Source organism: Cydia fagiglandana, chromosome 24 (assembly GCF_963556715.1).
Source record: "Cydia fagiglandana chromosome 24, ilCydFagi1.1, whole genome shotgun sequence".
NCBI lineage: Eukaryota > Metazoa > Arthropoda > Insecta > Lepidoptera > Tortricidae > Cydia > Cydia fagiglandana.
The window spans coordinates 8,903,554-8,967,803 of NC_085955.1; the positions used below are offsets into that span (position 1 = coordinate 8,903,554).

The 64,250-nt window shown below is 39.3% G+C and overlaps 1 protein-coding gene across 1 annotated transcript; it reads right to left on the reverse strand.

The window, feature by feature from the left end:
* Nucleotides 1–2,053: 2,053 nt before the first annotated feature.
* LOC134676443 (synaptic vesicular amine transporter) lies at nucleotides 2,054–44,636 on the reverse strand. The gene is made up of 13 exons (XM_063534840.1): nucleotides 44,553–44,636; nucleotides 33,411–33,552; nucleotides 14,963–15,100; nucleotides 13,613–13,745; nucleotides 12,496–12,554; nucleotides 11,078–11,199; nucleotides 9,686–9,830; nucleotides 8,258–8,359; nucleotides 7,446–7,580; nucleotides 6,022–6,113; nucleotides 5,288–5,471; nucleotides 3,248–3,381; nucleotides 2,054–2,492 (listed from the first exon to the last, which is right to left on the reverse strand). The coding sequence occupies exons 2-13, from the start codon at nucleotides 33,544–33,546 to the stop codon at nucleotides 2,427–2,429; spliced, it is 1,446 nt and encodes a 481-aa protein (XP_063390910.1). The 5' UTR covers nucleotides 33,547–33,552; nucleotides 44,553–44,636; the 3' UTR covers nucleotides 2,054–2,426.
* Nucleotides 44,637–64,250: the final 19,614 nt, after the last annotated feature.

Consider the following 64,250-nt stretch of genomic DNA (forward strand, 5'->3'; position numbering starts at 1 on the left):
GAGTGACAAGTTCCATGGAAGCGTGAGCAGAGGCTATGAATGCCACTAGTCCGACATCGTGTGCTCGACGAATCCCGAGACCACCATATCGGATGGGCAGCGACGATTGAGACCACTGGGAATCATTCAAGCTGACGTTGAGAATGATTTCCAGACCATTTCGCAAAGTTTGGTCAAAGTTGCGGATATGCTCTGGGAAGAGCCACGAGGGCGCTGTTCGGAGTGTATAAATCAGGCGGGGCATGGAGAAGCAGTTACGTAATAAAACCAAGGCAACATGTGATGAGAGCTGTTGTAAATTATTGAGTGATGATGATAATGCATTTATTATTATTATATAGTGATAGAATGAAAGCTTTTATTGCCATTTTATTTACAAATATCTTATGTAAGCTCAAAAAATATCACTCAAAATTAAATTCTACTTGTCTTTGGTCCGTCACCCGAATATTTTTCAAAATATTTGTAAAGAAAATATAAAAAGTGCTTCTTTTAACACGTGTGCCGAACTAAATACTTTATTGTCGTTTTATTACAAAAAGTAAATATAGTCGCACCAATAAAAGTCTGCAGCGGATTTGATAGCCCACGCAGCGTAAGTGTTATTTATACGTCATAGTTTCATAGAAGTTTGACGTTTAAAACGACACGTGCACTGCGTGGGCTATCAAAATCGCTGCAGACTTTTTACGGTCTGACTCTAATGTAAATTTATTATTGTCTACAAAAACGCATACGCATAAGCATACGCATATACACATACACGCATATACGTATATACGCATGTAGAAATATTGTCAATATGTCATAGTATTATTTTACTGAAAATTTATATCAGTTATATTTATATACCAAATATAGTGTAGGTACCGATATTACCAATTAATGGCAAAAACACTTAGGTACCTTTATTATGAAGGGTTACAGTTCGTTTATTTATTTCATATATATTTATTTCCAATAAAATATACTATGCTACAATAAATTTTATTGTCCATAAAACGCATACATAATGTTATATATTATGATTAAATATAATGTTAATTAACGTAATTATATATATTTAGAATAACAAGAAACATATTGTCCGAGTCACACATGCAAAACCATACATTTATCTTTATGTGACATTAAATAGCATAATATATATTTAAATAAATGAACACCCAAGTAATCTGTGGATATAAAAATAAATAAAGATATAGAAATACAGACACGACTTCCGCGAGACACCGACATATTAAATATATTAAACTAGATCACTCTCATATTTTAAGTTGAAAATTGCTCGACATGTTTCGCTCCATACCGAGTAGCATCAACGAGTGCATGCATTGGCGGAGCGACGCAGACATGGAAACATGTCAAGCAATTTTCGACTTAAAATACGTAAGCCACCCTTTTTAATAAATTTAATATACAGACGCGAATTATTCTCTTTATTCACTACTATTAGTGTAGACATACAATATATTTCCACAGATATGTTTGGCATATAGTATTCTAATACAGACACCCTGACTAAAAGGCTATATATATTAGTATATAGAAATATATACCAATAGGTATTTATTTACATTGATAAACACGTTAGAATCAGAAAATTGGTCGAAACTATGGAGATAGAATAGGGGTCATCCATTAATTACGTCACACCAATTTCTAGGTTTTTTGACCCCCCCCCCCCTTGTCACACTTGGTCACATTTGGCAAACCCCTCCCCCCCCTAGTGTGACGTCACATTTTTTCTACGAAATCGCCAAATCGAATTAAGTAAATAACCTAAGTATTATTAATATTTTATCAAAATATTTTTGACGATATAAATATTAGTAATTTTATAACCCAAAACCTCTTAGGAAAGAAAATTAAACGATTAAAAACTATTTTCGTTTTAAAAACTTGTTATTTAAATGTACAGCGAACTAATTTAAATAAATTTTCGGTTACTGATGAAGTTAAAGTGACGTTACAAAGTTTGTGTCTCCCCCTCCCCCATGTCACAATATGTCACATTTTCTTGACCCCCTCCCTCCCCCTAAACGTGTGACGTAATTAATGGATGACCCCATAGTTGAAATATATGATAGAAGAAATATATAGCTACTTCTTTGGGCAATAAATAGGCCATATATTTGGTATCATTCACACTTTTTTTACATTGGCATAACACTCCTTAGACGCCTCTAAAGCTACTAAGCAAACCCCTTAAAATAAAAACATTTTGGCACATTTATCCACTTTAAAATTTAAAATAAACTTTAAAATTTTAACCTACACAGTTGAAACCTTTTGGTCTCAGTTTAAAATCAAGAAATCATTGTTAACCGACTTCCAAATCTCAAAGAAGGAGGTTATCAAATCGGTTGTTTTTTGTTTTTTTTTTTCAAGATGGCGGGCGGTTAAGATGGTGGCAAAATAGACATTTATTCTTCTTCCTCGTTCTGGTAGCTGACGTAGCGTACCGATGACTTGTCGCTTATTATCAGGCTCTGAAAAAAGTATTCAATATAATAACGAAACTAAGTTATAAAAGTTCACACAATAGGGAATATTAGGCAAAGTTCTGCGTAGATGGCATCACTAGCACATAGAATAAACAAACCTCATTGACATCATCAATGACACATCGCTCTTATAAAAGTAAAATAAATGACAAAAATAATAATCAAAAAAATCTGATTTTAGTAAGAGTGGGGGCATTAAATTGCTCGTTGTTTTAGGAGTTAGAAAAACATATCACTGATCACGATTTAAATGTACTATATGTATGTATTTGTTGTATGTATGTATGTATGATTGTATGTGACTGTATTGTGTAGTGTTGTTGTGTGTTGTCTGTACCAACCTGCTTCTCGTCTCTTGCTGGAGGCGAGCGTAGAAGGAGCAAGCAAGGCGGATAGGCGAAGTTGAGGACGATGATGACCAGCCAATGTGTTGTTGTGTATATTGTGTAGTGTTGTGTATGTTGTACCAACCTGCTTCTCGTCTCTTGCTGGAGGCGAGCGTAGAAGCAGCAAGCACGGCGCGTAGGCGAAGTTGAGCACGGGGATGATGACCAGCCAATTTATTGTTGTGTATATTGTGCAGTGTTGTGTATGTTGTACCAACTTGCTTCTCGTCTCTTGCTGGAGGCGAACGTAGAAGAAGCAAGCACGGCGCGTAGACGAAGTTGAGCACGGCGATGATGACCAGCCAATTTGTTGTTGTGTATATTGTGCAGTGTTGTTGTGTATGTTGTACCAACCTGCTTCTCGTCTCTTGCTGGAGGCGAGCGTAGAAGCAGCAAGCACGGCGCGTAGGCGAAGTTGAGCACGGCTATGATGACCAGCATCCACTCGAAGCCGATGCTGTTCACCAGGGTTCCGGAGAACGCGGGGCCTGATGGAGGTATAAGCATATTTTGTAGGAATCTTTACAAATGATTCAATTAAACATAAGCGCCTATTTACGCACGTTGAGGGTATAAAGGCCGAGCCACACCGGCTTGCGTGTGCGTGACGTGCGCGTGTGCGTGCGCTAAAATGTTGGACCCGCACACGCACACGTCACGCAAGCGGTGTGCCATCTCTCATAAGGATCTGTATACTACAACGCCGCACGCGCACGTGCACGTCACGCACACGCAGCCGGTGTCCACAGGCCTTAAACGTCCGTTCCACGGGACGGCTAAGAACGGTTCCTCGCCGTATGGCCCTGGCTCAGAAAAATCCTCGTGTCATAGGACCTACCTATTACTCGTATCATAAAGTATATTTTCAGCTAATATTATAACCCGATTAACTGGAAGTCTATTTTCTGCTTATAATATTAGTTGTAAATTGTTTTAGTAGTACATTTTTCGTCAGTAGCTACACTTGTGACATATGGTGTCAAGTAGCGGTACTAATAGTTCCACTACTTGACGTTAGATGTCGAATACGCAATAACGCGCGTTTTGGTACGAAAACTGATGTATGAAGTTACCACTCTTTTTTTTTTTACTTATAATTATCAGAGATATATGAGTCGCTTAACATCAAACTCGGGTAAATCCATATGTCAGATCATGCGATTTTGGTATTATGAAAAGGTAATAGGGTAGATATTTGCTGAGAGGGTCGAATGGATTTACCCGAGTTTGATGTTAAGCGACACATATATAACTCCGTATAAGATAAATAAAGTCTAAGAAAAAAACGTGCCTCGGAAATCAAGAATAAGTCATTCTCGAATAGATGGCGCCATACCTTTGGCCTATTCGCGGCTAGATGGCGTTGACAACGCCGTTTGATATTTAACAATTTCAACACATATCAGTGAAAGAGCATGAGTCAGTATGGAACAACAAAAATTAAAAATCATTTATCCGTAAACATATTTTGATTAATTTATACATTTTCAATTTTATTTTAAGTTTTAATCGTGTGTCGATAGATGGCAGTAAATGTACCGTGACTACGAAATTTACTTTGGCAATAGCCCTCTATACTATCTATTCTCTTTTCTTATATTATTCTATGAACATAGTGACTCACCCACGGCATAGCCCAGGCAGAAGGCCGTGTCCCCTATAGCGTACACGGAGCCGTAGACCGCGGCGTGCCTGATGTCCACTAGAAAGCCCAGCTCCGCTGTACAAGATGACTCACCCACGGCATAGCCCAGGCAGAAGGCCGTGTCCCCTATAGCGTACACGGACCCGTAGACCGCGGCGTGCCTGATGTCCACTAGAAAGCCCAGCTCCGCTGTACAAGATGACTCACCCACGGCATAGTCCAGGCAGAAGGCCGTGTCCCCTATAGCGTACACGGAGCGTGCCTGATGTCCAATAGAAAGCCCAGCTCCGCTGTACAAGATGACTCACCCACGGCATAGCCCAGGCAGAAGGCCGTGTCCCCTATAGCGTACACGGAGCGTGCCTGATGTCCAATAGAAAGCCCAGCTCCGCTGTACAAGATGACTCACCCACGGCATAGCCCAGGCAGAAGGCCGTGTCCCCTATAGCGTACACGGAGCCCTAGACCGCGGCGTGCCTGATGTCCACTAGAAAGCCCAGCTCCGCTGTACAAGATGACTCACCCACGGCATAGCCCAGGCAGAAGGCCGTGTCCCCTATAGCGTACACGGAGCCGTAGACCGCGGCGTGCCTGGCGTCCACTAGAAAGCCCAGCTCCGCTGTACAAGATGACTCACCCACGGCAAAGCCCAGGCAGAAGGCCGTGTCCCCTATAGCGTACACGGAGTTAGACCGCAGCGTGCCTGATGTCCACTAGAAAGCCCAGCTCCGCTGTACAAGATGACTCACCCACGGCATAGCCCAGGCAGAAGGCAGTGTCCCCTATAGCGTACACGGAGCCGTAGACCGCGGCGTGCCTGATGTCCACTAGAAAGCCAAGCTCGGGCATCATACTGGAGTCCACCATGCCGATGGCGAAGCCGAGACCGGCGTTGGGGATGATCAGGTGCTCGAGCTTGCGGGCCATTGGGATCTGGGGGGTTAAAGAGTAAAAAGTTAAAAACTTTGGGATTTTAGGATTAAAAAAATAACCTATTAATCTCTTACAAAAACAATATGGTTGTCTGCAAAGTCAGTTTAAGATAATTTTGCGTGATAACGTCATAAGAACACATTACATTACGTAACGTTACCATAGAGATTTGTCCACAACGTTACCATGGAGGTCTGTCCACAACGTGACACTTTTCCGTGCATGCTACCGGTTGATGTTCATCGATTTATAAGACGTTATCGACATGTTTTTTTTTTAAATTTAAAAATACATAGGTTCGAAGTTATTTAAGATAAAATAGGTCTTTACTTATAGATGACAGGAAAATCTATTAGAAATATGTAGTCAAGCGCGAGTCGGACTAATTACTTAGTTTTTGATCCGACACCTACGGGTTTTTCAAAGGCAGTTCACTCACGTTTCACATATAAAAAATACATTGTTAAAAATGTAGTAATGTACGGAACCCTTGGAACGCGAGTCCGACTCGCACCAGACCGGTTTTTACCATAAGAAACACTTATCTCACCAGTATAAGACAGACGCCGATGATGATGAGCCCGGAGCAGGCGGCTAGCCAGCGGCCCATCTTGTGTCCGAGCGGGCCGAACAGATTCGTCCCTGCACACATTATTAATAAATATTATATGTACGACATTATCACACAAATTGACCAAGTCCCTCAGTAAGCTCAATAAAGTGGTATCCAGACGGGACTGATCAAATCGGTGGATTTGGTATCGTCTTGGGTCGTCCCATTCGTTTTTCGTCAAGTTCATTAGTCCTATTCTGCTTTCGTCACTCATTCTACATTGAAAGCCACCGACGATTGGAACGAATGTAGAATGAGTGACGAAAGCAAAATAGGACTAATTTAAGAACGTGACGAAAAACGAATGTGACGACCCAAGACGATACCGTGGATTTGATCAGAAATGAAATTGGCGTCAATCTCCAATTTTAGATTTATGGTTATATTAGAGCCCTCTAAATTAAAATACTGGCGTCACAAATTGGTATTCTTGTGTCCGCACCTCATTTTATCGGAAATATCGGTTATTATCGGTGGTTGAATTCGGCGAGCCAAATTGGCATTTGCGTCCGCACGTCCTGATTCGATCGAGCAATTGAATTAGATTGGCGAAAAATTTACTAATCTGAATACACCTTTTTAAGGCTCGTCTTGTGGGTACTTAGACAACGATATATGTAATATATAAATATAATACGTAAGTACTTAAACACAGAAAATACCCATGACTCAGGAACAAATCTATGCTCATCACACAAATAAATGCCCTTACCAGGATTTACTCGTAAACCCGGGGCCAATTTTATTTCACATCGTTACACAGAGTGTCACAGAATAAATAATAGTACTAGGTACAGAAGACTCACTCTCTAACAAAACGCGTCTGTTACGATCAGGACAGATATGGCTAGGTGGCGGCACCACGCGCGGTTTATGGCTAGCCACCAAAATTGGTGTGAAACTGATGTACCTAATTGTAGCAACCTGTAGTAAAGCGACGAAATCGCGGAGTGAGCCACGCCTGGTTATGTATGGATAGCTAAATTTCGTGGTATGATAATTGGTCGAAAAAGCAGAAATATTCGTTGGATCGAAAGATTGTTTGTTGTTTGTTGAGAGAGATTGGTTGTCGAAGGTTGGTTGGATTGACACTTTGGATTGGAAGGTTGGTTGGATTGACACTTTGGATCGGAAGATTGGTTGGATTGACACTTTTGCTTGGAAGGTTGGTTGGATTGACACTTTGGATCGGAAGGTTGGTTGGATTAACACTTTGGAACGTTGGTTGGAGGTGCTTGGTGGGTTGAATAGCGTCTGCCACAGCTTACCAATGAGATAGCAGATGCTAGCGGGCAGGAACGCCACTCCCTGCTGCCAGCGCTTGGCTTGCATGGTGTCTCTCTCTCTCTCTCTCTACTTACCAATGAGATAGCAGATGCTAGCGGGCAGGAACGCCACTCCCTGTTGCCAGCGGCTGGCTTGCATGGTGTCCACCATCCAGATTGGCAGACTAGGTTCCAACATGGCGATCCCCACATTCGCGAAGGTTATGGCTCCTGTCAAAAGGCGTTAAACCAGGAAATTAGAAGAATTCCGCGTGAAACTTTCGACGGAAGATATGGCCGTGACGCGTTTATATCTTGTATTAAATAAAAATAAAATAAAATATCGTATGGTATCGTAAGTATCGTATTACTCGGAAACTATATTTCTGTTAAATTTTGCTCGTCAGATTCCTCGGCTATTAAGAACCAGCAGGAGTGGTCATTTCTCCATACAAACGTACTCGACTATTTCCTCCGTGAGTTTTGATGAGAAGACAAACCTCGTAACTCCTCCGAGGGAGTTACGAGGTTTGCGACTATAAGTATTGTTGTCCAAGGTAGCAATTACTAATTTCCTTCAAATGGAGTTACGAGGTTTGTGACTTAGGCCGACGATATATCGGCGGCCGATCGTAAGATCAGGCATATCGTGAAACGTGAAAATCTTTGACTCGTTCCCTGAGTCGACGGAACCCCGGGGGGCTCCTATTTCTGGGCAGTTTGCACTTCGGGCATCTGAAGCAACCTAACGAACCTATCCTGCCTATATATTGGTTTAATGTGACTATCGTCAAAACATTACACAGGAACATTACGATCTGCCTGATCTTACGATCGGCCGCCGACACATACACGGGGAAGAAATCTGGAAAATTCTGGAAGATGGACAGTAAGTAAAGGAAACATACCGGCAGCAACGATGATGTAGGGGTCCATAATCAGCTCCTTCAAAGATGGCGGGTCGCTCTCCTGTCGGACTACGCCCGGTTGCAGAATCATTAGTTGCAGCACTGTCAACAAAATTATACAAGTAACAAACATCCTCGAAAGAACCTCTGGGGTCTAGCCTATAGACTAGGAATCCTCTAGATCCTCTAGTTTAGAGCAATTATTTCATGCAACCGATGATGCCAAAAATGCGGGGGTGCGCGGGACGAGGTGAGCGAAGTCCCGTGCTGTGATTGGTCCGTTCAAAGACACGGACGTCACACAAAGCCACTTTCGACTCGAACATGGAGTAAAATTACCGTATGTGTGGCAGAGGGGGTAGCGCGACTATGCACAGTCTGGAGGATGTTTTGTCTGTGGTCTAGCCTAAAGGGGCCCACTGATTAACAGTCCGCCGGACGGTATCGGCCTGTCAGTTAGAACAAAATTTTGACATTTCCAAACAACTGATAGGCCGATATCGTCCGGCGGATTGTTAATCAGTGGGCCCCTTAAACGGTAATCGTTGGTTAAATTAAATTAATCGAAACGTATAAATTAGTCTTACCGCGAACCACATTCGACGTGTTGCCTCCTTGTCACACTTACGTACGATTTTACAAGTGCGACAGAGAGTCAACTCGGGGCTCTCAGTAATTATGTAAGCCTCGATTAGCGTTTTCTACAAAGAAAAGGAGCGAAAACTTGGAGGATCATTCTGTCTCATTCGCACTTACATCCATCTCCCAGTGCCAGAGCGGACAGCATGAGGAAGGGGGCGGTCTTTCCCACGAACTCGTACATGAGACCGCCGAACGGGGGTCCGATCAGACTAGAAAACTTGGAGGATCATTCTGTCTCATTCGTACTTACATCCATCTCCCAGTGCCAGAGCGGATAGCATGAGGAAGGGAGCGGTCTTTCCCACGAACTCGTACATGAGACCGCCGAACGGGGATCCGATCAGACTAGAAAACTTGGACGATCATTCTGTCTCATTCGTACTCACATCCATCTCCCAGTGCCAGAGCGGACAGCATGAGGATGGGAGCGATCTTTCCCACGAACTCGTACATGAGACCGCCGAACGGGGGTCCGATCAGACTACAAAACTTGGAGGATCCTTCTGTCTCATTCGTACATCCATCTCCGAGTGCCAGAGCGGACAGCATGAGGAAGGGAGCGGTCTTTCCCACGAACTCGTACATGAGACCGCCGAACGGGGGTCCGATCAGACTACAAAACTTGGAGGATCCTTCTGTCTCATTCGTACATCCATCTCCGAGTGCCAGAGCGGACAGCATGAGGAAGGGAGCGGTCTTTCCCACGAACTCGTACATGAGACCGCCGAACGGGGGTCCGATCAGACTAGAGAACTTGGAGGATCATTCTGTCTCATTCGTACTTACATCCATCTCCCAGTGCCAGAGCGGACAGCATGAGGAAGGGAGCGGTCTTTCCCACGAACTCGTACATGAGACCGCCGAACGGGGGTCCGATTAGCACGCCCAGGGCCAGACCTCCGAGGGCTATGCCCATAGCGTTGCCTCGTTCCTGTTGACCAATAATGAATGAATGACGAATGAATGAAAATCTATATTTCAGCACAGAATAAATAATAGTACTGCCGTACAGAAAGGAAACTTCCTACAAACCGAAGTGTGACAGCGGTTCAGGGTCGAATCATGCTGTCCCTTTCTAAAATATCGGACTATCCCTTTCGGCTATTTAGGGTTGTCAAAATTCATTAATCCAGCAACATAAAAACTAGGTTGATGTATTCAAAAGGTACTTAAATAAAAAATACAGTACGTAGCGGCCCCTTTTTTAGGGTTCCGAACCCAAAGGGTAAAACGGGACCCTATTAGTAAGACTTCGCTGTCCGTCCGTCCGTCCGTCCGTCCGTCCGTCCGTCCGTCCGTCCGTCCGTCCGTCCGTCTGTCCGTCTGTCTGTCACCAGGCTGTATCTCACGAACCGTGATAGCTAGACAGTTGAAATTTTCACAGATGATGTATTTCTGTTGCCGCTATAACAACAAATACTAAAAACAGAATAAAATAAAGATTTAAGTGGGGCTCCCATACAACAAACGTGATTATTGACCAAAGTTAAGCAACGTCGGGCGTGGTCAGTACTTGGATGGGTGACCGTTTTCTTTTTCATTGTTTTCCGTTTTTTTTTTGCTTTATGGTTCGGAACCCTTCGCGCGCGAGTCCGACTCGCACTTGCCCGGTTTTTAGGGTTCCGTAGCCAAATGTGGTTAAATTTAAATAATCACGATTAATTAGCAGTGGCGCTAGTGTGCACGTTGATGGGCTCTTTGAGTACCTACCATCGCCCACACTGTTAACTGACAGGTCGTAAACCTTATTACAAAAGGCATAAGGTCCACCTATGGACAGTTAAGAGTAAGTAAGTAAGTAAGTAAATATTCTTTATTGCACCAATAATCATACATCTTACATACATGTAAAATTACAAAGAAATTTTAGTGGAACAATAGAACCCGGTAACAACAGGCGGTCTTATCGCTAAAAAGCGATCTCTTCCAGACAACCTTTGGGTAGCAGGAAATGTATAACTCAAACAAAAGTCAACAGGTAGTGCACGGAGTGAAATATGGAGACTATTAAACACAAACACACATATTACATACTACTTATATAACTATTACAACAAAACCTAATACACGGATAAATATACAATATACATAATATATATTTGCATAATATATTGTTGCTATTAGTACAAATATATTGTTGGTATTTTTGTTTTTTTTTTATTAGTATCAAGATTGTACCTTGTCGTCAGGATACCGTTCAGCCAGCATGCCCATTCCAGACACGGAGGAGCAGGACGAACCGATGCCTTGCAGCGCGCGTGCGATAAAGAGGACGCTATACGAGCGACCGAAGGCGAATACTGGAAAAGGACAAGTAGATTTAAGGATTCCACGTTAACTAGATCGGGCCGTGTCCGGGCCGGAGCTTACTTTTCTATGACATGACAGGCGATCACGTGATGCTTTCCATAGAAAACGAAGCGCTGGAAGCTCCGGCACGGACACGGCCCGGTATAACGTGAGTTAAGTATCTTTAGGGCCCCCCCACATCTGGCGTCTTTCGAGCGTCGGCGTCTGTCGGCGTCGGTCCAGCGCTATGGAAAATGACGTCGCTGCGCATTTGCGTCGACGCTGCGTCGACGTTGCGTCGACGTCGGCCATAGAATTGTAGACGCCGACGCTCGAAAGACGCCAGATGTGGGGGGGGGGCCTTATTCTGTGACTTGTATACAAGACCAGCCAGCCTAGCAAAGGTGTCGCTATCGCTTCGACAACGAAACGCTTTGTGTCTCTAATTAATCTTCTGGTGCTTTATTTCATGCATGCAGAGAACCTTAAGCGGTCGTGCGTAAAAGTCTTCGTCGTGCTGTACCACCTCCTGCGGACTCGCGTTTTGTGTGCGATCGATGTGGCAAGAAATGCCGTGCTGCTATAGGACTTCATAGCCATCAACGGCGCATACGGCGATGCGGGACCCCATAAACACACAAGCGCCGCAACAAACATCTACAACAGATGATGTGGCCAATGATGATGATGGTGTAAAATAAATTATTTGTCATTTCTCATGCTCTGAAAGAGGGTCATTGTTGTTCTAAACGGTGCGCAGAAAATAATACGTTTCTGCACTAGAGCATTTTAGGTTCCAAGTACGATTTTAAATTTTTTCTACGATAAGCAATTGAAATTTGGGTATAAATTGGTTTGTTATACAATTCCCATTCTGACATTTGACTCCCTATTCCATAAGTAACGATACTTTTGCCTAAATTGTTAATTCATACCCTCATAACAAAAGTACCCTCAAAAATACTATACAAATGTATACTTAGACATGTTTAAAAAAAAACACATACATTTTACTTTTCTCGTATTCGAAATGAAAAGTAGGTAGAGTGTTTAACTCGGGTGAAAGGCATCATTTCAGCCTCGGACAATTTTTTTTTTCATTTATTTATTAACACAAAATAATACATTCAAAGAATTATGACAGCGAACAAAGCCCCCTGAGGCTCACTGCGTTCGAGCGCCAAACTACCTCGGCAGAAATGAGTGCCTTTCATCTCTTGGTTAACAATCTACTATTATATAAATAAGAATAAAAATAAGAGATGTAAATACAGTCAAATACTCTATTGTTTAATTTAGGTACTTACTTAGTGTGGACAGGAACATGAGTATGAAGCCGGTAAACATTGGGATGCTGTAGCCGATTCTGAAAATAATACCAAACGATAAACATAGACAGGCGTGGCTCGCTTTGCTACAGGTAGCTAAAAGTACATCCGTTCCACACCAATTTTGGTGGCTAGCCATAAGCCGCGCGTGGCGCTGTTGCCACCTAGCGGCCATATCTGTGCTGATCGTGACAGACGCGTTTTGTTAGAGAGTGAGTCTTCTGTACCTAGTACTATTATTTATTCTGTGACATAGGATAGGAGCACACGTGTATACTCTGTATCTTTAGGTATAAACAGAATCTAACCACAAATGGCTCCTTAAGCCAGTTGAGGGTCGATGAAAACATTACACGAAAATGATCAAATAATGTAGGTTAAAGACAGGTCGTTCAGTGACAGATCCAGGCGGTTTTGTATTTGGTTGGTTAACCAATAAAATGTTATAACTACCCGAAAATGTACAAATTGTTTGTTTACTTTTATTTAAATACCTATAGATACAGACTATACCTACATCGGGACTCACTTGTGCGTCAGAGGTCCTACGATGAAGGGGTTAGTGAGTAGTTTCACGGTGATTATTGCTTGACGCACATACATATGCGTTATTGGCATTACAAATTGGAACTCAAGAGAGTCTACAGTCGGTTTCGTTAGTACTTTCACGGTGATTATTCTATGACGCACATATGTCTCATTGGCAATACTTCTACAGGGGGACTCAATTATGCGTCAGTGATTTTATAATCGGTTATGTAAGTTCTTTCACAGTGATTATTCTATGACGCACATATGCGTCATTGGCATTGGTACTCACTTGTGCGTCAGAGGTCCCACGAAGGGGTTGGTGAGTAGTTTCACGGTGATTATTCTACGACGCACATATGCGTCATTGGCATTGGTACTCACTTGTGCGTCAGAGGTCCCACGAAGTGGTTAGTGAGTAGTTTCACGGTGATTATTCTATGACGCACATATGCGTCATTGGCATTGGTACTCACTTGTGCGTCAGAGGTCCCACGAAGGGGTTAGTAAGTTCTTTCACGGTGATTATTCTATGACGCACATATGCGTCATTGGCAGTGGTACTCACTTGTGCGTCAGAGGTCCCACGAAGGGGTTGGTGAGTAGCTGTACGATGGCCTTGCTGGCAAACATGACCCCAACCTCGACCGTCTCGTGGACCAGCTCCTGGTGGCGGGCCTCTTTCTGAGCGGTGATGTTGACTGGAAGAGATTGCACATGTCAGATGGATAATCAATAAAAATAGGAGCTTGTTGTAGCTTTATGTAGTTTTTAATTTTAGATTATAATTTGTTTTTTGTTTACATGTATTTCCTACTATAATAAATAAAACTTAATGTTTGTATGAAAATAGGAGCAGATACGAGAATCAACTGTATACTTAGGGCATACTGAAAATTCCTGGACTGGCCACTTAGAAAAAATAAGTCGTCTCATACTTATATCAGAACCCAGAAACTTTCTGTATGGCCCACGTATAAAAGATTTTTTCTTAAAAAAAAGGATAACCTAATTTGACTTTTTAACACAGAATCCCCCGACGCAAAAAGATTGGCGTACTGTTATATGTTTGACGCCAATGTCTGTATGTATGTCTGTCTCTGTGGCATCATAGCTCTCCAACGGATGTACCGATTTCGATGCGGTTTTTTTTACGTGAAAGCGAGTGTCCTTGCGAGTTCTTAGCCATGTTTGATAGACATCGATCCAGCAGTTTGAAGAGCATCAGCGCTTTTCCAAAATGATGTAAAGCATTTTTGGCATATTTTTTTTTTTTGCATACATCGTAGAGGTATTTAGGGGGTAAAACATATAAAAACGGTATCGTCTTGGGTCGTCCCATTCGTTTTTCGTCAAGTTCTTAAATTAGTCCTTATTCTGCTTTCGCCACTCATTCTACATTGAAAGCCACCGACGATTGTGACGAATGTAGAATGAGTGACGAAAGCAGAATAGGACTTTTTTAAGAACTTGACGAAAAACGAATGACCCAAGACGATACCATAAAAACTCAAACCAATTTGTAAGTAAGAACCAGGAAAACTAATACTTACTCATCCTTTTCTTTTGGATGCTAGTACTGGTACACTAGTACAAAGAGTATGATTCTCTCTGTCTATGATTGAAATGAGACAGTTCTTTCACAAACTATATTGCATTGCTGACAGCGAGGCTGGTATTCAGGCAGGGGCAGGAGGGCGTGGGGGCTGCGGTGGCGTCCAGAGACATGGACAGGGGCGCCTCGGGGTGTCTGATGTACAGGAACATAAGACAAGATAGTACCTTGCGTGGCATTGCTGACGGCGAGGCTGGTGTTGAGACAGAGGCAGTAGGGCGTGGGGGCTGCGGTGGCGTCCAGAGACATGGACAGGGGCGCCTCGGGGTGTCTGATGTACAGGAACATAAGATAAGATAGTACCTTGCGTGGCATTGCTGACGGCGAGGCTGGTGTTGAGACAGGGGCAGTACGGTGTGGGGGCTGCGGTGGCGTCCAGAGACATGGACAGGGGCGCCTCGGGGTGTCTGATGTCGTACAGGAACTCCGGGATGATTGGGACTGTGGGACATAAGATAAGATAAGTTTTATTTCCTTTAAAGATAAGTTTTTGGCAAAAAAAACATAAGAGTAGAGAAAGAGTTTTTTTAATACAGTTGCTCAAAAAGTGCCTCTTTACGTAGCTGTTTAGCGTGCGGAAAGTTGGTTATCTCGAACTAGTGCTTTTTACTTTTCCAATTTTTTTAAATTTATACTTGTTCCAATTCACGACTACTTATTGATGAGTGTTAATATTAGTTTCCTTTAAACGTCGTAATCAGCATAAAAACCTACCGTTAATGTAAAAATACGAAAAATATTACATATTTCATATTTAATTACTTACCTCTTCATCATTATAACACGTTTATTTTTTAATATTCAATATTGAAAATTCCGTTCTTAATAAGTTGACTGAATGGAACGGAATAGCTGCCAAACGCCCATAGATATAATATACTTAAAGACGACGTCTAACCGAGCTGTCACTGTTACCACTTTTGTTTAGTGTACGATTAACAATGTTTTTCTTATTTTTTCGCAACTGTATTAAAAAACGTCGTTCGATACACGTGCGGAAATGTCATTCTTCACTCGTCCCGAGTCTTGCCACTCGCCTGCGGCTCGTGGCAAGATATCTCGGTACTCGTGAAGTAATGACATACCTTCCGCACTAGCATCGAAATGTACTATTACAGTACATATGGTCCTATTTTCCCGCACGAGTGCGTAAAATAGCACTTTTCGTGCGTATGTCAAAAGTTTATCGAGCCATATGTACTGTAAAACGTTATACGATACACGTGCGAATACGTAATTCACAACTCGTGTCGATTTAAAACACTAGCTCCCTTTGGTCGTGTTTTAATTTATCGCCACTCGTTTCGATTTCCTCTTATCCGCACTAGTATCTTAAATAACTATTACGAGCTAGTGTGGTGAAAACAAAATGTCTAAAATAAGCACTAGAATGCGAATAGAACTGCTCAACATGTATACAGAGAATTATTTATTTATAACAAGCCTCTATATATATACAACAATGTTAAAATAATACTAACACAAAACCTAAAACTAACAACAAAAACTAAATATAAAATATCTCTCCTAAGCTGCCCGCTTCTGGAATGGACCCTAGAATGCTGGCGGCGTTGCCCCTTTGAACCGCCAAACTTAATCTTTGAGCCCCAAGATGTATACATATACAGGGCGTCCCACGGCTATGCCACATGGAGGGAAAGTACCCTAAATATTGTAGATGGAACATTTTACTGAAAGAAGACATTATTTTAATTTAAAAAACAATTTAAACTGCATTCATAGATTTTTAAATAATTACATGGTTGAACCGGGAATCGAACCCGCCACACGAGAAAAAAAAATCATTCTGTAGCTTTATCATACCGATCGAAAGGCTTGATCATAAGGATTATTTTTTGCTAAATAACATAGTGTCGGAAATAAAAGGAAGCCCATGAATTTTAACATTTTTAATTCAAAATCAATCAATTTAATTTATCAAATGCTCTAAATGTAGTCTCATTCTGTTGAATACAAAGCCGCACTCTTTTGATTATTTCGCTAAATTTCACATCAAATGTTAAAATTCATGGTCTTCCTTTTGTTTCTGACACTATGTTCTTTAGCAAAAAATAATCCTTATGATCAAGCCTTTCGATCGGTATGATAAAGCTACAGATGATTTTTTTTCTCGTGTGGCGGGTTCGATTCCCGGTTCAACCATGTAATTATTTAAAAATATATGTATGCAGTTTAAATTGTTTTTTAAATTAAAATAATGTCTTCTTTCAGTAAAATGTTCCATCTACAATATTTAGGGTACTTTCCCTCCATGTGGCATAGCCGTGGGACGCCCTGTATATACATATAAATATGTATTTATCTATATAAGTATGTATATCGTCGCCAAGTAGCACCCATAAATAGTACAAGCTTTGCTTAGTTTGGGGCTAGCTTGATCTGTGTATGATGTCCTCTAATATGTATTTATTTTATTTAACATGAATACCTAAGTGAAGTGCATAGAAGCCCTGGAAGCCAGCTCACAATGTGTGACCTAGGCAGACTAACTTTAATGGCCTTTCTAATCTGAGTCGCGGCGAGGCTGGCACGTTTCTAATAGCTATTTAGATATCCTAGCTAACACTGTAACAAGGAAAGCGGTTAACAATGTTCTTTTCACCAACCACACCAGCTCGTAAAGGCTCACTTTGCACTTCAAAAACTGATAGCAAAATTGCATTTTATTCAAATGTGAGGCAAAGTAATCAAATTCAAATTTTGAGTTGTTTACAAAACAAAAACAAATTAAATTAAATTAAGACTTTTTTGTCACAATAACAAGTAGCAGGTAGCATTATAAAAGTTCAGAAACTTACGCGTAAAATGCAAAATGCATTTTAGACCTTTGTGACCTAGATTCCGATCTATAATTTCCTACATTAAACAATGTGTGACCTTAATCAAGATTTACGCTATGCGGGTCTCTCGCTTGTATTCGGGGACAAAGGATGATACAAAATATTATCCATTGTCTAGTATTTTATATATAGTTCGTTTTTTTAGCATTAGAAAGAACTCGCAAGAAGACAAGCGATCTTGACATGTCTATTAATTAAAAAACGCTTTTTAAAAATCAAAAACTTATGAAACTTAACTTAACTTATGAAAGCAGAAGATATAAATGATTGTATTAGATTCATAATTGTTACATATTTGCCGTGACTTATTTTTAAAACGTGTTTTTCAATTAGAAGACACTTCAAGATTGTTTACCTTTTTTCTAATGCTAAAAAAAACGAACTGTAGGGACCGTGCGGGTTGGAGGGTCTGCCATCTTGTGGCCTGAATCGGAAGCATATGTGCACGTGTACATTGCCAAAGCAAGTGCTACCATCTATTATTATCGTCGGTACGTTTCCTTGTGCATAGTAGGTTCTGCCATATTGTGGGCTACATCGGAAGCATAAACGACACATTTAGGTACGCCTCGCGCTAAAAATCTGACGGCTCCTATGCTCCCTATAGTTCATGCACGGGGCCTATAAGGTGGTGGTAGTGCTCGACATGCTAATGCCCGGTGCCCAATAGATGACACTTTGCTGTCACCTCTATTGACAATGATTTAAGTTTGAAGATGACATTTACTGGGACCGCGTCGAGCATCAGTACAGTCACCTGCAATAATATGTTATTATTCGAAGGCCACAAAAATATGTGACACGATTTATGGCTCTACAAATAAGATCGTGTCAGATATTTTTGCAGCCTTCGTCGTGTAACATTTATTATATACATATAGGTAATAATTGTAATGTAAGTCATTTATTTTTCTCCTTAGTATCAGTAAAAAAACGTATTTTTAAACTTTTGCCAGTATATCCTAGCATATTCTGAAGACAACTTTCTCGAGTGTACCGTTAGTAAAATTCAAAAACTAAATGGAATCTGTCAAAATCGTTAACCAATCAGAGACGAGAACACTCGATGGGAGTTTTGAAAGCCAATCGCGGAGCGTGGCGCTGACAGCTCATTTCCCGCGTAGTGTTGTGCTAAAACCGGTATTCATGGGTAATAGGCTGCTATAAATATCGCGGAAAAACCGGAGACATGGGGAATATTAGGCAAAGCTCTGCGTAGGAGGTACTACTATAGTTCGTTTTTTTAGCATTAAAAAGAACTTGCAAGAAGGTAAGCGATCTTGACATGTCTTTTAATTGAAAAACGCTTTTTAAAAATCAAAAACTTATGAAAGCAGAAGAATATAAATGATCGTATTAGATTCATAATTGTTACATATTTGTCGTAACTTATTTTTAAAATGTGTTTTTCAATTAAAAGACACACCGAGATTGTTTACCTTATTTCTAATGATAAAAAAACGAACTATATATATTTAGTATAGTCGCTTTGCTACAGGTAGCTAAAAGTACATCCGTTCCACCCCAATTTTGGGGAAAGCCATAAGCCGCGCGTGGCGCTGTCGCCACCTAGCGACCATATCTGTGCTGAATTGCTGATCGTAACAGACGCGTTTTGTTAGAGAGAGAGTCTTCTGTACGTAGTACTATTATTTATTCTGTGCTACTAGCACATACAGTAAACAAATCATTGAATCATCATGCATCACTAGGTCGCAATCGAAAGTTCTGTTTCTGCTTCTCTATGACTAGGTATTGCTTATTCGATCGATAGAGAGGCAGATAACGAAATTTCGATTTTCGCGTTTCGCGGTAGGCCACCTGTAAACAACCAGAGGGGAAACAGGCCCCTGTTTCACCAACGTGACAGGTGCGACGAATTGTAAAATCACTGTTGCTGACGTCACAGGCATCCATGAACTACGGTTACCGCTTACCATCGGGCGGGCCGTATTCCTGTTTGCCACCATCATTGTATTATTAAAAAAAACTTTATGATATCGGACAAAAACAGATATTTCTCTTGCTAAGTTTATGACAATTGTCACAAGAAACACTACAATTGTCACGAAATTCCGACATATAACTCATTACCTGTCAAGAATTACCTACAATTTTTCTAAATCTTTGACAATTGTCAGAAACTTCGCAGGAGAAATATCTGTTTTTTTCCGATATAATAAAGTTTTTTTAAATAATACAAAGATGGTGGCAAACACGAACACGGCCCGCCCGATGGTAAGTGGTAATCGTAGCCCATGGATGCCTGTGACGTCAGCAATAGTGATTTTACAATTCGTCGCACCTGTCACCGATGTGAAATTGGGGCCGGACTAGGCATAAACTAGGCTAGGTATTGGGTAAAAGCGATGGACTAAATAGTGGGCTATGTGTTGGGATATGGGATATATGCCACAATGAGATATAGTTAGACCAAGAAAAGTCTGCAGCGATTATGATAGCCCACGCGGTGCAAGTGTTATTTTATACGTCAAACTTCTATGAAATTATGACGTATAAAACTCATCTCGCCATCGCCGACGTGGTCTGCCAAATCCTCGTTTTGAGCTGGGCTGCCACTCTGTGGCGACCTTGGCCCACAGCTCACTCGGCATTCGACAGACATGACCAGCCCACTGCCCAGTTCCCACTTTAGCTTGGCCGCTTTCCGAGCTACTTTTGTTCTGGAACCCAGCAGCGTCTACATCCTCATTTAAGTGTCAAAAGGGCCGTGTCCGGCTCCACGCACCCCTCCCAAATGTCCACACCATTATTAAAACAAATAATTAAATATTGGGGACATCTTACACAGATCAACCTAGCCCCAAACTAAGCAAAGCTTGTACTATGGGTGCTAGGCGACTATACATACTTATATAGATAAGAGATAATAAATACGTATGTACATAGAAAACACCCATGACTCAGGAACAAATATCAGTGTTTATCACACAAATAAATGCCCTTAATGGGATTCGAACCCAGGACCATCGGCTTCGCAGGCGGGGTCACTACCCACTTGACCAGGGGCCAAATTCGACACGTACAACTGTCAGATTTCGCATCCATGTCAAATCAACAGTTGATTTTATTGCATACTGAGTGTTGATTCCATCAACGGTGGATAATATCATTTGGTACAACCAAAACCATCCAAAACTCAACTCTAAACTAAGGGTGGTTCGGTTTGGTTTGCTTGTCACCCTAACTGTGGATTGTTAATGTAAAATTTTGACATTGTACGTATTCGAGAACTTATGATTTTTCCCACATCAACGGGAGATCAACACGATACGTCAAACGTCGCTTGTCGAATACCACCCCAGGGGCCAAATTCAACATGCACAACTGTCAGATTTCGCATCCACGTCAAATCAACAGTTGATTTTATCGCATACTGAGTGTTGATTCCATCAACGGTGGATAATATCATTTGGTACAACCAAAACTCCACTCTAAACTAAGGGTGCTTCGGTTTGGTTTGCTTGTCACCCTAACTGTGGATTTTTAATGTCAAATTTTGACATTGTACGTATTCGAGAACTTATGATTTTTCCCACATCAACGGGAGATCAACACGATACGTCAAACGTCGCTTGTCGAGACCGGTCGTTCATTAATCCGTGATGGGGACTTTCATAAACTCTTTTAGCCCTAAATACATCTCAACCTTCAAAATTAGAAACCTTTTAAGAAAAGAAAAATGTAAAGAATTTATTAGCATTCTTTATGTTCACGAAACAAAGAGTTCTATTGTTCATGTTTAAACTCGTAAATAAATATTAAAATACTTTAGTCGGTCCTTTAGATACTGACGTTGATGTAGGTATAATGAATATTTGGGACCTTCAGGCCGAGATAAGTTACAGGTACTTACTTTCTGTATACTCTACCACTTCTATAAGGCAGTCGGTAAAGAAGTAGCGTAGCGTATGGGCGCCTGTAGTTCCAGAAATGTTACATGCATGGGCGTTGCCGACCCTAAATAAATAAATGGTCATAAATAAAAACCGGCCAAGTGCGAATCGGACTCGCGTTCCAAGGGTTCCGTACATTACTCAATTTTTAACAATGTATTTTTTATATGTGAAACGCGAGTGAATTGCCTTTAAAAAACCCGGGTCGGATCAAAAACGAAGTAATTAGTCCGACTCACGCTTGACTGCATATTTCTAATAGGTTTTCCTGTCATCTATGGGTAAAGACCTATTTTATGTACTTTTTTCAAAATTAGGGAACGGTCATTTTTTCCCTATTTTCTTGAATTACTTCTAAACTGTTTATTTTAAAATTATAAAAAAAAATATTTTTGAGATTCTTATTTTTTATTTATTTATTTAGATATTTAATTCAGGCAACAAGGCCCATATTACAAATACCTTACAGACTAACATATGTATTTTATAAACTTAAAACTAAACACTATTTAGACGACAAAACGGCGTGGCTCCGTTGTGTCGGCTGCTCTTGTGTCGGATTCGGCAGTTTGCCCCGGAACCTCCGAAACACGACACCTCTAATAATATAATATAATGAGCTCTTTCATTTGATATGTAACACGATATAGTTTAAAAAACTTTATTTTTAAATTTTTTCATTTACCCCCCAAAAGTGGCCCCTATGTTTAAAATTCATTTGTTTACGTTACATGTCCGTCTTTGGGTCACAATCTTACATATGTGTACCAAATTTCAACTTAATTGGTCTATTAGTTTCGGAGAAAATAGGCTGTGACAGACGGACAGACAGACGCACGAGTGATCCTATAAGGGTTCTGTATTTTTACTGTAGAGGTACGGAACCCTAAAAATCAAAATTTCTAGGATTTCTGAAGAAAGTAGTATAACACGCCCTTAATACGTTATACGTCCTGTATAGATTCACCGTCCATTCCCCTTTTCCCCTTTTTTTCCCCTCTAGTTAGAATGGACGCCAATTAGAAGGCAATGCTTTAATGATCAAAACTAGTGCTTACGCAAATTCTCGGGATGATTCCCTAAGCCGTGGCATAAAACTGGAACCACGTTAGATAGATACAAAGGTACAATATTTTAAATCACCTCAGAATAGACAATAAGCGCTGGTGGCCTAGCGGTAAGAGCGTGCGACTTTCAATCCGGAGGTTGCGGGTTCAAACCCCAGCTCGTACCGATGAGTTTTTCGGAACTAATGTCCGAAATATCATTTGATATTTACCAGTCGCTTTTCGGTGAAGGAAAACATCGTGAGTAAACCGGACTAATCCCAATAAGACCTAGTTTCCCCTCTGGGTTGGAAGATCAGATGGCAGTCGCTTTCGTAAAAACTAGTGCTGTCAAATGATGGGATTAGTTGCCAAGCGGACCCCAGGCTCCCATGAGCCGTGGCAAAATGCCGGGATAACGCGAGGAAGAAGACCTCAGAAATCTCAGAATAGACAATAAGTAACAGATAGACTATAGAATAACCCTTGGGGCCGATTTTTGAATTTCAAGCGTTCGATTTCGTCACTCGAAAATCGGTGGAAAACAGTGAAATATTAATTTTTAAAATACGAGCGATAGAAATTGGGAATCGAGTGGTATTGACCAACTCGTTTCCAATTCTATTAGTAGAATTTAAATACTGGAGATATTATTGAACGAAATCACGAAATCGAGCCGTCGAATTTCAAATATCGGCCCTGTATAGGATCAACCTGTATAGAATCACCCTGACTCTCAAGATGGCCACTCGACCGTCCAATCGCCAGAGTGCCTCATGTCTTATTCATTAGGTGTTGGGTTCGATTGTACTTGCCTTGAGTACAGTCCGCTCCGCAAGTAGAAAACTATTAGACGTATTAGAACAAATTATTATTATTATTTTTTTAAAGAGCCTATTAGGTGTCCCACTGTTGGGCAAAGGCTTCCCCCCTAGCCTTCCAATCCTTCCGATTAAGTTCAGCATCTTCAGCATCAGCAGCAGCAAATCAAATTATTTTCAGAAAATATTTTGCTGGTTTTTTTTTCCTTGTTTTTTTTTTACTGCAGGCCTTGGTCACTTTTTTTAGTATATGACTTTTATTTCAGTTTTATAACTCTATCATTATGTCATATCATATAGTATGGCAAAATACGATAATCGAAAAAGGCGGCAAATTGGAAAAATGTAAGCGCGAATAGTAGATCTACTATATAAAGATAAAGATGAAAGATTTTTATTCGTGACGTTCAAAAAACATGTACGAACATGTACAGACAACCACAGCAAGGAAATAAGAAATCAATAAGTGTATTAGTAATATAACATTTGTATTTCGTGTGTGTTGTCCTAATGACAATAGGGTATTTGACTGTATTTAAAATAAATTATTACACACCGTACATGAAATAAAACACCAGAGGATTAATAGAGAAACGTAGACAGCAGTTATTAACCGACTTCCAAATCTCAAAGAAGGAGGTTATCAATTCGGTTGTATGTTTTTTTTTATTTTTTTTTTATTTTTTTTTTATGTTTGTTACTCCATATCTCCGTCATTACTAGATCGATTTTGAAAATTCTTTTTTTGATTGAATGTATATGCATACAGATTGGTCCCGTTTTTGTCAAAACCCAGTTCTGATGATGGGATCCATGAGGAATCGAGGGAACTCCTCAAATCTTAAAGGCATACATATAGTGATTTTTGGGTTTTTATCAACAAATCAAGCATATACACCCAAAAAAGTGACATTTGATGAAGTGGAACTGCTGATGATGATCAGAACGGAACTCTTTAACGACGCATAGTTCACGGTTGGCGATTTGTCCTCTTCGTTATGTTTGTTAAGCAAGTTAAGTTTTTAATCCACATTTTTGTCAAGCTCGAGTTCTGATGATGGGATCCATGAGGAATCAAGGGAACTCCTCAAATCTTAAAGGCATGCGTATAGAGATTTTTGTATTTACATCAGAAAATCAAGCATTTTCATTAAAAACTGTTGCATTTGATGAAGTGGAACTGCTGATGATGATCAGAACAGAACTCTTCAACGACGCATAGTTCACGGTTGGCGATTTGTCCTCGTCGTTATGTTTGTTAAGCAAGTTAAGTTTTTAAGCCACATTTTTGTCAAGCTCGAGTTCTGATGATGGGATCCATGAGGAATCAAGGAAACTCCTCAAATCTTAAAGGCATGCGTATAGAGATTTTTGTATTTACATCAGAAAATCAAGCATTTTCATTAAAAACTGTTGCATTTGATGAAGTGGAACTGCTGATGATGATCAGAACAGAACTCTTAAACGACGCATAGTTCACGTTTGGCGATTTTTCCTTTTCGTTATGTTCGTTAAGCAAGTTAAGTTTTTAAGCCACATTTTTGTCAAGCTCGAGTTCTGATGATGGGATCCATAAGGAATCGAGGGAACTCCTCAAATATTAAAGGCATACGTATAGATTTTTTTGTATTTTCATCATAAAATTTGGCTGCAAAACATTTTCGTGTACCTTCCCTTTTTAACCGTAGGATATACTTGGACGTTATGTTTTTGTTTAAAATTCTTAAAAATATTATTAATTGTTCTAATCTCCTAAGATTAGTTACTTTCAGTTGTCCGCATCACCCCTTACGCCCTCGATCGCTGTTTCATGTTAGTTTTTCTATCAAAAACTATTCCAGGCATACCTTTTTCAGACGAGTTCCTAGTTACTATAATAAACATCTCTCCGAAATAGATTGCTTTCAAAATTCGATATCTAGTCTAAAAACCATAGTTAAACGTAAGTTGTTTTAGTACCTAAGTACTGATAGCAGTTTTTTCTATCTGGTATTAATATGCAGTAGTTATAATTGTACTTACACAGTTAACATAATTTATAATTTATGAACCTCCAGGTCTTTTTTATTGTATCTTTTGTTGCAGTACATCTTGTATTGTATTTTTGATATGTTTATATGACTGTTTGGTTTTCTCAATAAATTAAAAAAAAAAAAATCAAGCATTTACATAAAAAACAGTCGCATTTGATGAAGTGGAACTGCTGATGATGACCAGAACAGAACTCTTCAATGACGCATGGTACGAATTTCGATTTTAACTTGGACTGGGACCCGGACTCGGACTCATACCCGGATCCGGTTCGGACGCGGACCTGGACTCGGATCCGGATTCGGACCCGGATTCGTAATCGGACTCGGACCCGGACTCGGATTCGGACTCAGACCCGGTCTCGGACCCGGATACGGACCCGGACTCGGACCCGGACTCGGACCCGGACTCGGACCCGGACTCGGACCGGAACTCGGACCCGGACTCGGACCCGGACCCGGACTCGGACCCGGACCCGGACTCGGACCCGGACTCGGACTCGGACTCGGACCCGGACTCGGACCCGGACTCGGACCCGGACTCGGACCCGGTCTCGGACCCGGACCTTGACCCAGAAAACCACTATGATACCTTAACTAAATAAACAACTATGATTACCTACCATAAAATTAATGTAGTATAAATATGATAATACTATTACTTATTCTGTGGTATAAAGTACGATGATGCCAATCTTACTAGCTCCTCCCGCTTAAACCCCCGTACATCGTACGGCATGCGCCATTAAGTGGGTTAGGTTAGGTTTGAACTGCGATCCTCACAGAACCGAACAAGGATTAGGTTAGGTTAGAACTGCGAGCCTTACAGAAACGAAATGCTACTTGAAAAGTGGGTTTGATTAGGTTCGAACTGCGATCCGCACAGAACCGAACTGCTGTCTGAGGAGTGGGTTAGGTTAGGCTAGAACTACGACCCTCATGGCTCCTCTTCACGATGGGCCAACGCCGGCCACTCCAAGGGACGCATTTATGCGTTAGAGGGAGCAAGTGATATTGCTATCTCATTCTACCGCATGGCTGCGTCCCTTGGAGTGGGCGGCGTTGGCCCATCCTGTAGAGGAGCCATTATACAGAAGCGAAATGCTAGTAGAAAAGTGGGTGATTTTACCTCCTTTTCTACATAGTGTACCATCTACAATAATCTTTCATCGGCCCCCATGGAAGTCGGTTTTTTTTTCTTAAAAATTATTTTTAGACACAATTTATATTTTAAAACCCGTATACTTAATATAGAGTAGAGAAATACACTGAGAGAAAAATCATCACCAGGAATTAAAAAACAGTTCTGTACTGGGGGAAAAGGACGTTTCACTATTTCTGTAAAGTTTATTTATTTCTACAAACAGCTCAGTAATCCCAATAATTTCAACAAACAGATAATAGAAATTGCAAGAACTGATAGAAATTGCAAATGTCAATTTGTTCCTATTAGTTGACTCTCCTTGTCCCCGGATTAAGTTTATTTTTGTAATTCTAAGTGTGTTTTTGTTGTACTTTTCTCTCAGTGTAGGAGAGGCATGATGGTAGGACACCTTATACGGCATGACAACTCTTTTTCCTAAAAATCCTGGAAGGCAGAATTGAAAAAACAAGAGACCTAGAATTACTTAATTCAGTATATCAGCATGAGGAAATTAAAAGATTGCTCCACCGACAAGAGCAAAGCTCTTAAATTATGATGATGATGATGATGATGATAATATGGAGTAGGTATACAGGGTGCTTCCTGTAACAGGAGCAATAAATTAAACTAAAGGCTGTACTCCTCAAACTGACCAACATTTGTTCAGCAACTTTTAAAAATTATGAATCCTTTAGACTGTGCTTGTCACGCTGTAAACATGACAAAATTTGCAATACATTGCGTCTTAGAATAAACTTTAAAGTGTAATAAAAATCAAACCATGAGTTATTTTCAAAAGTTGCTGAACAAATGTTGGTCAGTTTGAGCAGTACAGCCTACAGTTTAATTTATTGCTCCTGTTACAGAAAACACACTGTATTATGCATAATATGGAGAGTTAAGGCCCAAAGCATGACTACTAGCTGTGGCCCTCAGCCTTAAATCTAGCTGTAACCCAATTGCTTTGACATTACCACCTCTATCGTACTCCCTTACAAACCAAATTCACCATTATTCAACTTGCAATAAGGCTCTTTTTCCAACGTTATCGTAATGTGGAGTTAGGATCTTTTTAAAGGGTAACGACGCAATTTTCCGTGATCAAAGTGGAAGTCACTTAAACGCCACAGGCGCCGCGCCGCGTAGGGATGGGACATCGCTTTACCGGTTTTTAAAAATACCCAGCAAACATTTTTGGTCAATATTCCGAAAAAGGCACCTATTTTATGTCGCACAATTTAGAAAGGGGACCATAATGAGGCACGTCGAATCGACGTCGTCGGCACGTCGAGTCGACATAAATGGGGAAAAAACGCACGTGCCGGCGACGTATTTATTGACGGTAAATTAGTAATTACAACCATTAGGTCAACACTAGGTCATGTTTCCGACGTGGATTCTACGTCGCCACGACGTGCCGCGTAGTTGAAATGTACTAATTTGGTAATCTTTACCACCTTTAGACGTGATGGTGACATATTTTTATCCATATAATTACTCAATATTTAGATGAGACGCGATGAAGAGAAAAAGAGACACAAACATTACGCTTATATATATTCTTTTCACTCAGAAACAAAATGTCTAACAAGAAAACAACTCAAAGTTGTGCAATGATAATGGCGGCCACTAAGTCATGTAAAATAATTTAGGCCGATTACGCAGATGAAGAACGGTGAAATCTAGTGCGCAGAAATTTTTTTCGTGCAGTATGTTAGGTTTACATACAAAACTATCGATGGGCTTTTGAAATATTTAAGTTTTCAACATTTTATAAAATCAAAATTCATATATTTGCTTGTAATTGAGTGTTGTAATTGAATATTTGTGTGTGTGAGTGTATTGACTCAATCAAAAATATTGTTTTATTTTGAATATTAGCACAATGGAGTACCGTGTGATGGCACCATTCAAGATATAAAACAACTTAAATTATGCAATTTATATTTAGCATTTCGTTATAATGAAAGAAAATGGCGGCACAACCTTATGGTATTTATAGTACTTTACAAGTGTTTTTAACTATATGGTCGCAATTTGTGATCTATTTTAAGTAACATTTACCTAAAATTAGTAGCTAAATCGACACTAAATCGACGACCTAAAGGTCTCCGTATAAGAAATAATTACGTCGCAAATACACTTAAAATGTCTTATTAGTACATTTGACCTATTGGTCAAACTTTGAAGTAAATTTTACCTAATATTTTGACTTATTTTCAACCATTAAGTCCCTGACTTCATGGTACCCGTATAAGAAATAATTACGTCGCATATACACCTAAAATGCCTTATTAGTACATTTGACCTATTGGTCAGGGTTCGAAGTTAATTTTACCTAATATTTCGACCGATTTTCAACCAATAAGTCCCTGACTTTATGGTCTCCGTATACGAAATAATTACGTCGCATATACACCTAAAATGCCTTATTAGTACATTTGACCTATTGGTCAGGGTTCGAAGTTAATTTTACCTAATAATTCAACTTATTTTCAACCATTAAGTCCGTGACTTTATAGTCCCCGAATAAGAAATAATTACGTCGCAAATACACCTAAAATGCCTTATTAGTAGATTTGACCTATTGGTCAGGGTTCAAGGTTAATTTTACCTGATATTTCACCTTATTTTCAACCCGTAAGTCCCTGACTTCATGGTGTATTTATGAAGTGAAATTTACGTTTTATGGTCCCTATATTTTGACTTGAAAGTAAAAGTGTACAATACGTAAAATTATTGGTGACTTAGGACGTAATTTTTACTTAAATTGGTAAAATCTTCTTCGAGCCTAGGATTCCTAGGAAAAAATACTTAAAATGTTTGCTGGGTAGTTATTTGGGTGAATCAACTTTTTCTTGTCACTAGTTGCCCCTGGGTCACTCTTAAAATACTAGTTATTTCGTATTTAAATGAACCAAACTTGATTTTTTGGTAGTTATAAGGCCTTTCCATAATGGGACATCTACTAAGCGCGTTTGTAAAACATGGTACAGCAGCTCTTTTAAGAAAATATGCTACTTACTATTGTCTCCTGTATGATGGGCCAAGGGGGCAAAGTTGTTGTTTAACCGATCGTGCTAATATTAATATTAATACCCGAGCAAGCGAAAGATTCCAAATTTTTTGAAAGGATCGAAAAATGTAATCTTGAGCGTTGCGAGGGTTTCGAAGCACAAAATTTGCCCCCGAGTGAAACAACATTTTTCACCACACCAACCCGAAGCAAATATTAAATGTAAAACACCGAATAAAATCAAACCAAATCAAATTGAAATGAATGTTATTTTAAATATTTATCATCCAAAATTATCATTTAAAAGTCAATTCTACCAGCAAATATAAGAAAACAACTAAAATTTTCATTTGATTACTTTGCCTCACATGTGAATAAAATGCAACTTTGCTATCAGTTTTTGAAGTGCAAAGTAAGCCTTTCCGAGTTGGTGTGGTGAATAAAGGTAATATTTACCTTTTTAATATCAGATATCCGTCCAACTTTGCTATTTCCAGATCAGTGAGTACCTACTCATTACTTTCTTATTTATAACCAAATCTGCCGTGAATAAATATTACATAAAACCTTTACCTTTTGTAATAAAATAGATTAAAAAGCTTCAAAGAAAATCGTTATTGTTGAATAATCGTATTATCGTACCAATTTTTTATGGTAACTACTGAACTAAACGCATTTATGAAATTAAATGTGTCCAATATGGCTCCTCTACACGATGGGCCAGCGCCGGCCACTCCAAGGGACGCATTTATGCGTTTGCTATCTCATTCTACCGCATGGCTGCGTCCCTTGGACAGGGATGTGAAACTCCTGACTTCGGCCAAACTCGGCTCCGCTCGGCTCAGCATTGCTCCGAGCAATTTTTAGGGTTGGCACCATTTGACTTAGGTGGCTTGGCTTTGTCTTCAGAATATGCCGCCCTATGACTGACCTGTCCTGTATCAAAACTGTGTACTACGCGTATGTGCGCAGTATACTCGAATACGCTAGCACTGTGTGGACTCCGCATTATATAACCCACATACACCGGATCGAGCGCATACAATATCTTAACAACATCTGCAATAATCAACACAACACAGCTTTCTTAGGTAAGAGTATACTAGGTATGGCTCCAAAAATTATCAATAAAATCCCAAACTATATAAAGTGCCTGAAACCTGACCAGTTTAAAATACAACTAAAAACATACTTAATTAACAAATGCTATTACTCAGTAAGTGAATTTCTTGCAGACACCTGAAACAATTATAACTTGTCCATTTTAGTAAACACCCTGTATAATAGTAGTTTAAGTTATTTAGTTTTTGAATGTAATTGTGTGATTTCAGAAATTTTATTATTTTATTTGGAAGTTAAACAATATAATATTCTATTCTCAATGTTTATTGCCGTAATATTACTAATAGACATAGCTATTGTTTAAATGTAATAATTTATGGTAAACATACTCGTAATGAGTCACCATTATTTTAAGTTTAATATTTGTACGCCAATAGGCAAAAACAGAGCTCTATTTATTATTTTATATATAACACCTTAACTGTACCTGTGTTCCACAAATAAATTTTTACTTTACTTACTTTACTTTACTTTACTTTACAAGAAAAAATTACAAAGTTTTTAAATTATCGCTTGAGAAAAATCCCTGAAACGTATGAGGATAGATGCAAATTTCATAACATTATCCCACTTAGTAATCGGCGAACTGTAGCAGACATGATGTTCCTCCACGATGTTCTCAACGGGCATCTAGACTGCGTTGGATTGCTGTCACAGTTAGGGCTCCGCGCTCCCACGCGCCGTACTCGTCACACCACACTATTCCATATTCCCTGTCATCGTACCAATTATGGCCAAAATTCTATCCTGAGTAGAATCGCACGTACCTATAATAAATCGTTCCAAAACATTGACCCTTTCTTCTCCTCCAGACGTGTTTTCAAATCACAAATTGCAAAGCAACTTTCATGGCTTGATTTGGTTTGAAATTTTACATTTAATATTTGCGTCGGGTTGGTGTGGTGAGAAATTTTGTGTTTCACTCGGGGCCAAATTTTGTTTAACCCTCGTGCTTTGAAACCCTCCCAACGCCCAAGATTCCGTTTTCCGAACCGCTCGCTACGCTCGTGGTTCAATTTTGGAATCTTTCGCTTGCTCGGGTATCAATATTAGCACGTTTGACAACAACAACTTTGACCCTTTATTAAACAAATAACTATTATTCTGTGGTTAAACTATCACGGGACATCACTATTAGTCTCAGCTCTATTACTCGGCTAACTAGATTAGCGCTCAGTTTAGTTTCAAATTAGCTGTAAATGGAGTTAAATCTCCGCATCCAAAGTTCAAACAACACGCCGTGATCAACAATCTCGTTTAATTTCAAAGGCTCTGGTGTGTAACTTATAGCTGTATCCAGACGAGATAATTTTTCGCCAATCTGATGAAATTCTCCGATCGAACAGGGCCGTGCTATGTATTATCCATACTTTATTATGGTGTTGAAACATGGACCTTGAATAAAAAAATAGAAAAGAAAATAGAGGCCTTCGAAATGTGGCTGTGCAGGCGTATGCTGAGAGTATCATGGACCGCAAGAATAACGAATATAGAGATCTTAAAAAGAATGAAGAAGAAGAAGGAAGTACTAGCCACAGTTAAGCGGAGAAAGATTGCATATTTTGGACATCTACATAGAAATGAAAAGTATAATCTGCTGAAAGTTATAATAGAAGGAAAAATAGAGGGGAAACGGGGAAGGGGAAGAAGGAGGATGAACTGGCTCGACAACATCAAAAAATGGACAAACATCAAAGACGCGGCCACGCTAACAAGACTGGCCGAGAATAGAGAAGACTTTGCAAAGGTGGCCGCCGACGCCCGCTAGGGCATGGCAGTAGAAGAAGAAGAATTTGTGTACGTGTGGACGCTAGATGAGATAGACCAATTATTTTTCTGAACAAATTGACTGATTTCGTCGGTCCCGTCTGGATACTTATTTTAAGAGTAAAGCGGTATCCAGACGGCATGATCAAATCGACCGATTTGTTCAGAAATGAAATTGGTGTCAATTTACAATTTAATCACCAATTGTAGATTTATGGTGATGTTAGAGCCCTCTAAATTGAAAAAATGCCCCAGAACGAAAATATTGGCGTCACGAATTGGTATTCTTGCGACCGCACCTCATTTTATCGGTTAATATAGATCATTATCGGCGGTTGAATTCGGAGAGCCAAATTCGCGTTTGCATCCGCACGGCCTGATTTGATCAGACAATTTAATCAGATCGGCTAAATTGTCTCCGTCTGGACATGCCTTAAATCGGACGTAGCCGCCGCCATACAACCGAAGTAAAGGTTGACTCACGCTAGACCGGGCCGGGGACGGGCCGGAGCTTCCGCAGAACCGTCTTAAACTATGCTGGGGCCAAAGCGAAAATCACAAGCAATTTGTTGTATAGTCTATAGAGCCCTTATGAGAAAGCTAGAATCTATCTCTATCTAATCTATCTATATATCTGTCTTATCAACCTGTGCCCGTATGCCCCGTGGCCATTTATCTTAAGCCCCCTCCAGACTATGCGCGTGAATCGCGGGCGAAGCCGCGAACGCGAGTGTGGAGTCGATTTCGCTGTCTGCCAAAATCGACGCCACACTCGCGTTCGCGGCTTCGCGCCGCGATTCGCGCACGAGTGTGGAGGAGGCTTTATGTAGATACATGGTAATGCAGTCAGTACGGTTATATATGTGTATTTATGTGCGTACCTATGTGTGTGTACTTAAGGCTGTGGACTCACCGACGGTAGTCAGCAGAATGTTGTCCAGCAGTAAGGTTATGGCCACTATGACTAGCACAAGCTTCCGCGACTCGCGGCACGCGGCCACCTGCGGCAGTAAGGCTGTGGACTCACCGACGGTAGTCAGCAGCATGTTATCCAGCAGTAAGGCTATGGCCACGATGACTAGCACGAGCTTGCGCGACTCGCGGCACGCGGCGACCTGCGCGCGCAGCCAGTCGGCGCTGAAGCCGTCTGATGCCGCGCCCATGCTTATCTGTGGACAAAGAAAACATAGATTTTAACATAAATATTAGAGATGCACCGGATATCCGGTTACTATCCGGTATCTGGCCAATCCGGCCGTTTATTTACTGTCCGGTCGGATACCGGATAGTGATTTACTATCCAGCCGGATACCGGATGATAAAATTGCTTGATTTTGGAGTAAACTGATTGGATTTAAGAAACAGTCTTGATCATAATCGTACTTGTTTATTATTTTAAAACAATTTAAACATTCCACTTACACGCGTACTCATTTCGAACCTAGAAATCAGTCCGCGCGAACGTTTACTAAGAAACAGGTCAAACCTGCAGAATGCGCACCTGAAAAACCGAAATGTAGGTATAGTTCCGCTGGCCGAATATTCGGCCGATGGTCAGGCCGAATATCCGGTATCCGGTCAAACAACTATCCGTTGCATCTTAATAAATATTCCGGATTACCCACGCTAGACCGGGCCGTGTCCGGGCCGGAGCTTCCGGGGCATCGTTTTCTATGGAAAGCATCACTTGATCACCTGTCACGTCATAGAAAAGTAAGCGCCGGAAGCTCCGGCCCGGACACGGGCCGGTCTGCTTTACACAGATTGACTAAGTGCCATGGTAAGTTCAACAAGGCTTGATGTGACATTGGCGAGGTTGCGGAAGAGTACTTCGGCGTTCCTGGAACCTCGCCATATAGCAGCGAGGCGGCAACAGAGGGGTTTTAGTGGGTAAACCTGGGGTCTCATTAGCCCACAACAGGGAGTCCCACATAACCATCCCGGCCCGTCCCCGCGCCGGGTGGTATGCGTAAAGCATTTCCCCTCTTTAAAAAAAAAGGCTTGATGTGACATATAGGTAATAAATAAACTTGGTCAAGCAGATCTTGTCAGTAGAAAAAGGCGGCAAATTTGAAAAATGTAGGCGCGAAGGGATAGCGTCTCATAGAGAATTTGAATTTCGCGCCTTTTTCTACTGACAAGATTTGCTTGACCATCTATAGGACACAAATAGTAGCGCATCACCCACTCACGATCAACCTACGTAAGGCACACTTGAATCCAAAAATGGAACATATCGGTGGAAATTTCAAATGTAAAGGACATGTTGTCGTATGTCCCTTACGACATTTGTAATTTCCACCGTCGATATATGTGATGTTATCTATGAAAAGGGACCTTATTGTCGATGACGCTTACGACATTATTAACGATGCTCCGATATAAAAACAATGCCGCGCGACGCAGTGCGGCGTAAGCGCCATCGACAATAAGGTCCCTTTTCATAGATAATGCCCCACATATATATAATCAAATTATGCCGGAACCGAGAGAGCGATATTTATTTATTGCTTTCACATGGAAAAATTGAACGCTGAATATATTATATATTGTGGTTTATTTGTTTCGAAACCACATTTCATTGCTAAAAGTGGAAGATAATGTATAAAGTATAATAAGGGGCCCACAGATTACCAGTTCGCCGGACGATATCAACCTGTCAGTTGTTCGGAACTGTCAAATTTTGCGTTTAACTGACAGGCTGATATCGTCCGGCGAACTGTCAGGTCTTTAGGTATAATCACGGAGACTAGAAGAGAATATTCGGTCGCCGACTATTCGGCGCTACGGCCGAGAGAGGGGCCGAATATTCGGTATTCGGCCAAAACTACCATTCGGGGCATCTCTACTTTAAATCCTACTATACCGTGTATATATGGTGTATATCCTCAACTCGACATTATTATCCGGAGATTCCATATCGTGTTACATTGAAGTCGATTTATGGTCATTTAAACTATTCAAAGGAAGATAGAATGGTTCAGGAAATGGCTACATACCAGGTACTTGATAATACAAAATCTCGAGGCGTATCCAGATTAGTACATTTTTCGCCAATCTGATTAAATTGCCCGATCGAATCAGGAGGTGCGGATATGGAGATCTCTCCGTAACGTGACCCTTTTTGTGCATGCTACCGGTGTTCATCAATTTATAAGACGTTATCACGTCAAAAGTCACAAAAATTCTACTAAATCCTTATAATAACAATAACTTGTTATGTAAATACGTCTGAAAGACTTTTACAAATGTAATAAAACTTAGTTACTGGAATTATGGAAATATGAGCGTCCAATTAAAGTAGAGAATGGTTCCAAAACGTCGGAAATGAGCGGGAGCGGTAACGACCCTCTTCCGGAAGATGGCGGTACGTTCCAATTTCAATATCTCACTTAACCAGGGGTGCGAAACTCCTGAGATCGGTCAAACTCGGCTCCGCTCGGCTCAGCATTGCTCCGAGCAATTATTAGGGTTGGCACCACTTGACTTCCTTCTGCGTGCACGACCACAGATAAGATAATCACTTGAATTTTGACAACCCTAAATAGCCGAAAGGGATAGTGTCATATATTAGAAAGGGATAGCATGATTCGACCCTGAACCGCTGTCAAACTTCGGTTTTGTAGGAAGTTTCCTTTCTGTACGGTAGTACTATTATTTATTCTGTGACTTAACGCTTAAGCACATTTGCACCACCCTATTAACCCGGGGTTAAACGGTTAAACCGTTAACCCAGTGTCAAATTGTACTGGTAACCATGGTAACTCCAGGTTTAACCGGTTAACCCCGGGTCAGTGAAATGTTGCAAGTGGCCCTTAATCACAGAATAATAGTTATTTGTTTCACTCGGGTGCAAAGTTGTTGTTTAACCGCTCGTGCTAATATTGATACCCGAGCAAGTGAAAGATTCCAAAAGTGAACCACGAGCGTAGCGAGTGGTTAGAAAAATGGAATTTTGAGCGTTGCGAAGGTTTCAAAGCACGACGGTTAAACAAAATTTACCCCGACAGAAACATACAATTTTTCACTATTAAATGTAAAATATCAAACAAAATCAAATCCAAATGAATGTTATTAAATATTTATCAACCAAAATCATCATTTAAAAGTCAATTCTACCAGCAAACATAAGAAAAAAACTCAAAATTTGCATTTGATTACTTTGCCTCACATGTGAATAAAATGCAACTTTGCTATCAGTTTTTGAAGTGAAAAGTAAGCCTTTCCGAGCTGGTGTGGTGAAAATAATAGTACTACCGTACACTACTTTCCTACAAAACCGAAGTTTGACAGCGATTCAGGGACGAATCATGCTTATATTGTTAAAATATGTACCGGTACAAATGAATTGGCACCTGACCCAGCCGATATGTGACCGTGTTTCCGGATAACCGGACGGTAATGAAGATAACCTCAAAATGTATCGCCACTTCATACGTTATACAGGGGTGCGAAGCTCCTGACTTCGGCCTAACTCGGCTCCGCTCGGCTCAGCATTGCTCCGAGCAATTTTTAGGGTTGGCACCACTTGACTTCCTTTTGCGTGCACGACCACAGATAAGATAATCACTTAAATTTTGACAACCCTAAATAGCCGAAAGGGATAGTGCCATATATTAGAAGGGGATAGTATGATTCGACCCTGAACCGCTGTCAAACTTCGGTTTTGTAGGAAGCTTCCTTTCTGTACAGTAGTACTATTATTTATTCTGTGGTTATACGAGTACCTACATTGAAGTTGCTTTTATAGCTAACTTCTTATTGGAGTTGATACGTAATGTAATAGTTATTTATACATATATATTATGTTCTACAGTACATATGGCACTTAAAATTTTTGACGTAGTTACGTAATGTGCTTATTATAGCACAGGATGTCGTATTGGAGCACCAGACGATACTGTAATAAGTAGGTAGGTAATTTACGTTACAAGTTCGAAAAGTAGAGTGGCCATAAGTTAAAACACGACCGAACGGAGTGTTTTAAATCGACACGAGGTGCGAATTACTTATTCGCACGTGTATCATACAGCGTTTTACAGTATATATGGGGCACAGACCAACCCCTATAGACGTACATTATAGGACGACTCGCGGTCACCGCCCGTATGGTGTATAGGTCAAATATAAGATTGCTCGCGCGCCGCTCCGATCAGTTGCGTCCAAGTTTACGACCTGTTAGCAGTGTGCACGAGTCTAACAAAATAAATCGTAAACTATTGAATTCATTGGGAAATCATGGGATATTGCAGCGTAAAATGGTGTGGCAAGTCATCTAAGACTTGTACTTACAAAACAGATGGAATAACATCCCACAGGAAAGTCGAAAACATTATTTCATTGAATAATGTTTCTTGTCCGCGGGGTTCATTTTATACTGGTCAATAAGCAGAGGCGAAGTAGTCTGTCCCTTTTCGTCAACTTGAAAATGCAATGTTCTATCCCTTTCCCTTTCGACTAGTGATGTGACGATGATGGTTTCGTCAGTTGCGGAAACTTCGTGCTTCATCATACCGTATTGTACCATATTAGACGTAATATATAGGTAATATGTTGTGTAAGTTTTTTAGAATCTTCTAGGCCAGCGGAGCAATTAGGCCGCATGTTATAAGATGGACCTGATGATGAACTTCAAAGACGTGCGAGGGAACTCGGTGTTGATTTGTAATAGACATATGTTGTATGAGTTTTTTAGAATCCTCTAGATGAGCAGTTAGGTCTCATGTCACGAGATTGACCTGATGATGAACTTCAAAGAAGTGCGAGGGAACTCGGTGTTGGTTTGTGATAGACATATGTTGTATGGGTTTTTTAGAATCCTCTAGATGAGCAGGTAGGTCTCATGTCACGAGATTGACCTGATGATGAACTTCAAAGAAGTGCGAGGGAACTCGGTGTTGGTTTGTGATAGACATATGTTGTATGGGTTTTTTAGAATCCTCTAGATGAGCAGTTAGGTCTCATGTCACGAGATGGACCTGATGATGAACTTCAAAGAAGTGCGAGGGAACTCAGTGTTGGTTTGTGATAGACATATGTTGTATGGGTTTTTTAGAATCCTCTAGATGAGCAGTTAGGTCTCATGTCGCGAGATAGACCTGATGATGAACTTCAAAGAAAGAAAATTGTATGATATTTTGGCGACACATTTTTTCTCGTATCGAAAAAGATTGCGATTCCGAGTGGAAATAATATAAAAATTCTAAACTTAAAAATTCAAGTTCTGGATACTTTAAACAGAAATTCCCTAATATGTTAAGTAAAATTTTCAGGTACATTGTTAAATTACTTAATGAAATATTAAATTATTCAATATAATTATTAAGTAAGTTTACTCTAAGTATACTAAATTTACTACCACATTTTATTACCACAATAAATTTCGGTATCACTGGTAGCAGTACCCACTACCTGTAATGAACATGTCCCATCCCTACGCTTACACGTGTCAGCGCGCCATGTTTGGAACAACCAATCGCAACGCCGTGAGCACCCCTCCCGCACCTCACAGTTTGGTGATTTGCGTCGGGAACAAAATGGCCAATATTAGGTTTCTAGAGGCGGTGTTCTGTGATATGGGGTCATCCATTAATTACGTCACACGAATTTCTAGGTTTTTTGACCCCTCCCTCCGTCCTTGTCACACTTGGTCACATTTGGCAAACCCCTCCCCCCTAGTGTGACGTCACATTTTTTCTACGAAATTGCCAAATCGAATTAAGTAAGTACCTAAGTATTATTAATATTTTATCAAAATATTTTTGACGATATAAATATTAGTAATTTTATAACCCAAAACTGCTTAGGAAAGAAAATTAAACGAATAAAAACGATTATCGTTTTAATAACTTGTTATTTAAATGTACAGCGAATAAAATAATTTAAATACATTTTCGGTTACTGATGAAGTTAAAGTGACGTCACAAAGTTTGTGTCTCCCCCCTCCCCCATGTCACAATATGTCAAATTTTCTTGACCCCCTCCCTCCCCCTAAACGTGTGATGTAATTAATGGATGACCCCTATGGCCCTTTAAATTTTTGACATAGGCCAGTATTGTCCTTAATCACGACTTAGGGCGGTAAAGTAGCACCATATCTACTGTTAAATATATTTTTCACCAACTGGTAAATACTCTTTTTATTGTTCAAAAACTGATGAGAAACTTACATTTTACCCACGCGTGAGGCAACGTAATCAAAGGATCCTTATGGGCTTACGGGCTGGTAGAATTTCAAATGATGATTTCGAATGACAAATATTAAATAACATTCATTTTGAATGGATTTGTTTAACCCTGGTTGTCTTTAAATCCTATGTTTGTCTGGTGAAGCGTTACAGCCGTATTCGAACAAAGAGATACGTCAAATACTAGATATTGAAACGATATCGGATATGTCAATGTCAAACAAGTGTCAAAAGTGACGTTTTTGTTTGAAGAAACATATCCATCCATCCATAACATATCCGATCCATATCGTTTCAATATCTAGTATTTGACGTATCTCATTGTTCGAATACGGCTGCCTATGTTTGTATAGAGAAGCTATCACCAGGGGTGCGAAACTCCTGGCTTCGGCCAGTTCGGCCAAACTCGGCTCCGCTCAGCATTGCTCCGAGCAATTTTTAGGCTTGGCACCACTTGACTTCCTTTTGCGTGCACGACCACAGATAAGATAATCACTTGAATTTTGACAACCCTAAATAGCCGAAAGGGACAGCATGATTCGACCCTGAACCGCTGTCAAACTTCGGTTTTGTAGGAAGTTTCCTTTCTGTACGTTAGTGCTATTATTTATTCTGTGGTATCACCCCCTTTCCTCTCAAAGCGTTCAATTTCATGATTTCTCTAGGGGGTGTATTATCTCCGGCTTAATCTGTGATAGGGGAGCGGGGATTTCAATATCTATTATATTTCTAAGAAATTATTCATTGTAATAAATAGGGATAAGTTCGTCATATTTTAAATCATATTATCCAACATCTGATGTAACCTGTACAGGGCGTTTTTTGAACAACCAGCCATATTGTGCGAGGTGATTAGGTAGGCCATACTGACCAACATTTCTATGGGATCAACTCCGAAATCACAAAATTTTTTTTTGACGTTTCATACATTTTGGTCGAGTGGATGTCGAAGTTTTCTATGGGAAGGCCAAATTATTTTTTGGGATTTCGGGGTTGGTCCCATACAAAAAGTTGTTCAGTATGACCTACCTAATCATCTTGCACAATATGGCAAGTTGTTCAAAAAATGCCCTGTATAGGTATAACATTCCCTTTTCCGCATTATCTGAAAATTTTCATACGAAAATTCTCATGACACCTCTTCATCAAATTCTCTTTGGCGCATTGCTAAGATTGGTCACTTTTTAGGGTTCCGTAGTCCCTTAAAGTTTCGCCATGTCCGTCTGTCTGTCCGTCCGCGGCTATGCTCCGTGATCGTTAGTGCTAGAAAGCTGCATTTTGGCAGGGATACATAAATCATGCATGGCGACAGAACGGTAAAATAAAAACTACAAGATTTTTATAGGGTAGCTACCTCCCATACAAAATATTTTCTTTTAAACAATTTTTCGCTTTAACCCAATGGTATGTGGTAAGTATCGTTGGATAGGATAGGATAGGTCTTTAAAAACGAAACAGAAAAGAGGAACAGGAAATTCTACTTTTAACGCTGTCAGCCATAGAATTTCACAGGTAGGTAGAGTCTAGAGTAAAAAAAAATATGGAAACATACATAGATTTATAAAGCATAGATTCCTAGTTCGTACACCGCCAGTGAAGCCATTTCAAGTGCGACGTCACGTCACACTCGCATCGTCGTATTCGAACGGCCCTCGCAGTACTCAAAGTCAAATCGGTTTGTGTACACCTCCCGTTTAAAAATCAAAAACTACAGGAAAGATAGTTGTTTGTACAGTGAATGGGTGTCACAACACATCATATAATAAAAACAAACCGCTTGATATTACATTTCACGCGTAAGTATCGAGTTTAATGTGATATTTTTACATAATCGTAAATACAAAAATCCAAATTTTCGTCAGCCGCCATTTCTTCTAAATGTTGCCAGTGTAGTGAATATTTTTTCCTCGAAATGGGACATGACGTCTACATTCTAAAATAAATACGCTCAATTAAATTTCATTGTATGATTATAGAAAATTATTAGTAAGTTAATTATTTAGGTATTTACTTTTTTCTTATTTTTATTTTGTGTCATGTTCGTTTTAGTTTTCTGACTGATCTACTTCTGTCTGCGAGATGGAAGGAAAAAAATAAACTAAATCGGAATGACGCAACATGGAAACATTGGAAACGGACTAAACACAGTCAAATATGCTCTGTCCTATTTAAATTTATTCTTATTATTTTTCATATCTTATGCTCTGAAAGTGGGTCGTTGTTGTTCTAAAAGGTGCGCAAAAAGTGATACGTTTATGCTCTAGTGCAGAAAAGTGGTGTACTCCTCTGCGTCCCCGTCCCACGAACTACTGGTTGGAAACAAAATGGGAAAAATAGTGTTTTTATTTCCTCGCCTGGAACAATTGGTAATTGTTTAATTTTACTAATCCCACGTTGATCCTTTTTATATAAAAAAATGATGTGAATTGTTAAAAACAAATTATTCTTGATTTCTTTCGTTGAATTCTATTTACTCGATTTCATAAGGCGGGAACCAAAAGGAATAGACCAAAAATATTTTTTTAAACCTTACACTTGCGTAAATGAGCGAAGGCAGAATCTTATACAGCCACATTTAAACGTTTGTACGATATTAAATTGATTTTAAAGTTATTTAGCACTATATTCATGAAAATAAAATAAAATACAAGATAAAAATTACTTATATTATTAATTAAATTGTTATTTAATATTTAAAATACTTTTATTATGTTATTACGTGGTGCGGCGCACCAAGGTCGCGGTGTGGTCCGGTAGTCTGTTGCGGCTTTTAGAACGAAAAAGTATAAAATTAAAAAGTAAGAGGCAATCCCGCTGATTTTCATACTATAATGAACAAATCATTTTAAAATTACTGCAGTTTGTTAAAAAATGTGTGTTTTCTTAAATATTGCAATCTAAATGATTTTCGCTAGGGATTATTAATCTTCACACATGTAAATTCTCCGATTGCAAGTAAGTCCTAAGGAAAATAAATCATGGCCGTAGATCTATTAGGTACTTCCATTACTGATTTTGCGAAAATGCCTTGTCTTGTTTGGTTTCCTCGCATTCGATATGAAAAGTAGAGTGTTTAACTCGGGTGAAAGGCACCATTTCTGTCTCGGACTATTGGCGCTCTCACTGCGTTCGAGCGCCAAACTACCTCGACAGAAACGGGTGCCTTTCAACCCTTGGTTAACAATCTACTATTATGCACATTCGTTAAATAAATAAAAATAGTAAAAACTTATCAGCTATTTATTTAATCCTTATTTCACAAAGTACAGAAATGCGTCAAATCCCAAAATAAACAAAAAGCTTTTGCTACAAAATCGAATCTACACACTTCCAAATTATTAATAACCAAGTGTGATGTTGTTAAAATTCCCCTACTTTGAGAGAAGTCAATGAATACTGGCAACATATTTTGTATATATGTGTGTGTTTGCTGAGCGTAAAACACGAGCGTTCCACGCACACATCGATCGTGTTTCGGCTTCACTTTTGGCAGGTTAGCCGTATGGAGACTATCTGTCTATGCGTTATTAGTTTAAGGGTTCATACAACAAACTCAAAAATATGTCTCATAGAGTCTGGCTAGCCAAAAATTGTTGACAGATATTTCGTTGTTGTATCACCAATTGTCTATGATTTAAAAAAAAGCTAAAAGTCAGTTGTCAATTTATGTCATTCATTCAAATTGTTTGCGGTTTATTATGGGCTTATTTTAAATAATATTAATAATTTCTATACTGAGTGAGGTTCGCAGACTATTATTTAAGCTCGTAAATAATTACGACAATGTGCGAAGTCGACGTGTAGCATTGTATAACAAAAAACTGCAATGTTTACAACTCCTAACCAAACGTAAACAAATTAGGAGGTTGGTGCTCTATAAATATTTTGATACTTTAAGTACTAGTTCTAACATTTGCCTATTACTTTGATTAAGTACGTGAATTTATTAATCCTGAATCTCATAAATAGGACAAGTGTATAAAGAAACGGATAAACTAAAAGTTCTGAAAAATATCTCTAAAATCTAAATATTGGAACGTAAACATATGTGTTTGTCGTTGACTGTACTTTAAATAGTGGTCGAAATTATGTGAGCTGACTTTGAGTGCACGTAAACGTTTATTTAACTTTTTTCCTTAGGTACCTTACTTGTGCACCGAATATCAAAAATATTGTCTAGTATCAAAACTATAATTCCTACTACACAAAGTATGACCAGCCCAAGATTTTTTGAATTTCCCGCCAAATATTTAGGTAAAATTTCAGTAGCCAGACTCTAGTTCTTAATACGCTGACATAAGAGCGATGGGACATATTTTTGAGATGATGTGTGCACCCATATTTTTACACTTGACAGTACCGTAAAACGGGGTGAGTAGGTTTCGCGGGGACAGTTGGGTTATGAATGGGGAGAGAAGGTTTGAGAAGGGATTTTAAGGCTACTGCTACAGAATTCCAATTTAAAATGGGGCTATAGTAATACGCATAATAAAAAAAACGATCCAACAATCTTCCAAAATCACCTTTGTATGAAAAACCCTCTCAAATACGAGGCACTACGGGGTGAGGTGGGTTTTCCCCTTTATCGTCAAAGTTATGAAATGGAACTACCCAAAATAAAATACAAACGTCCGAACCACTTATTATATACACCATTCAGTTTTCACATGTAAAAATAAAATTTTATCGAGGTTTGAAAGTCAAATTTCACCCATCTCACCCCATTTTACTTTATTAAATCGTTTGAGGAACAAACTAAATTAAAATATCTTTCTATTCCCCTATTTAAGACGAATTAAATTACTTAAACGTATAAACAAGATTAAGCTTGATAATTACCTTTTTCATTCAATAAATCTAATTATACCATCAAATGAATTCACTAAAGTTTTCATACACATCTTTAAAAAATCACAACACATGTAATTCTTTCATTCAAAAGGTTTAAACAAATATATATTAGTCTTATAAATAATACTCACATTTTACCAGCTCCCCATTAAAAAAAAACACAAAAAAATACTAATATCACGTCTTGACGGTCCCAGGTCCGAAGACCGACTGAACGTTACGACAAGAACGGATCCTACCCAGACTCCGACCAGATTACATCGACCTGTGACTTACTTCACTCAGTACCTTTATACTGAAGGGAACGCATTAGGCGCGGGGGGCGGGGGATCTCGAAACAAAATGGCCGACATTATCAAGCGGTTTCTTAGAGTTCACTCGATTTTGAACTGTATAATTAAGGAGTTAAAGTTGCTTTTAGATTGTAGGTGTTGAGTTTTATTGAAGTGAGGCGATGTTTTTGGATTTTAAACGTTAGGTAGGTAGGTTTAAGGTTGGGTTTTGGGTGGGAAAGAGACAAAAGCTACAGGTTTTCGATAAGTTCACGCTGAAAGTGCGCGTTTGTGGCGCTCCGTGGACAAGGCTGTAACTGTAAGCATGTTTCGTATTTTTAAGGGTAATTATATCTCTCGCGTCGAATTGTGATTCCTAATCCCATCATCATCATCATCATCTCAGCCATAAGACGTCCACTGCTGAACATAGGCTTCCCCCTTGGACCTCCATGCGTGCCCGTTGGAAGCGACCCGCATCCAGCGTCTTCCGGCGGCCTTTAACAAGGTCGTCTGTCCATCTTGTGGGTGGACGTCCTACGCTGCGCTTGCTAGTCCGTGGTCTCCACTCGAGCACTTTTCCTAATCCTATGGTAGTTTATTTTTATTTTACTTACATAAAATGATTAGTAGACAGTTTTTGGAAGATTGGAAATGTAATATGTTTTAGTCATACCACTGTATACCTATATCTTGTTTGTAAATAAATGTAATAAAAATCAGTATTAAAAATCCAGTAAAACATATTTCTTTTTTTTATTTATCTCAGGAACAAACATTCGTGATTCGGATTCGAACCCGGGACCTCCAGCTTCATAGGCAGTGTATACTGACTGCTAGGAGGCCGTTAAGAATCAAAAACTTCTAGTTCATTTTCTTAGAGCATTTAATAACCGGGGTCGCCTTTAAAAGATATGCCCTATGGTTGACTGGTAGAGAATGCCTATACCGGCATTAAGTCCGCCTGTTGTACTTTTTGTATGTGCAATAAAGTTTAAAATAAATAAATAAATAAATATAAGAGGCCCTCTGATTAACAGTCCGCCGGACTGTATCGGCCTGTCAGTTAGAACAAAATTTTGACAGTTCCGAACGACTGACAGGCCGATACCGTCCGGCGGACAGTTAATGGACCCCTAGAGCTTACCCCTCTGCCGAAAACCTTGCACAATTGTGCAAACTTTTATATGGACTGACGTTTATCTGACATGGCTATTAGTACGTTACGTACAAATCATGTACAAATAGCCATACATTTGACAGCCCCTTCCCAAAAATCGGCAGACTGTTTTGTACAGAAAATAACAGCCAAGGCGTCTTCCAGTTACTAAATTCTCAAATAGTCCATTTATATTCAGGGATCTAAACAAATTAAATATTTTTTGTTGAGTTGTTTTCCAGTTCTAATAAATGCCTCTGTTCTCCTTGCACCATTTTTACATGTCTCTGTTTGGCCCGATGGTTGACTGGTAGAGAATACCACTAGGTATTAAGTCCGCCATTTGTACATTATTCTTTTTAAATAAATAAATAAAAATAAATATTTGTAATAAAAATTACAGCAAATTTCACTTCCATCCTTCTTCCCCTAGCCGGCTTTGGTCCTTAATTTCTATCTCCGTCTCCCTCGCACCCGTGACCCCACGTATCGCCGTCTCGCTCCACCATTAAGTACAATTCCATCATTTCATTGTAGGAGAATATAGTGCGGTTTAAGATAAGATAAGATAAAATGGGCGAAAATGGTTTTATGGTTTTATACGGTGGCAAACAAGCGTACGATCGAGGACTTTGTAGCATTCGTAGCCTATAGATGTATAGCAGGGGTGTCACATGTATGTTGCCCTTTTAAAAACTATTTACTCTTTTCTTTTAGAATTCTAGTCTAGTCATCATCATCATCTTCATTGCTGTATCTCGGTTTTTGCTCATGGGAGCATGGGGTCCGCTTGGCAACTAATCCTAAGAATTGGAGTAGGCACTAGTTTTTCCGAAAGCGACTGCCATCTGACCTTCCAACCCAAAGGAAAAACTATACGCCCTTATCGGGATTAGTTATAAATGTTATAATTAATGTAACTAACCTAAAAAATGACTCAGTTTTTTTTCGCATTAAATACTTATTAAGATAATAGGTATACAGTGTGGAAAGATAAGTCGGGCCCTGGAGGGAAACTACCTTAAATCCTTAACCTGGCTCATTTTACTTAAAGGAGACATTCCTTTATTTTTAAAAAGAAACAAAACTGCATTCAAATATTTTCTAAAACTCGTTTGCCTCGCCCGGGACTCGAACCGACTAAAAATTCCAAAAAATAAAAACTCGCAATTTTATTGTACTAGTCGATACAGTTAATGTTAATGATAACATTTCTTCAAGAAACATTAGGTCTTACACTCCTCTATCGTACAAAATATCCATAAAATCTAATATTTAGTACTCAAGATTTTTTTAGACAAGCGAAATTGAAGAAAAAAAAGATAAAATCTTTGAATGCAGTTTTGTTTCTTTTTAAAAATAAAGTAATGTTTTTTTTAAGTAAAATGAGCCAGCTTAAGGATTTAAGGTAGTTTCCCTCCGGGGCCCGACTTATCTTTCCACCCTGTGTATCTTCACTATTTCATATCTAGTGAAACTATAATTCATTTCCCGAATCGCGGCGCCAGCCGCTATAAGGTACCTTTTGCAGTGGAACGTCACATATCTTCACTATTTCATATCTAGTGAATCTCTAATTCATTTCCCGAATCGCGGCGCCAGCCGCTATAAAGTACCTTTTGCAGTGGAACGTCACATATCTTCACTATTGCATATCTAGTGAATCTATAATTCATTTCCCGAATTGAGCCTTAGAAGCTTCGCCGTAGACGCCTACGGCGCGGCGTAGCACTGGTGTAGGAAGCTACGCCAGCGCTACGCCGTTTGTAACTAAACAGCTACAATAAATAAGCTTCGCTCGTAGACCATCGGCCGTATTCGAACATTGCTTATATCATAACAACAAATACTAAAAACCGGGCAAGTGCGAGTCGGACGCGTGCACGAAGGGTTCCGTACCATAAAGCAAAAAAAAAACGGAAAAAAATGCAAAAAGAAAACGGTCACCCATCCAAGTACTGACCACGCCCGACGTTGCTTAACTTTGGTAAAAAATCACGTTTGCTGTATATTCTGTTTTTAGTATTTGTTGTTATATTATAGCGGCAACAGAAATACATCATCTGTGAAAATTTCAACTGTCTAGCTATCACGGTTCGTGAGATACAGCCTGGTGACAGACAGACGGACGGACGGACGGACGGACGGACAGCGAAGTCTTAGTAATAGGGGCCCGTTTTACCCTTTGGGTACGGAACCCCAAAAAGTACGGAACCCTCGGTGGGCGAGTCCGACTCGCACTTGTCCGTTTTTTTTCTGTTATTTCTTTGCCACGAATAAACTATTATTTCTATATGGGCAATAAAGTGGTGTATACATATTTTTGGCACTTTGTCCGTATCGATATTTTAGACGTGGCTGTAGCATAATATTTAAATACACCTTATAATTATATTATCAGGGGTGCGAAACTCCTGAGATCGGCCAAACTCGGCTCCGCTCGGCTCAGCATTGCTCCGAGCAATTATTAGGGTTGGCACCACTTGACTTCCTTTGGCGTACACGACCACAGATAAGATAATCACTTGAATTTTGACAACCCTAAATAGCCGAAAGGGATAGTGCCATATATTAGGAAGGGATAGCATGATTCGACCCTGAACCGCTGTCAAACTTCGGTTTTGTAGGAAGTTTCCTTTCTGTACGGTAGTACTATTATTTATTCTGTGATATTATATAGTTATAAGGTTCAATTTCGCTTGTATGTATAAACGTCATATGTTTTGGACGTAAAAATGAAACAGGGATATGAATCTTTATGTTGGTGCTTACGGAATATTGGAGATTTTGCCGTTCAGATAATAATATCACGTACCGTAAACCGGACAAGTGCGAGTTGGACTCGCCCACCGAGGGTTCCGTATTAAATAAATAATAAATACTTAAATAAATATTAGTAGTAGTAGTAGTAAACACTTTATTACACAAAACAAGTACATAACACAGAGAGAATACAATACTAACTTATCCCGTTAAGGGATCTCTTCCAGCTAATATTGGGGACATCTTACACAGATCGACCTAGCCCCAAACTACATACATAAACATACTTATATAGATAAATACATACTTATATACATAGAAAACACCCATGACCCAGGAACAAATATCTGTGATCATCGCACAAATAAATGCCTTTACCGGGATTCGAACCCGGGTCCATCGGCTTTGCAGGCAGGGTCACTAAGTACCCGCTAGGCCAGACCGGTCGCGTACTTTTTACCCGACTGCGCGACGCAAAGGAGGGTAATGTGTTTATAGTATTTGTTGTTATAGTAGCGGCAACGGAAATACATGATCTGTCAAAATTTCAACTGTCTATCACGGTTCATGAGATACAGCCTGATAGACAGACAGACGGTCAGTGGAGTCTTAGTAATAGGGTTCCGTTTTTAACCTATGGCGGAAACCTAAAAACTGGGCGGCCGATCGTAAAATCAGGCAGATCATGAAATTTTAGACATATCGTGAAACGTGAAAATCATTGTCCTGTTCCCTGAGTCGACAGAGAGCTGCTATTTCTTTACAGTTTGCCCTTTGGGCATCTGAACCAACCATAGAGCATTTAATAACCGGAGTCGCCTTTAACAGCTTAATACCCCTCTGTCGAAAACCTTACACATTTGGCTACTTTCCTACTAGTAAAATCAGCGTCTTATTTAGAACTGTTAAAACGGTTTGCTAATAATTTATATGAAAACGTGTGTAGTGACGTCACGGTCAACTCACCTACTTTTTACATTTCAATCAGATTAATTAAATATAAATTGTGTTAAAAAAAACTGCTATATATATTTTTCTACAGTGTGAAATAATTGTCTAAAATAATGTAAACAATTTAATGTGTTAATTGCTAAAAAGTTGAAAGTGTTGAGTGCGTGTGTATACTCTTTATTATTAGGTATTTTATATTAAGTTTATTGTGTCGAGTGCTATTAAGGCATTCACTGCCAGTGGCCTAGGAACAAACTTGTATGACGGTGGACGCACATGTGAGTGGATCAACATGGCAGACGACAAAGGCGAATTCATCAAAGCAGCAACAGAAATATATCAACTGGACGAAACCGACAGCGAATCAGACGAAGAAGAACCAACACCTCGAATCGACGACAAACGGCACCTCAAAACGACATCGACCCTACTTGATACAAGATATCTCGAAGACCGAAGCGGAAACGACGAGCAGCATGTCACCAACGCTCTCCTTCGACGACACAACCTACCCCTCCTACATTCCAATATTGGCTTGAGGCTGCATAGCCGGCTGATTCTATCCCTCTCCCATCCCAGAGCGTGTCACTCCTCACAAATTTCGTCCCCTGGTATGCCGGTTTGACCGGAGCGGGCATGTCCCCGGCTGGGTGTGGTGCATTCTTGTCTTGTCTTAAGTAGAGGAAAGTACCTAATTGTGCAAACTTTTGTATGGCCTGACGTTTATCTGACATGGCTATTTGTACGTTACGTACAAATCATATACAAATAGCCATACATTTGACGTGCCCCTCCCCCGCAAAAATCGGCAGACTGTTTTGTACAGAAAATGACAGCCAAGGCGTCTCCAGTTATTAAATGCTCTAAGGAAGCAGCATAACGATCCTATCCTACCTATCTATTGGTTTAACATTACACAGAAACTTTACGATCAGCCTGATTTTACGATCGGCCGCCGACATGTACAAGTAGTCCAGTCGTCGGTCAGTCGGTTGTCAGTCAGTCACGGCGGAGTGCAGAGCTGTGTAGCGCGAACAGCGCATACTATGGAGTCGACATTTAATGATTAATATAACAAAAACAGGAATACACGTCGCAGGCATTTTGTAAGAATCCGTCGTTTACAAACGGCATCATCAATTTACAGGGGTGACATCGTCACTGCGTGACAAAACCGTCAAAACCCCTTAAAAGATTAAAAAAAAAAAACAATTTACAAACGGCTTCACGTTTGTAAATGGATGTGCATGTTTGGTTCGAAAAATGGAATCTTTCTGAGCGTGGCGAGGGTTTGAAAGCACGAGGGTTAAACAAAATTTTCCCCCGAGTGAAACACAAAATTTTTCACCACACCAACCCGAAGTAAATATAAAATGTAAAATAACAAACATAAGCAAATCCAAATGAATGTTATTAAATATTTATCATCCATAATCATCATTTAAAAGTCAAAACATTAAGAAAACAACAAAGCAAACATTAAGAAAACAACTCAAAATTTGCATTTGATTACTTTGCCTCACATGTGAATAAATTCGAAGCTGGTGTGGTGAAAATAGATATACCAATATACTCGTATATTTATCATAATACATAGCTTATTTTCATCTTCAATAATTAATAATATTTACGCCTAACGCCTACTCCACAGCCCCCTGTTCCCATTTCATCATCCCTAAGGGTCTGTTTAAGTGGCCGAGCGGGATGGCACGTCTCTCCCCCCGCGAGTGCGAGTGAGATACAAGACGGGGTGCAAATTATAATGGAAATAGCTGAAATTCGATCTCGAATGCCCGGCGGGGGGGGGGACTATGTTTAAGTGGGGCGGCCAGGGAAATGAATATTTTTGTAATTATGGTAGAACTAGCTTTTGCCCGCGACTTCGTCTGTCGTGGAATTAGTGACAGCAGCTAAAGTAGGTATAGCGCCTGGATAATGCTAATAGCAATCATACAATTCGCGCATTGCTTACTTCAATTATTAGGCAATTCATTAACTCTTCCAATTCCACCCCCCTTTGCACTCTCTTCTATGATTTTCGACATAAAAACTATCCTATGGCCTTCCCCGGGACTCAAACTATCTCTATACCAAATTTCAACTAAATCGATTCAGGGCTTAAGCGTGAAGAGGTAACATACAGACAGATACATTATACCACCTTTATAATCTTCTTCTTCTTCCTCGCGTTATCCCGGCATTTCGCCACGGCTCATGAGAGCCTGGGGTCCGCTTGACAACTAATCCCATGATTTGACGTAGGCACTAGCTTTTACGAAAGCGACTGCCATCTGACCTTCCAACCCAGAGGGTAAACTAGGCCTTATTGGGATTAGTCCGGTTTCCTCACGATGTTTTCCTTCACCGAAAAGCGACTGGTAAATATCAAATGATATTTCGTATGTAAGTTCCGAAAAACTCATTGGTACGAGCCGGGGTTTGAACCCGCGACCTCCAGATTAAAAAAATACCACCTTTATAATATTATATAGTAATATATATGAATATTATATCGATGTACGATTGTTGTCATTTTGTCTAGGCCCCCAGCTCACAGATCCTCTCGTAAAAATATCAATCGAGTCTATGAAACTCTGATCCTTTTCAGAACTTCTGAAATTGCAGGCAACATTTTTCGCCAAACAACCAATCCAAAATGTCCCAAAACCACGCTAAACTACAAGCCATTCTCACCCGTAACATCTTAGAAATAGGAACGATCATCGCTTGCGAAATAATTTTTAGCCACAGTTGGAAATGATTCGTGCTAAAACGATATTTGACTAATTTGCTAGTTCTGCGCAGTCGGCTGAAGGTGGTTATGTGTTTACTATCGGCAGATTCAGGAAAAGCGCTGGTGGCCTAGCGGTAAGAGCGTGCGACTTGCAATCTGGAAGTCGCGGGTTCTAACCCCAGCTCGTACCAATGAGTTTTTCGGAACTTATGTACGAAATATCATTTGATATTTACCAGTCGCTTTTCGGTGAAGGAAAACATCGTGAGGAAACCGGACTAATCTCAATAAGGCCTAGTTTACCCTCTGGGTTGGAAGGTCAGATGGTACTTGGTAGTCGCTTTCATAAAAAGTAGTGTCTACATCAAATCATGGGATTAGTTGTCTAGCGGACCCCAGGCTCCCATGAGCCGTCGCATAATACCCTGTTATACCCTATTCGGTATTTGGCCAAAACCACTATTTGGGGCATCTCTAGTTTCCGCACATATATTTTCCATTCAAACCACAAAAAAGTAAAAGCTAAACTTCAAAAAGTCCATTCTTATTCTCATTTCCGTTTCCCGACCGGAAGGTCCCACCAGTAACCCATTTATAGGGGAATTCCTTTTCAAACCCATTTAGCCCTCATTTCATAGAAATTTGACCCGTACTTTCTATTTACACCCCACTTTTAACATCCTTAGATTTAAAGAATAAAAGTACAAAAAGCAACTTTATCCTTGTAAGAATACAGTTCAATTTTCAACAACGCGGTTTTAGACTTATGTCATTTTAGAACTTTAGCGTTCTTACAGCAGTACAATCTTTAAATGAATTTCAACCTTACTGCAAACAAGATAAAGTTGAATTTTAAATGCCAGTATAAAATATTCAATATAATTGAAATGCGAATAATCGTCAATCTGAATTGGACTTTAAATCGTTGCGTTAGAGTTGAATATAGCTTGGTATTTATTTACATTAATACGCTCGTAAGTAGGGCGACCAAGCGATTTTAAAACAATGGAAAGGATTTAAGCTGGAGAATGCGATCTTTATTCTTTTATGAGTAGATGCGATTTAAACGTTTGTTATAATGACCAGTTTTACTTTTCATTCTTTAAGACAATGATAATAGAGTAAAATTAGCTAAACTACGGAAAGATGGGGCTACACACAAAAAAACCGGCCGTGTGCAAGTGTTCCTTACCATTATCTCTTGTTTAGTATTTTTTGTTAAGGCTCCTCTTCACGTTGGGCCAACGCCAACGCCAACGAGGGACGCATTTATGCGTTAGAGGGAGCAAGTGATATTGCTATCTCATTCTACCGCATGGCTGCGTCCCTCGTTGGCGTTGCCGTTGGCCCAACGTGAAGAGGAGCCTTTACAGCGGCAACAGATATACACCGTGTTTTTATTGAATTCCGTTAACTTCGGGGTATGGTTAAGTACGTTTAAGAGAACTAATTGGCATTGTTAATTAAAAAAAATTTTTTTTTTGGCATTAAAAAAAAAATTAAGTTTAAAAAGTTATTAAATATAGCGTTGTTACATAACACGGGTATTACATTTAACTCAACCAAACAATTGAAATCTGTCACATATCAATGTCATTACTAACATCGATCGACCGAGATTGTACTTTAGTTTAGAAGCAAATGTATGAACTCATTCTAAACACTAATCAATGTGTAAACCGGCCCTAAGGCAAGTGTACACGCTTGTAGAGGCCTTATAGGAAAAAAAATTTATTGAATATCTCCGAAATGGAGTTAATTAGAATATCGGTGTCTTTGAGAAAGTTACTCAATTTAAGCTCAAGAATGCACCCTTGAAATTAACGGAAATCAAAATAAACTGTATATCATCTGTGAAAATATCAACTGTCTAGGTCTATCTATTACGGTTCATGAGATACAGCCTGGCGACAGACAGATAGATACACAGTAGAGACTTAGTAATAGGGACCCTTTTTTACAAGCTTTTATTTAGTTTCACCTGACCGTTGTCTGTCTGTCTGTCTGTCTGTAATCAAATCTTGCAAGTTAAATTTGATCCACTTCCCGGTTTCCGATTGAGCTAAAATTTTGCATGCAATATGAATCGCATGACAATGAAATATTATGGTACCATCGAGCTGATCTGATGATGGAGACAGGAGGTGGCCATAGGAACTCTGTGATGAAACAACGTAACCTAATTGTATTAGGGGTTTTTAGAATTGTTTCGATGAGTATTAGTTGTCTGTTGTAAGAAAAGTACATTCAGCGATAAAAGCTTGTAACAAAAATGAAATTTTTGCCAAAAACTTATTGAGTCTGTAAATTAAATGTGGCTTTCCAGCTGATGAGTCTCTGTTAAATAAAAATAAATAAAATAAAAATAGCCTTTATTTCCCTGAAAGGTACATATTAACTTATTTAACGTATAGAACTAAAAACTAAATTAAAATTAAAAACTAAAATTTGGTGGTAAACTAAATATTGGTTTATTACGTGGGAATCATCCATTTCTGGACGAAGGCCTCCTCCATCTCATGCCAGTCGTTCCTGTTTTGGGCCAAGCGGGTCCAGTGGTTTCCAGCCACTGCCACAATGTCATCTTTCCAGCGGCGAAAAGGATGTCCGTGTTTCCGTTTGCCTTTTGCTCGTCTGCTGAACCAGTGCACAACACGTTGACTCCATCGGTTGTCGTTTAGTCTTGCGACGTGTCCGGCCCATTTCCATTTAAGTTTCGCAGTCATCTCTAGTGCGTCGATGATTTTTGTTTTAGACCTTATGTCGCTGCTCCTGATGCGGTCCTTCAGCTTGTAACCTAGCATACTCCGCTCCATTGCTCTTTGGAAAGTCCTGACCTTTTTTCTACAGGATGTTGTTGGAGCCCATGTCTGGCAACCGTATGTGAGAGTTGGTAGTACGTTCGAGTCCATTATTTTCTTTTTGATACGGAGCGGAAATTTGCCTTTAAATATACTTTTTAGTGACCAGTATTTCTTCCAACTCAGGGTGATTCGTCGTTTTACTTCTTTTTCGGTCCTGTCTGTAAAACTTATGTTCTGACCTAAGTAAATATAGTCGTCTACATATTCTATGTTGTGGTTATCGACGCAGAGTGGTTTTTTTATTGCATTTGTCATTGCTTTAGTTTTGTCTGGGTTCATATGTAGCCCGCATTTTTTGCTCTCTGTATTAAGGCTGTTTATCATTTCTTGAAGCTCTACATGATTTTCAGATAGTAAAATAATGTCATCTGCGAACCGTAAATTACATAAGTATTCACCATTGATATTTATGCCCTTTTATTTCCATTGGAAATTTCTAAAAATATATTCAAGTAGAGCTATAAAAAGCTTTGGTGATATCGTGTCTCCCTGTCTTACTCCTTTCTCTATATTGAACGACTCTCCTGGTTTTTCTAGTTTTACTTTTGCGTTGCATTCCGAATAGATGTTTTTCAATAATGTTATATATTTATTATATATTCCTTGTTTTTCTAAAGCTTCCCATAGTTTGTTATGTTTTATTGTATCAAATGCTTTACTATAGTCAATAAATACCATGTAGAGCGTTTTTTTGTACTCTGTGCATTTTTCCATAACTTGCGTAACAGTGAAAAGGTGATCTATAGTAGAGAAGTTTTTCCGGAAACCAGCTTGGTCTCGTGTTTGGTTTTCGTCTATATCTTTTGTAATGCGGTTTAGTAGAGTCGTCGTAAAGAGTTTGTAGATAGTTGGTAATAAACTTATAGGCCTGTAGTTGCCGATATTTTTCGGGTCTCCTTTTTTATATAGCAAAGAAATAGTACATCTTTTCCATGGGTCAGGAATATTCTCTTGTGACAAGACTTGATTAAATAGATTAGTTAGAATTGGGTATATAGAGTCACCGAAAGCTTTTATTATGTCAGTTGTAATTCCATCTTCTCCTGGGCACTTATTTGTTTTTAATTTAAGGACGGCCGTACGAATTTCTGATTGTAAAAATGGCAGAGCTTTCTGGCTGTCCTCTATAGAATGGTCATCTTGTACGTATGTCTCTTTGCCCTTATCTCTGTATAGGTCCTGAAAAAAATCTGTGAGTCTCTGTTGGAATGCCACAAATAACCGAGTTTATAAACCTTTCAGCCTTAAATTTTGCATACCTCAATTCAATTCAATTCAATATCTTTAATGTCAAAAAACACATGTCAAAATATACAATAGGTACACAATAAAATTAAAAATACATAATACACACAAATTAAAAAAGAATATATACAAATGTCAGAGTACATAATATATACAATGTTAAAAATAGTGGTATATACAAACGTCAATAAAACTAACAAAAAATAAAATAAAAATACAAATGTCAAAAAATATCTCACCATACACGCCCTATCTTACGTCTCCCACGTCTTGCATACACGCACCGTGCTAGTTATGTGCATGCACAGTTGGGCATGTACATCGGCAGAGGGGAAACAGTGCGAATGCCGAGTCTCGTTGCTCGAAGGCGGCAAACGTGGTCACCGTAGGTACGAATAATGTGTATGCGGCGCACGGCGCATAGCGTACGTTCCGAATATTCCGTGCGAGTCCGCTTTATTGATAAATTCTTTTCTGTTAAATGTCAGTGTTTTTAAAAGGGTAAATATTATTTATTTAATGATATCAGATTTTAAAATAGATATCGGACAGTATATATATACAGTGGTACAACTAAACGAAATTAATAACTAGCTTAAATCTAAAATAGGCCCCTGAGGCATTGTACCAAGGATGCTGGCGGCATTTCCCTGCTGTATCGCAATACTGATACGTTGTGCGAGGTAGCCGCCAGCTCTTCGGTCACCAGTTACGTCAACCAGACGCTTCGCGATTTCTGCGAACAACTTATGCGCGCTGGGACCCCATGGACCTAGAGTTTCAACTCCAAATGGTACAAAATGGTACTCTCTACCGAGACTCTAGATATCGGATAATGTGATTGTATACTCTGTATCTTTAGATATTTAAATAAACTTACTTACTTACTCCGTTGGCTCAGAGACCCAAAATGAGACTTGCGGCGCGATTCGGGAAATGAATTAGATATGAAATAGTAGATAAAGATATGTGACGTTCTATGGCAAAGGTGCCATTGCCTCGGCTGAATATTGGAGCGGTGTTAATAATGGCGTAAGCGCCAAATGCGATGCCTTTTGCCGTGGAAAGTCACATTTCTTTACTATTTGATATCTAGTGCATCTCTAATTCATTTCCCGAATCACGCCGAAACGGCCTGTAACACAAGACAGCGCCACTTTTCTCGGTCCTGTGCGACCCATAGATTTATAAGGCATAGATCCCTAGTCCGTACACCCCCAGTGAAGCCATTTCAAGTGCGACGTCTCGTCACACTCGTATCGTCGTATTCGAACGGCCGTCGCAGTACTCAAAGTCAAATCGGTGTGTGTACACCTCCCGTTTAAAAATCAAAAACTACAGGAAAGATGGTTGTTTGTACAGTGAATGGGTGTCACAACACATCATAAAATAAAAACAAACCGCCCGATATTACATTCCACGCTTAAGTACCGAGTTTAAGGTGATATTTTTACATAATCGTAAATACAAAAATCCAAATTTTCGTCAGCTGCCATTTCTTCTAAATGTTGCCAGTGTAGTGAATATTTTTTCCTCCAAATGGGACATGACGTCTACATTCTAAAATAAATACGCTCAATTGAATTTCATTGTATAATTGTAGAAAATTATAATTAAGTTAATTATTTAGGTACTTAGTTTTTTCTCACTTTTATTATAAGTAATGTTCGTTTCAGTTTTCTGACTGATCTGCTGTCTGCGAGATGGAAGGAAAAAAATTAGACTAAATCGGAATGACGCAATATGGAAACATTGGAAACCGACTAAACACAGTCGAATATGCTCTGTCATTCTTATTATTTTATGCACTTTTATTTTGTTGAATAAAAATAAAATAGTAAAAACTTATCAGCTATTTATTTAAACCTTATTTCACAAAGTACAGAAATGCAATAAATCCCAAAATAAACAAAAAGCTTTTGCTACAAAATCGAATCTACTCATTTCCTAATTATTAATAACCAAGTGTGGATGTTGTTAAAAATCCCCTACTTTGAGAGATGTAAATGAATACTGGCAACATATTTTGTATATATGTGTGTGTTTGCTGAGCATAAAACACGAGCGTCGCACGCACACGTCCATCGTATTTCGGCTTCACTTTTGGCAGGTTCGCCGTATGGGGACTATCTGTCTATGCGTTATTAGTTTAAGCACAAAAGTTAAGGGCTATAAAGGTTAATTGTCTTATTTAACCCTTATCCACGTGAAAAGGTACTCCTTTTATTTAGAGAACTATGATAAAATCATTACCTACATGCCCACAAGCTGTTAACTATTGCCCACAGGAGAGAAAACTAGTGTGTTCGCGTGAACTGTACATTTTTCTCTCCTGTGGGCAATAGTTAACAGCTTGTGGGCATGTAAGTAATGATTTTATCATGGTTCTCTAAATAAAAGGAGGACTTTTTCACGTGGATAAGGGTTAAATAAGAAAATTAACCTTTATAGCCCTTAACTTTTGTGTATGTCTACAGAAAAGACGCGAACACAGTTTTCTGTTTGACCCTTCTCTCAAGGTGGCCCAACCAAAGGAGTCCGTGAGCTTTAGTCTCTCCCATGATTTAACTAAAAGCAGGGGTGCGAAACTCCTGAGATCGGCCAAACTCGGCTCCGCTCGGCTCAGCATTGCTCCGAGCAATTATTAGGGTTGGCACCACTTGACTTCCTTTGGCGTGCACGACCACAGATAAGATAATCACTTGAATTTTGACAACCCTAAATAGCCGAAAGGGATAGTGCCATATATTAGGAAGGGATAGCATGATTCGACCCTGAACCGCTGTTAAACTTCGGTTTTGTAGGAAGTTTCCTTTCTGTACGGTAGTACTATTATTTATTCTGTGGTAAAAGTAAACAAAATCTAACCTCAAATGGCTCCTTAAGCCAGTTGAGGGTAGATGAAAATATTACACGATCAAATAATGTAGGTTTCAGTTAGGTAGTTCAGTGACGGGTCCAGGCGGTTTTGTATTTGGTTCTGGTAAGAAAATTGATGTATGGCGTTACCACTCTTTCTTTTTTAGGGTTCCGTACCCAAAGGGTAAAACGGGACCCTATTACTAAGACTTCGCTGTCCGTCCGTCCGTCCGTCTGTCTGTCACCAGGCTGTATCTCACGAACCGTGATAGCTAGACAGTTGAAATTTTCACAGATGATGTATTTCTGTTGCCGCTATAACAACAAATACTAAAAACAGAATAAAATAAAGATATAAGTGGGGCTCCCATACAGCAAACGTGATTTTTGACCAAAGTTAAGCAACGTCGGGCGTGGTCAGTACTTGGATGGGTGACCGTTTTCTTTTTGCATTTTTTTTTCTTTTTTTTTTTGCTTATGGTACGGAACCCTTCGTGCGCGAGTCCGACTCGCACTTGCCCGGTTTTTTTTTAATTTATTCAGAAACAAACAGTCATACATGGATTATGAACATATTTAAATTTCTTTACATATACCGGGTGTGGCCTGTAATATGAGCAAAAAATTAAACTGTAGGCTATACTCCTTATACTGAACAACATTTGTTCAGCGACTTTTAAATATAACTTGTGGTTTGATTTTTAATAATACACTTTAAAGTTTATTCTAAGACGCAATGTATTGCGAATTTTGTTATGTTTAAGGCGTGACAAGCAACGTCAATCACAATGATATGGCGTGGCGATGGCGTCCATTGAAGATAATATTTATTTTGTATGAAAAATAGGGAGTCTAAATACATCATAATTTTTAAAAGTTGTTGAACAAAAGTGTTACTGTTTGAGGAGTATATACAATCTATGTTTTAATTATTTGCTCGTATTACAGGCCACACCCGGTATATATTTCTCTCTGGTTTTAGTAAGAAAACTGATATACGGAGTGAGCATACATGTATGGAGTAGGCATAGACAAATATCTATTATCTATGCTTAGATAATAGATATTAATCTATGCCTACGCATAGAAGCGGGGGCGCTAGCTCGTGGACGTGTTGTGCAGTAATTGAGATGTCTGCCGTCATAGAATAACATGAACAGACCGGCCAACCCTTATAAGAAAAAAAAATTGTAAAAAGTAATCAAATGCAAATTTTGACTTATGTTTGCGGGTAGAATTGACTTTAAAATGATGATTTTGAATGATACATATTTAATAGCATTCCTTTGGATTTGATTTTGTTTGATATTTTACATTTTTTAAGATTTTCCTCGAGTTGGTGAGGTGAAAAATTGTGTTTCACTGGGGGGCAAATTTTATTTAACCCTCGTGCTTTGAAACCCTCACAACGCTTAAGATTCCATTTTTCGAATTTGGAATGTTTCGTTTGCTCGGAAATCTATATAATAGGTCCGCTCATGCTAGGTTAAACAATAACTTTGCCCCCGAGTGAAACAAATATCGATAATATTTCCGTTTCCATACATTTTTCGTTCCTTTCATTCCGTTATAGGTAGTGTAAATAAATGCTATAAGTAAAAATAACATAAAAAATCCAAATCTAAAAAAAAGAAAAGGGTACAGTCTGCTGTATCTGATCTGTGTGGAGCAGATATCGGCACGTCGGCACTTACCGGCTTACATGGCCGCCATCTTGGATACGCGTATTAACGCATTTTATTGCGGGGCCTACTCTCCATGGACATTTGTATGGATAGTGTATGATCATGACGTCCAGACTGCCGACTGAAACCTAATGTACCGTAAAACGGGGTGAGTAGGTTTCGCGGGGAGAGTTGGGTTATGTTTTTTTTTTTCATTTTTTTTTTCAATTTAAAATGGGGCTATAGTAATACGCATAATAAAAAAAATCGATCCAACAATTTTCCAAAATCACCTTTGTATGAAAAACCCTCTCATCCCAAATACGAGGCACTACGGGGTGAGGTGGATTTTCCCCTTTATCGTCAAAGTTATGAAATGGAACTACCCAAAATAAAATACAAACTAAAATACAAAAGTCCGAACCACTTATTATATACACCATTCAGTTTTCATATGTAAAAATAAAATTTTATCGAGGTTTGAAAGTCAAATTCCACCCAACTCACCCCATTTTACGGTACGGTAAATCTGCATGCAGTACAACGGTTTAAACAATTTAAACTCTCGCGTTTTGTACATATATTTAATTACACAAACGATATAATTTCATCGTTTTCAAAGAGTCTTTCCGTGAGTTCCGTGACCACAGTTGACGCAACTCAGCTGAAACGTCGGAATTTAAGATAAAAACCATGAAATTATATCGCGGTAGATCCATTTGTGTAATTAAATTTGTGTACTGTAAAACGGGGTGAGTAGGTTTCGCGGGAAGAGGTGGGTTATGAATGGGGAGAGAAGGGATTTTAAGGCTACTGCTACAAAAATAATGTATTCCAATTTAAAATGGAGCTATAGTAATACGCATAATAAAAAAAAATCGATCCAACAATCTTCCAAAATCACCTTTGTATGAAAACCCCTCTCACCCCAAATACGAGGCACTACGGGATGAGGTGGGTTTTCCTCTTTATCGTCAAAGTTATGAAATGGAATTACCCAAAACAAAATAAAAACTAAAATACAAACGTCCGGAACACTTATTATATACACCATTCAGTTTTCATATGTAAAAATAAAATGTTATCGAGGTATGAATTTCAATTTTGACCCTACTCACCCCATTTTACGGTACAAGATATATTTTGATCATGATGAGTGATGTTATATTTGTGTTCACATTAGACAAATACACAGGTATAATAGAGACTGTACGTAAAAACTAGCCAAGTCAAATCATGAATTTTAATGAAATGTATAGAACGTAGACCGGTGTATTAAACATGATCGCCATGTGAGCCAACCTCAGGAGGCGGCGGCAAATTGGAATTTATTAATTTTATTCTCATAAGTACAATATTTATCGCCATTCCTGGCAAGATATTTCATTATCTCCGTCCTTTCTCCCCTGACCTGCTTGAGGAGGTCTAATCTATGCTTATAACACTACTACTACTAAGGTACTTACGCCTAATAAGGCCCACTTTTAACTTAATTTTTAATTTTTTTCATTTTTGATATGAACTTGCAATTTTGTCTATGGTACTGACCAAACATGGGCGAGAAATTTAAACTCATTTACACTTATAAAAGTATGAAATTTTGAAATTGAGCAAACTTTAAAACTGGGCCTTATTAGGTGCAAGTACCTTACATAGAGTTTACACTGTATCTTACATACTTCTTCCGACATCCGGTATCGGATCGGATAATGTGAAAACTCTCTTACGCTATGCATGTAGAGCCAGACTATGCTAAAGGATAGAGATGCAACGGATACTTGTTTGGCCGGATACCGGATATCCGGCCAGGACACTGGCCGAATATCCGGTATCCGGCCGCCGGATATTTGCCGGCGGAACTATACCTACATTTCGGTTTCGAAATGAGTGCGCGTGCAAGTCAGTGGAATGATTAAAACATTTTAAAATAATAAACAAGTACGATTATGACCGTGTCTGTTTCTTAAATCCATTTTTTTTACTCCGAAATCAAGCAATGTTACTATCCGGTATCCGGCCGGATAGCAGGTCACTATGCGGTATCCGGCCGGATAATAAAATAATGGCCGGATAGGCCGGATACCGGATAGTAACCGGATATCCGGTGCATCTTTACTAAAGGATGACTCACGCTAGACCACCCCGGGGCCGGTGCTACCACTCTTTCTTTACTCATATTACAAGACTAAGTACAAGTTTTCTGTTTGACCCAGGTTGACTGGTAGAGAATGCCTCAAGGCATTAAGTCCGCCACTTGTACATTGTTATCGTGCAATAAAGTTTAAATAAATAATGTTTTTATGGGATTTTAAATTCATGTGGCTGTCTATATTTCGAAAATCACAAAAAAAAATATCTTTTCCGTTCAAATACCTTACCCTTCCTTACTTTGATTGTAGTACTTATTTCTTTACTTTTTAAGTAGTTTACATACCTAGTTAAAAACACAATATCACACAGTAATGGATTAGCAGTACACGATTAGAACACATACCAGTAGATAAGCTATCAATGACTAATCAATATGATAAAAATATCGGCGAGATACGGATTGTATGGACGACAACTGACAACAGTTCATAGTATTTGAAGTATGTGTGCTGAGTGCAAGTGATATGTTGTTAAATATAAAAGTGAAATAAGTGTTATTTGTGAACAGAGTACCTTAACGTAAGAAGCCACACACACATAAAAATATAAAGACTACGCGACCCGCCCCGGCATGGCACGGGTTAACAAATTATACACTTAAACCTTCCTCAAGAATCACTCTATTGATAGGTGAAAACTGTATGAAAATCTGTTCAGTAGTTTTTGAGTTTATCGCGAACAAACATACAAACAGACAGACGCGGCGGGGGACTTTGTTTTATAAGGTGTAGTGATATAAACCATAATTATAAAATATAACTAAACCTAAATATGTAGGTAGGTATATATCTAAACTTAAATATACCTACAGTCACATAATTTAATTTCAGTGAGATTTCGTAAGAGTACCTTGTCTCATTGATTATCGCTAGGGACCGATGCACCGAATATTCGGTTACTATCTGGCCCTTATTTTAATATCCGGCCGGATACCGGATAGTAACATTGCTTGCTTTTGGAGTAAATAAATTGGATTTAAGAAACAGTCACGGTCATAATCGTACTTGTTTATTATTTTAAAACAATTTAAAATTCCACTCGCACGCGCCCTACTATAGTTCCGCCGGCAGAATATTCGGCGGTCGGATACAGAATATTCGGCCGATGGTCAGACCGAACATCAGGTATCCGGCCAAACAACTATCCGTTACATCTCTATTAGGGACC

Coding starts and splice junctions, on each gene's coding strand:
- LOC134676443 (XM_063534840.1), bottom strand. CDS start 33,546: ATGGGCGCGGCATCAGACGGCTTCAGCGCCGACTGGCTGCGCGCGCAG. Junction 12,555..13,612: donor GTGGGACCTCTGACGCACAA/GTGAGTACCACT, acceptor TATTATTTTCAG/AATCGGCTACAGCATCCCAA. Junction 5,472..6,021: donor TCGGCGTCTGTCTTATACTG/GTGAGATAAGTG, acceptor TTAACCCCCCAG/ATCCCAATGGCCCGCAAGCT.